The 72089-nt window shown below is 37.1% G+C and overlaps 5 protein-coding genes across 9 annotated transcripts in view; all 5 read left to right on the top strand.

Annotated features, from left to right (window-relative positions):
• Positions 1-8176: 8176 nt before the first annotated feature.
• LOC311097853 (programmed cell death 1 ligand 1) lies at positions 8177-21498 on the top strand. The gene is made up of 9 exons (XM_084137806.1): positions 8177-8272; positions 11551-11616; positions 12601-12954; positions 13423-13701; positions 16194-16301; positions 17642-17716; positions 18657-18710; positions 19021-19138; positions 20347-21498. Exons 2-9 carry the CDS (start codon positions 11556-11558, stop codon positions 20813-20815), a joined length of 1518 nt encoding a protein of 505 aa, XP_083993932.1. The 5' UTR covers positions 8177-8272; positions 11551-11555; the 3' UTR covers positions 20816-21498.
• A 5726-nt stretch (positions 21499-27224) lies between these two features.
• LOC311097946 (uncharacterized protein) lies at positions 27225-29692 on the top strand. Its single transcript, XM_084137957.1, has 2 exons — positions 27225-27414; positions 27919-29692. The coding sequence occupies exons 1-2, from the start codon at positions 27360-27362 to the stop codon at positions 28635-28637; spliced, it is 774 nt and encodes a 257-aa protein (XP_083994083.1). The 5' UTR covers positions 27225-27359; the 3' UTR covers positions 28638-29692.
• Positions 29693-29857: 165 nt separating this feature from the next.
• LOC311097944 (uncharacterized protein) lies at positions 29858-32428 on the top strand. Of its 2 annotated transcripts, none has more exons than XR_014609344.1 (2): positions 29858-30179; positions 30897-32428. XR_014609344.1 is itself a non-coding variant. In XM_084137954.1 (2 exons), exons 1-2 carry the CDS (start codon positions 30095-30097, stop codon positions 31678-31680), a joined length of 837 nt encoding a protein of 278 aa, XP_083994080.1. In that variant the 5' UTR covers positions 29858-30094; the 3' UTR covers positions 31681-32337. The 2 variants fall into 2 exon arrangements, 1 of the variants encoding a protein (XP_083994080.1); XM_084137954.1 differs by having other exon boundaries at positions 30929-32337.
• A 9212-nt stretch (positions 32429-41640) lies between these two features.
• LOC311097526 (uncharacterized protein) lies at positions 41641-54525 on the top strand. Of its 3 annotated transcripts, none has more exons than XM_084137282.1 (3): positions 41641-41739; positions 50914-51030; positions 51223-54525. In XM_084137282.1, the coding sequence occupies exons 2-3, from the start codon at positions 50973-50975 to the stop codon at positions 52122-52124; spliced, it is 960 nt and encodes a 319-aa protein (XP_083993408.1). In that variant the 5' UTR covers positions 41641-41739; positions 50914-50972; the 3' UTR covers positions 52125-54525. The 3 variants fall into 3 exon arrangements, 2 of the variants coding, with proteins under 2 accessions (XP_083993408.1, XP_083993407.1); XM_084137281.1 differs by lacking the exon at positions 41641-41739 and adding an exon at positions 50369-50593; XR_014609270.1 differs by lacking the exons at positions 50914-51030; positions 51223-54525 and adding an exon at positions 44379-44804 and having other exon boundaries at positions 41707-41739.
• Positions 54526-59644: 5119 nt separating this feature from the next.
• Positions 59645-72089, top strand: part of LOC311097519 (uncharacterized protein) — a 19418-nt gene continuing 6973 nt past the window's right edge. Inside the window, exons 1-4 of one of the 2 annotated variants that reach the window (XM_084137263.1) lie at positions 59645-59727; positions 60181-60300; positions 69213-69332; positions 69720-71286. In XM_084137263.1, the coding sequence (XP_083993389.1) occupies positions 60243-60300; positions 69213-69332; positions 69720-70621 (1080 nt within the window). In that variant the 5' untranslated portion in view covers positions 59645-59727; positions 60181-60242 and the 3' untranslated portion in view covers positions 70622-71286. Of the gene's footprint in view, positions 59728-60180; positions 60301-69212; positions 69333-69719; positions 71287-72089 lie in introns of those variants that run through there. The other variant, XM_084137264.1, reaches the window with a different exon arrangement.

The following is a 72089-nucleotide window of genomic DNA, read 5'->3' on the forward strand; positions in this document are numbered from 1 at the left end:
AAAACTTCAGCAGTGTGTTCATGGTAAAAGGCCGATCACATGGATGTGACAATTGTGAGTCAAAGTTATAGCGCCACCAACTGGCAGCAGGAAGTGTGTCACTTTCAAAATGCTTTGAAATCCCCCTCTTATATTTACCCGATTTGCTTCAAACTTTATGTGTATAATGTAGAAACACGGCAGATGTAGACCTGTGAAAGGATTATTGATATCTTAGATACTGTTGTCGTGGCAACGCATCAAACTTTAATATTATTTTCAGATGCTTTTGAGACTCTTCACATGCTTGAAAATGCATGAAACTCGACAGACACATCACATTTATTATCCAGTATCAGTACCTGTATCTTTTGTTGCCTGCTAAAGTAAATGTCAAATGATTTGATTGTTCCTCAGAATCTGCCAAGAAGGCATATTTAATTTAAAGCACTCCATCTAGTGGTCAACATCATGTGTTTCCTGATGACTGAACGAGTTACTAACAGAGTGAAATGACTATCAGTTACCGCTTTATCAATATCAAGTGACAGAGTCAAACAAACTTCACACCAAGCATCTTGAATGACTAAAATAACAGTGTTCATCAGTCATTCAGTTCATAGATGCACTGTTTGTCTGAGTTTTTTTTACTCTTCATTCTTGACAGTAAATATTAGTCATCCCAGCAGTGTAATACAGAAAACTTCCTTTTTTTATTCTCAGCACATCTCTGAGAATCGGACACCAATACTCTTGCTTGGTTTCTCAAACTGCTTGGCTTCATTGAATGCTGGCGAAACCAAAGATTGCAAGTGCAACATACATTTGTTTGGAAATGATTTTTTGCCATGAAAAAACAGTCAGATATATATGTGTGTGTGTGTGTGTGTGTGTGTCAGTAGTGCAAAAGAGATATCTGAATGGGATATTTGTTTTTAATGACCCTATAAGTTTAATTAATATTTTATATCATTTTAAATATTTTAAATATGAGGGAAGAACAAAACACTAAAATTGGTTAAGGGATTTATCTGACAAAATTATAAAAAGGCAAACTATAGCTACAGTTTTTATTTTTATTAATCACAGGAAGATGATTATTAAAGACTTTAATATTCCACACAGAAGGTAATCCAAACACGGCAGGCAAACAAACACTACCGCTATGCATTGACGTGACCGGACAACTGAGAACTGAAAGACTGCATCTTAAATACAAGGCAAATGAGGTTAATTAATGACAAAAACCTGTGATGAAGTAAATGAATCTCAATCAGTATATCAGTATATACAACTCATAAGTTGTGGGAAACTAAACAAAGGAAAACAGGAACTAATGAATACAACCTAAAAGTCCATGACAGTGAAACTAAGGGGCTGTTTACTAGGGTGACCATTTCCATAACACCAAAAAGGAGGACACTTTGCGGCATTTAGTGAGGCAAGAATAATTGCATAGGACTCTGGTGTACTCGCAGCTACAATACAATTTTGTCCATCATATCGGTGGTATCATGATACAGTGATTCTGAAATAGCCGACTCTATTCATTGCCAGACAATTTGATCTACGATATATCTTGATGTAGACCTATGTGTAACAGAAGAGGCCAAAAAGTGTTTGTTCACAGTATTTGTTTTTAAATTCAAGCCATTGTGATGTCTGTTTCAAAAACTGACCACTGAGATGAACAGTCTTGCAAAGTGCACAGTGCCGGAAAACATAACATTTCTGGACTTCTGGAAATAACAGAAATACATAAATAAACAAACAATGAATGCGAAAAATTAATAAATACACATTTCAGTTCTTAAGAAAGAAGTTCCCCCTCTGCAGCAGCTCAGGCGACACCAGCTCCTCTAGGGTCATCATGGCCAAATTTGTGCTCTTTTGTCCATTCCGGATTAAATGAGGTCTGACGTTTCGGCATGTTAACGTTATGATGTGACGTAGCCAGCACGTGGACTCCACTTCGTGGAGGCTGGTTTACGTTTTTAACCAATGATATATCAGATATTTATTTGACAGCGCTTTCAGCCAATCATTTGTTTGACCAGAAATCTTACGGCATTAGACGCTATGCTGCTGCATCCCAATAAAGATTCTAGAGCGGGTATTTTTAGGCCGATTTGGCGCAACTCCAAAAAGGAGGACAAATGAGTGTCCGGCTTGAGGCTGCGCCGGACGCTGGGCAGGGGGCTTAAAATCCGGGCTGTCCGGCCAAAATCCGGATATAAGGCCACCCTACTGTTTACACGACACCGTTTTCAACTAAAAACTTCTTATGCGCTTTGGCTGCTTGTTTACACAACAACGGCGTGAAAACGCAGACTTTTGAAAACAGGTTTCAAAGTGTACATTTTTAAAAACGTGAATCTCTGAAAACAATAACGTCATGCACATGCATATTACTTGTTCAATCTACAGTGTTTCATCGCCATCTAACGGCCTAGCAGCAGAATACAGCGTCATTTTAGCGGATCCGTGTGAATGGGAATCGTTTTAACAATGGTGTCGTAAGCGGAAAATTCAAAGAAAAAAACTTCTCTGTTTTAAGCATATCGTCGTTGTCATGTAAACGTACCCTAAGACAACTCATAAGTGGTGGGAAACTAAACAAAGGAAAACAGGAACTAATGAATACAACCTAAAAGTGCATGAAAGTGAAACTTAGGGGCTGTTTACTCCCTGTGAATGAGGATCATTTTGACAATGGTGTCGTCTGTACGCGGAAAACTCAAAGGAAAAACTTCTCTGTTTTAAGCATATCGTGATCGTGTAAACGTACCCTGAGACAAAGATAACTGAATGTCTGTGACATAACGCCCCCTCCCGGAAGAGCTGTTAGGGGAGCCCAAGGCGCAGACGGAGATCCGATGGGACCAAGCGACACCTCTGGCACTGCTGACCAAGGTGGAGCCGCGGTGAAAAGCCTCAGCTCGTACGTCCACAGCTCAGGCAAGGTGGAGCCGGAGGGAGGGTGGAGCTTGGTGCAAGTCCACAGCTCAGCTCGTCCACAGCTCAGGCAAGGTGGAGCCGGAGGGACGAGGGAACCCATGGAGCCGCAAGGCCAAGGGTCTCTGGTAGAGCCAACAGGTCGACGGGCCGAGGTGGAGCGAAGGGATCAGCAGCCAGAGGCGGAGCCAAAGGATCCACTTGTTTCGGTGAGGCTGGTGACCGTAAGACCTGGGGCTCAACTGCACCACACAGTGTGAGGGGGGAAGACGAAGGGCTGCAGGGAACCAGCTGAGGTGAGACTGAAGGACTGGCTGAGGTGGGAGAGGGAGGATGGGCGGGGTTAATGATGATAATACAGTGTCTATACAGGGAGATGATACGGTCTTTATACTGGATAGAACCAGCGATGATGAACGCACAGTCTCAATGTAACAGGTTTTATGCTGGACAGGACCGGCAATGATGTAGACACTGATGAGTCAGAAAAGGGCAGGGAGGGAAATAATACTTTAGAGTCCCAATCGATCAACCAGTCATCCCTAGTTTCAATCTTCACCAAAATACCCTCTGGTATAACCGAGGCCCTGACTCACTGTGGTCATCAAAAAAAAAATCCCTGGATGTCCTTCAGAAAAAGAGTAGGGGTTTAACCCCGGCATCCTGGCCAAATTTGCCCATTGGCCTCTGTCCATCTTGGCCTCCTAATCATCCCCATATATACTGATTGGCTTCATTCATTACTCTTTCTCCTCTCCATCAATAAGCTGGTGTGTGGTGTGCGTTCTGGTGCAATATGGCTGCCATCGCATCATCCAGGTGGTGCTGTACATTGGTGGTGGTTGAAAATTGAAGATTCCCCCCTTCCATATGTAAAGCACTTTGAGTACCCAGAAAAGCGCTATATAAATGTAATGAATTATTATATTAATTATTATAATTATGTCATCCTCCGCTTCGCCCATTGTGACTGCAGATCCGTTCACCCACAGTGCGAAGCTGATATAGTCCTCTTCAGGGCTCGACATTAACTTTTTTACTCACCAGCCACTGTGGCTAGTGGTTATGTAAGAACTGATTTTCCTGCTAAGACAAAACTCACCCTGCAATAAAGCAATAAAGCAATAAAACGCACCCTGGACACAAAATCGCAAAGAAGATCGCACAGGACATTGTCCTGTCCAAACTTTTCTCCTTCCTTATCTCTGCATCCCCCTCTCCCTCCTACCTTCCACTCCCCCTGAGTCAAGTCACCAAAAGTTCACTAAGAATGTCTACATATCACATATGATGTATCTTGTGAATCTATTGTGTTTACTTTTCATGTTTGGTATCATTTTAAATGTGCGATTGGTAAAATGGTCTTAATTTCATTGCAGTCATTGGTTTAATGAGAAAGATTGAGAACTTAGGAGAATCCTGTTCTCCTCTCTGGGTGATGTCTCTTCAAGATATCTCCCGAAACCAGGTGCTACCCCCTGGGGTACATGAATTGACCCAAAACAACCCTAAAAAATATTTGTACAACCCTATTGTTCTGGTCTGGGTATTTAAGGGAAGGTGACAAAGCAGTCTTTGGGAACCTGTAACCAGGGAAAACCCTCATGCAGTGATGTTTCAGTGTTTTCTCAAGTCTTACACTTGGAACACACTCACACACCACTGTATGTCACTGTCAGGAATGCATTGCTTACTTTTAGAGTCATCTTTGAGTAATTGATGTCATGTATTTATTATTTCTGAATTGGCTTTTAATCACTTGTGTAATTGGCATGATACATTTTACCTGACAAATAAATGTTACATCTTGATTTATTCTGCATTTTTCAGAAATCATTTCTGTCAGGACCACTACCGTCAAATATGATTGACAATTAGCATACAGTTTGGATTGGCGGAATGGTTTCGTTCTGGTCGAGAACTCCCTGCGCATCCATGCAGCCTAGCATGGATAAGAGCAGGGAGAGCAGCAATAATCCCCCTTGGGGTAAACAGAACAGAACCAACATGAAAATTTGCAAATATATTTAATTCAAGATTAAAATACAACATTATTCGATAATTATTCTGATTCAAGGGGAATCAGAATGTCAAATCCTGACTGGGCGAGAGGAGGAGCTGGGGATGGAGGAGGGTAATTTGCTCCTGAGAAACGCGATAGCTGCTGATAATACTGAAGGAGCTTATATATGTACACGGTGATAGGTGTCGTATTCCTATAGGTAGATGTGGATCAGCTGAGGGTCAGCTGATGCGAGCTTGACTAACGTGACCTGCCAGAACTAACGCTATGCTTGATTATTACTAGTAGATTAAAGTGCAGTCTGGTGTTTCCGCAAATCTCTGTCCAGGATAGATGGAGCATGGGGCACATCATTAAGGAGACCTTCCGATTTCTGACTATCACTGACTTAGCACGTTGCAAGCTCGCAACTATTAAAAAAATTACACCTTTGTTATGAGTCAGCAGAGAGCGGCTGCTTAGGGTAAAATAATTGCACTGCACCCTCTGACTATTTCAGAACTGGCTAGTTTGTGATCGTGAGCGCACATTCGCGACGTGACGTCTCAAAGCGACACTGGGTCCTTAATGAACGAATATTTTAAATTACGAGATACTCAGAATAATCAAAGATCTAAATTAATTCATAATTTATGACTTTTTTAATAAGAAACAAGATCTATTTGATTATCATTTGAAATTGGAGTCAGATTAAGCAGAGTTAAATTAATATTGAAACTAAAATTCTAATAAATTAAGTGAACTTCACTGAAGCGCTGAAAAGACATACACGCATTATCCCTTCGCCCAGGCCGTTAGACTCCGTCATTGGGCCAATGGGTGGCCTTTACAGTTACTAGCCACTCAGCATTTTCACTCACTGTAACACTCAGGTGTTAAAGGGATAGTTCACCCATAAATGAAAATTAGCCCATTATTTACTCACCCTCAAGTCATCCTAGATGTATATGACAATATACATGGATAGATGCACTAGACAATGGATAGATGCACTTTTATGATGGATAGATGCACTTTTATGATGGATAGATGCACTTTTTATAGACTTCAAAACAAAAACAGCCATTCACTGCCATTATAAAGCTTGGAAGAGCCAGGACATTTTATAATATAACTCCGATTGTATTTGTCTGAAAGAAGAATGTCATCTACACCTACGATGACTTGAGGGTAAGTAAACCATGAGGTAATTTTGCATTTTTGGGTGAACTATCCCTTTAGTGTCTAGCCCTGGTCCTCTGGGGTTCAGTAGGGATCTCCTCGGGCCGGGTGAAGCGGATCTCGTCGTCCAGCCCGCACCTAAATCCCTAAATAAGGCAGACGTCATCGCAGGCGGCGCGGTGGCAGGTGTTGATAAACTCTGTGACGTAGTGCTCCAGATAACTTCTGATAACTAATTTTTAAAAATAAAAATTGTCCCTCCATCTAGAAATTTGATGCCCCACATAAGGGCAATGTTAATGGACGCAATATCCATATAGTTATGTTTAGGTCCGGTCATCTGTCACAACTAATGTCAGTTGATGTCAAGATGTCAATTTTCCTATGCCAGACATTGCTTTTGACCACTACTATATATTAGTTTAAATTCAGTATCGACTTCTGAACCTCAATGCATGTATTTGTTGTGTTTTGTCCTGATCGTGTGTGTGTTAAAATCCCAAGGTTTTTCCCCATGTGCAACAGTAATCTACAGGTAAGTAACACGAGCCAACCAAATTGTCTAGCCTGAAGGAAAAAACAAACAAAAAACACAAGACATGGGAATCTTCATTATTATATAAGGTGTCTTTCTGTGAAGGAAAAGGAACAAGACAATAAAAATAAAAATATTAATATTATCATTCTTCAGATAAGTGTGGCGTTGCAGGTGCCCTGGTGGAAGTTCCATCATAAAAGTAATACAGTACAATCTGATCTGAACGAGTACCCTGGATTAAGATGGAAAACCCAGATAATCAAATTCATACTGTGATTATGCCATTCAATTGATCTGCTACCGGCAGGAAGTTGATCAAATCCCAAACATTTCCAGTTAAACAATGCCCTGTGATTACGTGAGAAGCTTTAGTGCTGATGAAATGAGATGATTTGTTGTAATTTCACCTCAAGCATTATTAACAAAATCCCCTGATATTATTTACAGTCACAGGGTGCTTCGTCCAAGACAAAAACACAAGTAGTATTACAGTAATGTAAGCCACTGAGTAGCATGAGATACTTTCTTATACTTATTATTAAACTTTAAATGAATAATTCAACCAAAATCCTGTCACATCTTACTCAGCCTCTTGGCTCTGGCTACTGTTATGGTGGTGCTTTATAAAGAGTTTTTTTTTTTTTTTTTTTTTACTCTTTACAGTAAGGTCACATTACTTAAGGTTAGTTAATGTGTCAACTAACGCCAACTAATAATGAGCAGTAATCTTTATTAATAGATAATAAAAGTACAACTGTTCATTGTTAGTTAATTTAAGCACAATTAGTAAATGTTAGTGTTAGTAAATATTGAGATTAACATAAACTAAGATTAAATGCTTTAGAAGTTTTTTTTCATTGTTAGTAAATGTTAACTAATATAGTTAATTAATGTTGACAAATGGAACCTTATTTGTCTTTATAAGTCTTTTTGTCATTTTGAAGGAAGGAAGAGTAATGCGATATGACATTTACAGTCAGTAAATGATGGTAAGTCTTCATTTCAAGGGCATTTATCAGAATGTATTTATTTTTTAAGGGGAGGAGGATTAGTGGAAATGATACATTCCTTTCAAGTCTCTTCATGCTGGACAAAATGAAACTGATGGACAACTTGTGAAACACCCAGAGGACTAAAACTGGGAAAGAGAAATCTATCTATCTATCTATCTATCTATCTATCTATCTATCTATCTATCTATCTATCTATCTATCGCACTTTCTTGTCAACTATTGAGAGTTCATGAATAAATTCATCCTTATAATTTTACGTTTTTTATAGATTTGTTTCACGTAGGAAACAAGACTATGATGTCAGCGAATCCACATGTTGATTCCAGAGATGATTTACCGGATTCTGCGATGATTTACCGGTCCTGTCATTGCGTTCTCAGTATCCGTGGATGAAGGGAAGCAAAACTGAATTATTCAGGATTTTTTTCTACGAGACTCGTTTTCTTTGAAACTCTCGGGCTTCAACCAATGAGCAGCGAGAGTGGGAGGAGCCGAGGACGCGCTCGAGAAGCTTTTACAGCAGATCCTCTCCTCAAACCCGCAGAAACACAACGGTGAGCCACAGGTTACAGGCTTCTGCTCATGCGCGACATTCATCATTCAGTAAGTAAGCAATTTCATGTATATATAATCACACACACTATATATATAATCTGATGTCTACTAATAGATATAGTGCAAATAAAATGATCATGATTTGGAGTTATTGATTTTAATTTACTGGGCTATTTTATGTTGAATTTGTCATTTTAAAGTCATACATTTTAAGCTGTTGTTTACAGTGTGTAATCACCCAATTTAACATCCTGTGGTTTTGTGGAAGCTGGTTTTGCTGCAAGCTGTATTTCTGCAACATGATGCACTTAAAAGGAGAGTTTTGTGCACAAAGGAATTTGGCAAAGTGTCATAGAATTGTCATAGTGGTAGTAATATGTTTAAAAAAAAAAAAAAAAAAACTTTTTTATAGTGAATAATATCATTTTCTCTAGTTATGCTGTATATGGGGGCTATAATAATTACATTCAAGGGCCAGTTGCATAAAATGCTCAGACTAATCTTACAAGTTAGTCATCTTTAAGACAAATCTCCTAACTGCTATTTGGTCAGAATGGTTCTTAAGACACAAATTGACTGTTTATGCAACTGGCATCAGTTTCTTATTTCTTTTTCTTTGTTAAAGGCTTTTATACAATTACATAACATTGTTTTGGTACCTGTCATGACATACAAATGGAAATCCTCCCCTGTAATCTGATGTATGCAGTAGAGCCTCTGTATGGTCTTTTTAAAAGGGTTAAATGGATTCAGCACTGTGAAGAATCTCTTGTTATTGTAGCTATGGGACTGAACATGTTTAAACCTGAGCTTAGTTCTTTGTTTTCATAAAGCTAGATACCACTTAAAAAGTACTATTGTATTACATGCGGTACCATAATAATGTTTTGTTTTATTTATATTTAATAATTTTCCAATTTTGTTCATTTATTTATTTTTAATTATTTAGAAATGTTTCACAAACTTAAGCCTAATCCCAGACTAAAACGCATGTTTGAGCTGTTTTAACTGAAAGCAACTTGCACTGATATATCTTTAAATATGTCCGTGCCATTGTTTCGTCTACAGATGCACACTTGTAATGTTTTTTCTAAAGCTCGTTTATAAAAGCTACTTAAACGTCCTATATTAACTAAAGCCCAATTTATACTTCTGCGTCCCCCAAAAATGTAACCACACGCCCGGAAGATCTGTGATTGGTCGGCTTTGTAGGATCGCGTTTCCTTCAACGCCGCCATTTTTAAAAACAGAAGTACACTGATGTACGATAAATGCCTGCACACAACAAACCAAATCGTTGAATCTACCGGCCGACATTCGAAAATATCTGAAATGCATTTCCTCGTCCATGTCTATCAGTGGCCAGACAAGCACAGAAAATTCACCCTCTTTTTGCCTCAACCGGTTTACGTATCATCTCCTCCGACGCCTTCTCTTGTTTCTGCATTTTAGTTTTAGTAATTTCACTAATTTTCGCCATTATTTGTTTAGCCTATACTCAAAGCAGCAGCGAAGAAACTCAACACAGTGGAACACTGAAACCCTACCGCCAACTAGTGTTTCAGTGGTGTAATTGCAGAGCAACCCAAACAGAACGCAGAAGTATAAATGCCCACGAGTGTTTCGGCTATGGTTTACACTTGACGCTGAAGTATAAATTGGCTTTAACATCTAATCCTGGTTTAATCCCTGTCTGTGAAACCAGGGCCATGTTTTTTGACATGGTATTCTTTGCAGTACCTTGGAGTACCACATGCATATCTAGAGTTTTTTGTAAAAGACAGTGACATATTCTTTTCAGATTTCACTATGATCTTAAAAGTACTCTGACATACAGAAACATGCAGAGTATTCCTAAAGACTGATCATAGTTGGGTAGTTTACACTTCTGTTTAAGGGTATGATGTATGAATTTCCTCATTCAGGCTAAAATGGATAATCTTTAGAAACCAATTCTTCTTAATTGTATAGAAAATGTTTGTGGCAGATTATGAGACTGGTTTCCCAAAGGTTGTTGGTTGAAACTCAAAAAAATAAAAAGGGGACTTACTAGAGTTTGTTTGCCAACCAGTTAACCCCGGGTTGCCCAAGGGTTACTCGCTATTTTTAACTTTGAGTGAGATTATCCACGTGGGTGTTGTTGTTGTTTTTCTTTTACTCATTAACTCACAAGTTTTTCCCAGTAACCTGGGGGAATCTGACTTATAAGTTCCTGTTCGTGTTCACAATCAAACAGCAAATGTTCACCAGCATGAGAGTGAAGAGTTTGATAACATCACCATTCCTCTCAGTCTCACTATGACCGTGTTAATGTAGAGATAAGAAATGTGTTTATAATTTTCATGCTTGCTTTCCTGAAGGTACTTTTTGCAAACTACTCAAAAATGTAGAATAGAGTTGACTCAAGTCACTGGTCAGGTCAATGGGGGTTAAAAAAAATGGTGTAGGAAGGAACGATAACAAAGAAACCGACAAGTTACACAATTAAATGTGTTATATATCAGTCTATCTGGACTCATTACATTATGAACATTTTAACTTTTTTTGTGTTCTCAACACATGAAAGCGGTAACACTTTACAATAAGACTCATTAGTTAACATTAGTTAACCTTAGTTAATTGAACAATACTTCTTCAGCATTTATTAATCTTAGGTAATATTAATTTCAACATTTACTAATACATTAATAAAATCAAAGGTTGTATTTGTTAACATTAGTTAATGCACTGTGAACTAACATAAACAATCAATGAACAGCTGTATTTTTATTAACTAACATTAACAAAGATTGAAAAATGTATTGCTCATTCATGTTAGTTAGTGCATTAACTAATGTTAACTAATGAACCTTATTGTAAAGTGTTACCATGAAAGCTTTGCTATGGTGTCTGTTAAGGAAATTGAGTAATGTGTGTAAGAAACTGGATAAGCATCATTTAGAAAGAGATCTTCCTTTCTGAGGAAGAACGCTCACTGTATTTCTGAGATAATCTACCTGGGGTTCTTTAGGTTTTGTCCCACATGTGAATCAGTTAATATGCTAAATCATCGAGTCACGGAGATGCCATTGGTCTGACTCATGCAGGTCACGTGACAAATCAACAACAACAACAAAACTGCTTTGTAATAGTCATTAATGTAGACTCTTTTGGTTCAGTCTTTGTAAATCATGAAGTGAATCGCTGCTGAATCATTGTGGGTTATGACATCAGTGACCAGTTCTGCTCATAGATACACGCTCAAACTCTTCATTACAGCTCAGTTTGGGCTTCAGATCAGGAGGATTGTGTGTGATTTCAGACTGATGTGTTGTCTTTACCTGCAGGGTCAATGAGGGGAACGTGGGTCTTCATATTTCAGGCTCTGCTATGGCCTGCCGTCTCAGTCTCAGGTATGACTAATATGCATTACACATATCTGTCTGCTTTAAATGATAAAAGATTAATCTAGAAACTGCTAATACGAGAAAAAGGTTTCAACTGAGAGTGACAAACTGCTTAGATTTGTCAGGATAGTCAGAGATCTCATCAAACACTTCTCATCAAATGACCTGAGCTGCTATTCACATTTATTTTAGCTTCATTATAATAATCTTACTGATGATGACTAGAGTAGGCTAACTCATTTAAAATAAAGTTGATAAAACGCAACTGAGAACTCCAGTACGTCTCATGAGCTGTGAAAGTGCAACATCTGAGCAAGAAAATTTACCTTTGAGCATTTCACTTCCAGTTCTGAACTCTGGTGAAGTTGTCTTATACCTATCTAATGTTTTAAATGGCTCTGAATATGCTTTTTACACTTTCTTCACTGTGTAATGTTGCTGTTTGAGCATGAAAAAGCTCTGCAAAGTTACAAAGTCCCTCCAGCGGGAGTTCTCCTCTATATCAGTGTCAGTGTTTCTGAACTCCCTGAAACTCCTCCAGTCTTTAGTTTCTTCCGGGAACGAACATGTCACAATATTCCTCATTTGAGTAATCCGTATGCAGAATAAAGGGACGGGGCCTGGTCGAGTTAGTTAGTAGTGTGTTGAAACTGGTGGTTAAGGTAAGGGGGAGGGACATTTCACAAACACGCTCAAAGCGCTCGACCAATCACAACACACTGCTCCAGCCGACCAATCAGAGCACAGTGTGCTTTTCAGAAGGAGGGGCTTCATAGAGACAGGAAGTAAACCGAGCGTTACTGACAGACTGGTAAAAGAGGAGCTGCAATGATGGAGAATATGGGACAAATAATGTTTTTTTTGTTTTTTTTTACATTCAAGCATGAAAACATTCTAGTAAAGCCCAAAAATTAAAAATCAAGACTTTGAAAAAGGGCATAATGTGTCCCCTTTAAAATAATTTTTTTTTTTCATCCTCTCTTCCTCTAGGCCTGTTTACAGTGAATGTACAGAAGAGTTCTTACGAGGCAGAGCTGCACGGGGACGTCGAGCTAGTGTGTGTGTTCTCCGCGGTCAAACAACCCTCAGACCTCACCGTCATATGGACCCGCATCAACCCGAAGCCAGACGTGGACGTGTATCGGCTCGAGAAAGGCACAGAAAACACCATTTACACCAATGATGAGTTCAGAAAGCGGGCGCAGCTCATCCATGAACAGCTGGACAAAAACCGAGCGGTTTTACACTTGAAAAAGCTTCAGATAAAAGATTCGGGAACATACCGGTGTATCGTGAAAGAGGAACATGAGGGAGACTACAAGCAAGTCACGCTCAATGTTACAGGTGCTTTTGCCTTACAAAACACATTTTTATAGCCGTTTTTAGGTGTCAGTTGATTGTTTTGCAGTTTAATTAACTGCTGCAATGCATTATGGGACACTTAATAGTACTCTTTCTACTGATGACACACTAGCTACAGTATATGTGGTATTGAATTCTAAATAAAAAAAAATGTATTCATATATTAAACAGCAATGTTTTCGGTTTCATATACTTATGCTGCAGTGCATTAATTTATATATATACTACACATTTTGGCAAATGTAGAATTTGTCTTGGTAGAGTTCGGGGTTAGTTCAATGCATAAAGTAAATTTGCATACTGTATTTGCACAATATACATCATACTACAAAAATAGACCTAGTATAGTATTCCAAACCCATCCACAATCCTGAACACATTTTCATATGTTTCTCTTTAACTTGCACCTTGCATATAACTTATGTACTGTATTACGTTTATGTTTTCCAGCTCCTTATACTCCCATAAAGAAAAGAGTGAGGAAAGTGGGTCAGGATGAAGTGGAGCTCTCCTGTGAGTCTCAGGGATTCCCGTCACCTCAGGTTTTCTGGAGCGACGGTCAGAACACGAACCTCACGGAGATGTCCAACAGCTCTGCGCACTATACAGACGAGGACCTGGTCAAAGTGTTCAGCACGCTGACGGTGAGACGAGATCTCGTGAACAACTACACCTGCTCTTTCCTCAGGAGCGGGGAGATCCAGCAGACGGCCTCCTTCAGCATCCCAGGTGTGTTCACTACTATAAGGCCTGATATATATATAACGATAAATATATATACGCTGCGTCCGGAATCACATACTGTGTGAGTAGGCTCTGAATTTACTTTGTGACTGTTTAAAAAAGTATGTTCTATATAGAATGAAGACGGGTAGTATGGATGAAATTTGGATGTATTACATTCGCCATGTTGTTTCTGTCATGTGACCCACCAGTGTCAGTTACGTCGCTTCACTGTCTCTTCATAAATCATCTCCCGTGGCCTCATGGGATAGTTAAAGGGTTAGTTCACCCAAAAATGAAAATTATGTCATTAATGACTCACCCTCATGTCATTCCAAGCCCGTAAGACCTCCGTTCGTCTTCGGAACACAGTCATTAATGACATAATTTTCATTTTTGGGTGAACTAACCCTTTAAGTGTCCATCGTATGCACACTTGAGAATCTCAGCGGAAGTAGTAGGTCATCCGTGTACTTTTTGCCAACTCATGAGTACTGTGAATTCTGACATTCTTTTTTTGTCACTCACTGTTTTTCGCCTACTATAAATAGTAGGGAATTATGTGATTTCGGATGCAGCCAATGATTTTTTTTTTCTTCCAGTGGATGAACCATATAAACATTATCAGCCAATCAAGGCCATCCAGCTTTAAAGAGCTTGAGTATATGAAGCGACAGAGGGTGTTTACTTGAGAAGCAAAATGACTCAAGTCTTGTTTTTGGAAAAATGTATCAGAATTAAGTGAGTTTATGCTTGAAACAAGAACAAATCTCTGCAAATGGGATCTGAAAAATAATCAAGCTTTCCCCTTGATTATTTAGTTTATTGTTCTGACCCCATTGGTAGATGTTTGTTTTTGTTTCAAGCATAAACTCACTTAATTTGTATCTATTTCTATTCTATTTTTAAATCATTTTGCTTCTCCAGTAAATGTATGTTGATTTAAGAATGTTTAAATATTTTCAATGGAAAACAAGACAAAAATACTAAGTAGGAAAATATGTATCAGTCCGATGGGAAACAAACGCTTGATATCATGAGCACTTCTGAGAAAGAAGTGATCTCTATAAAATGAAAATGTGAAAATAACTATCAACCTACAGATGTGAAAGTTGCCTGTGTTTTCCATCGCTTATGGCTTGTGTGAGGCAGATTTTCCTTGAAGTGTTTCTGCAATGAGGGGGCAGATGATATGAAAGATTTTCCTTGAAGTGTTTCTGCAATGAGGGGGCAGATGATATGAAATGTGCAGAATTAAGACACACACGCACATAAAAAAACGGACCTGTTTCCGATAAATATGGAGGCTTTGTTACTGTTTTTTTCCAGCAGACTCGAGTCTCAATGTGAATACGGTTAGAATATCAAGTTTCACCCTAAAGCAAGTGTTCATCTTTCAAAGTCTGAAAGGAAATATCTTCTGTTACGTAACAAAGTTACACATTATGCCACGTTTTTTTGCATTCAGTGCATGATCACATTCAGTAGAAGTGCTGATAGAGTAGTACTGCGATTAGCTTTAATTTAATTTTTGTTTATTGGCAGAAATGTATAGCTCTGATTGGATGAGCCGTATCGAAACAGTGTTATTATCATTAACTAAAACCATTAAAAAAAAATGTTGAAAAAAAAAAACTGAAATAAAAAAAAAAAAAAAAAAAACTTAAACTTATTTTATGTCAGCTAGTTTCCAAGGTAACATTAATAACAATAATAACAAAAAATAAACTTAAACTATATAGACCTTATGAGCCAGAGAAACGAGGGCGCCGCCAACTTTAGAATATTGTCTTTTAACTTCCGTTTTTGCGGTCGCTCTGTATATTTCTATGGCATCGCTGTCCAGGAGTAATTAGCTTTTGAAGTGGATTTACTTAATGTAAAGTTAACGAAAGTTATCATGAGGACTGTAATGTTTAAAGCAGATGACTAAACAAATGTCAGTAGTCCGGGAAGATTTTAAAACGAGCCGTTCATTAATAAACACGCAAAATCGCTGTGAAAATACAGACCGGAAGTCAAAAGACAACGAGCGCAGCGCTGAAAAGGGGCGGAGCTACATAAGGTCTATAGAAGTATTTTTTTTTAAACACAACAAAATTACTAATACGTGAACTAAAATGAAAATGAAAATATAGAATATAATGAAAATAAAATATATAAAAATATATCTAAAGAAAATATAAAAATAACATCTAATTCAAAATATTAACAAAACTATAGTAGTATTTCAAATACATTAAAACAGCACTGGTTCAAAGCTGTTGTAAAATAGCTTATATATAAAACTATCTTCATTACGTTGAAATAAAAAAAAACTTTCATTTCAAATAGTTATTATATATATATGTGTGTGTGTGTGTGTGTATTTATATTTAAATTGAACTTTTTGATGATTCATTTGTGGCAGTTTCTGTCCCACTGGAAAATCCATCATGAGCTTATAATGAAGACAGATATTGAGTGCAGTTTAACAGCAGTGTTTCTCATTTCCACAGATGAAATCCTTCATGAATGCTCTGCTCAGTACGCGTGGATCGGAGCCGTGGTCGTCGTGCTGTTAGCCATAACCTTCATCTACGTCATTCTGCGGAGGAGGAGCAATGGTACTTGGATAACAGTGCACATTCACTTACATACTTAAAAAAAATCATTTGTGACATATAGCCTACCATAGTAATACCATGATTTTTGGACTTAGAGTAACTTAGAGTACCATGTAGAGTACCAAGTATCAAAACCACTGATTTTATCACTGTTCTTCACAGTCCATTAAAGCGTGTCATTTGGCAAGTCTCGATCAGATCTGGTGAAGTTTTTAGGTGTAGCCGCTGTGGATTTGCTTGATTGATTTATAGTTTGTTTGTGAGAGTAATCATGTGAGTCAACATCATATGATATTAAATACCTTACAGAAGGAATCCCCTGTTGGATCACTATCAGGAAATAGATACTCAGGTTTTATCAGCTGACAGGTCAAAAACTCATTAGTCATTCACGTGCATGTGTTACTAGACACTTCTGAAAAAAGATGAACCTTGAAAATTCATAAATTACATTTTGTACATGCACACATCTAAACATTATGAAACCAAAACCTGCAGAAACAGGAATGACCCAGTAAATTACCCTTAACTAACCTCAGCCGTTACTGACCAATCCTACCATAGCATTGCCATATTAATATTATCAGTCATGACTTTGGGTTATGTTCATAAAACATACTAATACAGTTCTCTTACTATTTCTGCCATAGGCCTATATAGTGCTGCACTTCTTGTAAATCACTCTGTTGTCATGTGACATCCATGTAACAAAGACTCTATTTTTAAACCAGTTATTGTTGAATGTTGTTTACTGCTTCACTTACTATTTTTAATGGATCATATTCCATCCCAAATATAGCCCGAGATTGATGTTATAGAAAGCAGTTTTGTGAGTCAGCATGTGACGTGTAAACAGAGAGTCCCCAGTTTATCAATCTTCAGTATTTGCAGGAAACAGTTTACAGTTTAAACAAGCACAGTTTACGTCACAGGTGAATCCCACATCAGTCACTCACGTGCAGAGCAACTTTGGCAACCGGTTACTCAACTATCTTAACTAACTAAAAATTCCTAGAAATCACATACATATGAACACTGTACATATACACACTGAACATATGCTGTTGTTACTCTGAGGTTTATACGTGAGTAGAAACACATTTTTTTTAGGTTTCCTGACAAAACATATTTTCCCCAAGTGATCCTGACACTGCAAAACATTTGTCCGTTTCACGATTATGAGCTGAATGCTGAACAGAAGAATCATCAACAGCTTATGATCAGAAGATATGACTATGCAAAAATTCTGTTTCGTATCCTCTTTTAATGTGCAGCCATGGGTGAATTCCAATAAATAATGATAAAACATGTATGTGATCTGTTTCTCTATCTATTCCCAGGTCAGAAAAGCAGACGAAATGAATCATCTAAATGTGCTTTACTGTTCCCGCGCTCGCCCTCTGACAACACTGACTGTGAGTTTCTCACATTTACATCGGTCGTTTCCCGCACAGTAGTTAATTTTGCTTATGATATGAATTTCACTATGAAGTGTCACTAAAAAGTATACTGTAAAAACAAAACAATATATTTCCTGTGGACGTTGAGAGCTTGCATATATATTTGTATATAAAGTACATTTATATATTTGTATATAAAGTACATTTTAAAATATAAATATGTCAACATGTGTGTGTATGTATATATATATATATATATATATATAAAAGTATATTATATAAGTCATGCTGATATGTTTTATATTTTATCAATAATATTAAAAGTACATTTCAAAATATATATAAATATTAGAAATATATAAAATATATCAACATGACTATATATATATATATGTATATATATATATATATATATACACACACACACATACAGGTTTTTATATATATATATATATATATATATATATATATATATATATATAAAGTATATTTTTAATAAATATATCAGTATTTTATCAATAATATATGTAACATATCAACATGACTTAAAAAATATAAATATATTACCTTTACATAAATGTATATATTGATATACTCATGCCTTTTTTTAAATATTTTTAATCAAAATATATTTATATTTTTAGAAATACATTTTGCATTTACCCAAACTGTATTTTAAGATTGGAAATATATGTTATTGCTCCTTGAAGTACATTTTGTAATATATTTTGACATTTTAAGGTTTAAACTTAATACATTTTCAATTTACTTAACCTGCATATAACAACTTATATATTACATTTAGCGCATATTTTACATTTATTTTTGCTGTACGTTTTGAACTTGCAGAATAACTTTAAGGCATTTATTTTTATTGTACCTCAGCACAATAAACTCTCTATTCATTTCATTGAACAGTATTTCTCTTATGCATGAATGTCTCTTTCATTCCCAGCTTTACTGACAGTGAACGAGAACAGACCACAAGCATGCCACATAACCTCAGAAGGTAAAGCATGTTTTATGAGTAGGAGTTAATGGTTAAACAGCTGATGCATGTTCAGTTCAGTAGAAACCGGAAATATGATGATTACCCTTGAGCCTTTTACCCCTGACTGCGACAGCACACTGTTTTGTTCTATCATTTGTCTCATTTCCTACTGTAAATAGCAAATAAAAGTGTCTACATCGCATTCTGAAGCACATCTGGAGGCTTCATGTGATCGTGAATCACTGAAGCGGGTCATGAATTCAGCTGATCTGAGCATTAGTCAAGTGGAAGAGCTCTTGTGACTCTTGTTTGTCTTTGATTTGTGCAGAACCTGCAGAAAACCCTCCGTCTCTGAGGCACGTACAGACACAGCAGTATTCACAGATCGACACGGACGCAGACGCGGACGTGGAAAAGAGACTTGAGTCATTTGCACTTTACAGCAAGTGAGTGATTGATATGGGAGAAATAAGAATCTGACTCACTTAAACATGTGAAGAATTACTCACGTGTTTCTGTTGAATCAAAATATAAAAGATAAACTTCCTTAGAAAAATCAACAATTACTATTCTTAAGGACAATACACACACACACACACACACACACACACACCCACTCATGTTTTCACTATCTTTCTATCTTTGTGGGGACTTTCCATGGACATAATGGTTTTTATACTGTACAAACTTATATATTCTCTCCCTTACTCTAAGCCACACACACACACACACAGACACTTACCCTACACCTACACCTACACCTACACCTAAACCTACCCATCACACACACACATACACACACACAAACACCCTACACCTAAACCTACCCATCACACACACACACACACACACACACACACACCCACCCATGTTTGATTCACTATCTTTCTATCTTTGTGGGGACTTTCCATGGACATAATGGTTTTTATTTGGTACAAATTTATATATTCTCTCCCTTACTCTAAGCCACACACACACACACACACACACACACACACACACACACACACACACACACACACAGACACTTACCCTACACCTACTCCTACACCTAAACCTACCCATCACACACACACACACAAACACCCTACACCTAAACCTACCCATCACTCACACACACACACACACACACACACACACACACACACACACACACACTAACCCTACACCTACACCTAAACTTACCCATCACACACACACACTAACCTACACCTAAACCTACCCATCACTCACACACACACACACACACACACACACACACACACACACACACACTAACCCTACACCTACACCTAAACCTACCTATCACACAAAACTTTATACATTTTTACATTTTCATAAAAACTAATTCTGTATGATTTATAATCTTGTTTGCTCATGGAGACCTCAATTTAGGTCCTCAATCTAAGAGTCAGTGTGTATTTAGGTTGAAAGTGTTATTTATTTATTTTTCCCAATAATCTATCTCTTAATGGTTGGTGAGGGTCGAGTAATTGTGTTGATTTTGATAGTTTTGTTCTGAAGAAAAGAAGTGTCTGTTTCCAGAGATCTGCTGAAACACACAGCACTGGCTGATTGACAGATTACCTCAACAAACACACATTACTCATTGATTTCCATGTTAATCCATGTCTTAACTTCCTCTCAATTCCAGAGATGACCAATCGCTAAACATCAGCTCCATCCTTCCCGACACGAGGCAGGTTATCCTTCTTCTTGGAGAACCAGGCAGCGGGAAAACCACCGTGGCCCAAATCCTGTCGTCCTTCTGGGCCGGAAGGATCACGGCAAACGCCTTCAGCGTTCCCCCGCTCCATCTGGTCCTGCTGGCGGACTGTAGCGGAGCGGAAGGAGACCTTTTCCAGCTGCTAAAGTCCAGAGTTCATTACGAAAAAGCATTAGTGTCTGACCTCAGAGAGACGCTTCTGGGGCCGGCGGATTGTTTGCTCATCCTGGACGGATATCGGGAGGGAAATAAGGACTTGGATGAAACTCTCGAGGGGTTTCTGACTGAGCGACAGATGTGCAGGGTGTTAGTGACGTCCCGTCCAGGACAGTGTCCATCCCTGGAGAAAACCGTCAGGACAGTGTTGCAACTCAAACAGAGCTCGGGAGAGTCATGAGGAAACTGGATACATTTCATGTTTGCATTGACAGTGATCCTGCTATTTCATGTTAAAGCATTGTCCCGGGTCGTTGGATCTGCTGCCTTTCGCTTCTCTGGAAATTTTTTCACCAGACTTTTGGTAAAGACTTTGGCTGGAGATCAAGCTATTTCGCAACATACTTGAATTCAGTTGTGTTATTAAAATACCAAGTACAAGAAAAGAGAAATGAGATCATGATAATAAAATGTTACACTCTAAAAGGTGATAACATACTAATGTCATCTTAACTTGTGAAATTAATCTTTTCAGTTGATTCAGTGTTGTTAAATCAACCACTTCATTTAGATTGTACCTTCTTAACCTGCTTCTGATCTGGCAGTAATACATGTGGTTTAAGCGTTACAGGAATAAAGCAGATCTGATTTATGCTTTCAACAAAATAGTTACAAAATAACCATAACTACCATTTTATCTGACAGATCATTAGATCAAAAGATGATTGTGCAGAAACAAATTCTCTGTTAGTCATACTTCAAACTTTCTGTGACAACAGTTGGACTTTTATACAGTGCTGTCTGTGTATTTCTATATATATATATAGAGAGAGAGAGAGAGTTATATTTTATACTTGCATATTTTTTATAGTTTCATTTATTGATGTAAAATGTCATGGTTTTTGATAAAAGAAAGAAATGAGAGTGGAAACTGTACGTTGATTATTTTATACTCTTTCAGAAGCTTTTTCGAGCATTTTGAGGGGTTTGATCCGTGCACAATCTTCACAGAAAGCTTTATCTCACACACAGCGTTGTTTGTTTCACTTTCATTATGCTTTGATGCTCACAGGATTAACTTCCATTTCTGAGAAAGTACACTCTGCTTTAACTGGCAGCGGCTAAAAGGGAAGTGCATGTTTCCCGCAAGGGGAGGATGTAAAAAAATGCCTGAATGTCATCTGGATGTACTTTATCAGCTATTGCACTAGTGCAGGACGCCAAACATTTTAAACTATTGACAGCACTAAAGGAGAACTGAATGCTGGAGTTCAGTTGAGCAACATTTAAAGCTTTGTGTAACAGCAATAACAGACAGGGAGAATTCAGCTACAAAAAAAAGAAACATTAAACGTAATGAATGCAAAGCCGTTGTGATGCCAAACCCCCTCATGGAGAAAAAGCTGTTCTGTCAATGAGCGCTTATCAGGATCAACTAAACACTGGATTTTCAAAAGTATGTGAAGTTGGCAGCACCATTGTTGCAGTAAACATGAATGAATTGCATTGGCCGTCTGGTCTGGGACATAAACTGTACATTTTCATTCGCCTAAGCATGATGCAGAAACCAAACAAACAGTGACTGGTTGCTTTACATGTCAGTCAGACGGCCAATGAAAAGGTTGCATTACTAACATATCTCATTGCATGAAGTCTTAAATAAGGAAATTATTTTAACTTTTGCCGCAAGTTAATGTCTGTCTATTAATTAAAAAACACAAAGGAAAGCCATGGGATTATGGTAAAGGGTCAAAGGTCATCACCAACCAATATGTTTTGAAAGTATCACATAGTTTTTAAAGATCTGGTCACTGTAATATCTACTCTATATCTGACTCTAAAAGGTGTAACCTAATAGTCTATTAGTCATATTAAATAATAATTTGACTCCCCAGACAGCAACATAGTGTCGGCCTAGATCCGGCCCACATCTGGGCCATATGGGATCTACGTGTACCAGATGTGGGCAGGATCTGGGCCGACACTATGTTGCTGTCTGGGTCGGGTTATTTAGATGTTACCAAGCACATTTCAGGCTACCCGACAAACACTGCAACCAGACTAGATTATGCAAGACAGAAGTGTGTGGGCATCGAGGGATTCCCCATGGCTTCTGACCGCTGATATTTCCTTATTCCTAATTCAATGAGACTTAAAAACAAGCAGAAAAAAAGGAACGAATACTGCTTTTGTTTTTTTTTCTGATTTAAGTTATGCTATCCTCAAACCACATATATGCAAAGGTACGGGATGGATAAACCCCCTCAAACTCCCAGTGTTGTTAGTGAACTGAACAACATTTTCAGCAGTAAATCATCTAAATGCAACCGTCACTTGAGTCCCGATTCAGAGGCCGCATTCCCTGCAAACCTTATTTAAAGCATTGTGATCTATATATCATCATCATTAGATCAAATATATATGATATAAGATTTTCTGCATGCAAAGTTGTGTGATTGACAACTGTATTTAAAGTAAACTGTGTGTACAGAATTCAGGAGTGACTCCAGATCTTACGCTGGTCTCCAAAATGATATCTTTAGTTTGGGTCTGCACTAATTTCATTTTAATCCAGAAATCAATAGCTAAATTTGTCTGTGGCAAATTCATTTGTAAAGTGCATCTGTCAGTCCTGTATAAAATCAAACCGTGTGCGTAGAGAATGTGTTTAAACACTCAGATGACCAGAGGCATACAGCACATTCTTATCTGCAAATTATCTGCCTTTTTTTTTTTTACATTTAAAAGGAGTCACTATTGTTGATGAATTTGCAGATAAGAATGTGCTATTTCTATTGCTTCACTCCATTTCCTTCTTGTCTCCTCACATAAACACTATTGTTAATTCAATTCTTGTGAAGCAGCTGCTTTTTCTGGCTTAAACAACAAGTCTGTTGAGTTAAAAGTGCTCATTGGTCCATGCATGTGACCTCAGGCCTTTACGATCAGACTGGACTAAACGGTGCTTTCCAGACCTCTTTATTCTGACTTTTGTTAACCTCTGCTGGTCAAGAAGAACCACAGACACGATCAGCAAGGGGAAATAAAATAAAAAAACATTTATTATAAAAAAAACGTGTCTGTGGTTCATCATGTCCTGCATGCAGAGGTTACCAGAAGTCTGAATCAAGCTTTTTCTTTCTTTAAAAATGGGCACTTTTGGCTGTGTGGGCTTTTAGAAAATCTTTTCACACTGAAACTAGTTTGCTCTAGTTGAATTAGTCCACTGCCAGTCTCCAACAGAGAACATACATGCATCACATAAAGAGTTACTTTTTTAAGTAAAAAAGGGGGGTACACGCCATATGCAGGATTTAATAATTATATTTTCACACAAAATTACAGCTTGCTTGGAAATGATGTATAACTAAAACATTGTCTTATCTTAATGTTCTTCACACATGCACAAGCTAAAGAAACGCTTGACGTGTGCTTGTATTTCCATGCATTATTAAACACAGGGAGTTTATTTGCAGGACAGGCGACTGCAAACACTGAAGCCTTTCAGCACGCAGAATAAAGACACGAATCATGATTCGATTTTTTAATCGAGACACTTTTGCAATGAGAACTGCATGGTCAAAATGATACAAACTAAATGGGCAGCAACTGTGTGCATCATCAGCACAAACACACACATATATATTTAAAAATGTATTTAAAAAAAAATACAAAAAAGGGCAAAAAATGTGTCACTAATATAGATGTGAAAATCTATTTATATATATATATATTTAGATAATTATTAATAGTATAAATTATAATTAGGTTATTATTAATTCATTTATTAACATGTATATATTTATTCTTCACATATTATATATTTGTATAAATACATTTATATTGTCCGAAATATATTTTTAAGAAATACATTGTTTATTTTCCTCACATGTTTTTGTTAAATATTAGATTTTTTTTTTATAAATACATTTATATTGTCCAAACTATTTTTTTTTTTTTTTTTTTTTTTAAGCCTTTTGGGTAAATACAAGATTGGAAAAGCATATTGTCCCTTGAAGTACATTTTCTAATACATTTTAACACGTAAAGGGTTAAATAAAAGTTGTTTTTGATATATATATATATATATATATATATATATATATATATATATGCAAGCACACACCTGCCTAGTCATGCTTTGACAGAGAGAGAGTTTCAGGAAATTTTCCCAGCAGAGATAATGTTCACTAAATAATCATAAACATGTCCTTTATGAGGAAGATTAATGTCCTGTTTATGGGAATGATGTCCAGCCCTTCTCAAACAATCACAAAGTCAAACATGAGCTTGACAATACATCAGCTGCAGAAGCTTTGGGTGAGTAACAAGGAACAAGGAAACTGTCCAGCACTTCTGTAAAGGTGATCTTCATTATAGCGCTGCTGCCTGGAAACATGATTCTGTCTTCCTGCTGTTTTCTCTTCACTTCCTGGTGACCTTTCAGAAAAATATTGGAGGAAACACTTCTTTCTATTTAATGGTCTTATGTTCAATAATTGTATACAATGGGTTCCTTTTGTTGAATACGGCTTGAGTGCTGCTGTCATTAAAGCATGCACAACTGGACAAATGAATAGTAATATAATTTGTAACAAACATATAGTGCGACTGCAGAATAAAAGGATTTTTATAGTGGCCTTGGACTTTTGGGCCCCATTGTATGCCTGTCTAATAAAAGGAAGCATGACTGACCTCCTCTCCCTCTCTCCTGTGAGAACGCATGCAGTGGGACAGGTTTTATCTTCCTCCCTCGCTTTATTATCATAACAGAGAGTCATAGAAGGAAGTGAATAAACAAGTCAGCACATGTGCTTGAGTCCCGCATGCAAAAACACACAGACGAAATCTATGCAAAAACACAATAGGCACAATCATCCTAGATTCAGAAGAAGATTTGTATTCATAGTTGCACAAAACTACACAAAGAACAACATACATGGGTCAATGACGTGATTTTAACCCATTTAATCCCAAATTTTTCCCAGACACAAAAATATCCAAATCATGTGTCATTAGTATCCCTTTGAAACAATCAATCATAATTTTTAGAACTTTTCATGGAAAAGTGTGTGAAAAAGTGTGTTTTATGATCGGTCACAATTGTGACCGGTGGGATACTGTGTTGTATCAACCATTGGACAGACTGAATATAGGTCTATTTGACCTGTGCTGTGTGTGTGTGTGTGTGTGTGTGTGTTGTATCAACCATTGGACAGACTGAATATAGGTGTGTGTGTGTGTGTGTTGTATCAACCATTGGACAGACTGAATATAGGTCTATTTGACCTGTGCTGTGTGTGTGTGTGTGTGTGTGTGTGTTGTATCAACCATTGGACAGACTGAATATAGGTGTGTGTGTGTGTGTGTGTTGTATCAACCATTGGACAGACTGAATATAGGTCTATTTGACCTGTGCAGTGTGTTTGTGTGTGTGTGTGTGCGCGCGCGTGTGTGTGTGTGTGTGTGATCTGTTGGGTTTATATTCAGTGAGCATATCTGCAATATATTGAGGTCCTAGGCCATTGAATGATTTATATACCAGTAATAATACTTTAAAATCAATCCTAAATCTAACTGGGAGCCAGTGTAAAGACCTGAGGACTGGTGTGATATGTTCATATGTTCTGGTTCTGCTCAGAATCCTGGCGGCAGCGTTCTGTATGAGCTGCAACTGTCTTATGGTCTTTTTGGGAAGGCCACTGTATACAACCACTTGAGTAATTGCAAATGCATATATTAATACTAGACACCTTAAACATGATGTGTACCAAAAATCTATGTCCTATCTTTATGTTAACATACATTACTATCCTTTTCTTTGGGAGCTTTCTTGCTGCCATCCCCTTCTCTTGGCGCAAACAGGAAGTAAACAGCTCTGGTCATGTGACAATTTACAGTAAACATGCGACACTGCACATATTTCATTGAGACCCTTTATTATTTCAATATCTGCTGGAAATGCATTGATAGATCATTCAGTAACATTTTTTTATAGCCTTAGAAATGACCGGTGGGATTAAATATTTAGTCCCCCCCACCCCCCACCATCAAATCATACGTAGTGACTTGAATATAAGCTACACTGTGATTTTCCGTTTCCACAATAAAATACTGTTTGTAGTATAAAAAAAGTTGGGGTTTTTTTTGGTGTTTTTTTTGGTGTTTTTTTTTTACCAAATGGATTGACAATAAAGCATGTTTCTGTGATTAATTAAGTTTGAATATGAAATAAAGTAGAAAAATAACGTGCGCTGTAGCGCTGCTGCCATCTCGTGGTTGATCACTAAAGATCCTATTCTCTTTGAACAGATCTCACACATAACCTAAATTGTTTTGTGTAAATTAATATTTTTCGAGCATTTTAGAATGTATATATTTCTAAAGATAATTTTAGATCAGTGCGTCCAAAACCGAAAGATACTTCATGCTCGTGCATGTATACGCAAGCATATTTTTTCTTTTTCAATTTTAAGTGCTTCATTGCAATGGTTGTTTTGCTTAGAATAATACCAAAGCATCAATGCACATTTAAAAAGTGATATGAAAGAGGGTTGTGTTAATACAATCACTATCACATCAAATTAAAGCCCACTTCACATTCCAGCCCATTAGATGGCAGAAATGCACCGTCATTAGAAGACAACTAAGAAGAAGAAGAAGAAGAGTAACGCTAAACATCATCTGTAAATGTTCGGGAATGTCCCCATCTTCATACTGTACAAATGAAGAATAAAACAAAACAAGAGGGGGGACAACTGACGTCCACGTGACATGTTGAGAACATGAGTGACACAGAGGTCTGCAGAATGAATAAAGATGATCCTGAGCAACAAACAGGTTGGTGTCTATATTGATTCCTCACTGATGATTGTTGAAGAACATTCAGGCCACAAACCGTGATGCATTTCAGCAGATATAAAATATCATAAGAGCTTTTGAAATATCCAATAATATGAGGTAAGAGATGAAAATAAACTTGACACATAATGAAAATAAATAATAATAATAATGCCTGATATTTAACTTATTAGATAGATAGATAGATAGATAGATAGATAGATAGATAGATAGATAGATAGAAAGACAGACAGACAGACAGACAGACAGACAGATAGATAGATAGATAGATAGATAGATAGATAGATAGATATTGGCTTGATTTATGTTTACAGACATGCATATAAAACAATTTTGTTTGATTTCAATGCAATAAAGTAATTTTTCAGATCTCACTGCATCACTTTTCATCATCTTGGTTTATGTGTGAAATGTCTGGACAATGTTTCAAATCTCATTTTCCCGTTGTGTAACTCTTTACTATGTTTCATCATGTCATTTCAGATCTGTTGGAAGTCATTGAACTGCAGGTTTTACCTAATCATTTCGTAACCGGAGAAAAATCTTCACAGAGCCTCTCACAGACTGAAAGTCGTTTTTCTCAGAGAACAAGAGTCAAAGCGTCTTTCCTCTGCTCTCAGTGTGGAAAGAGTTTCAGGCGTAAAGGAGATTTTGTGAGACACGAGCGGATCCACAGCGGAGAGAAGCCCTTCTCGTGTCCTCAGTGTGGAAAGAGCTTCACGTTAGCCGACGGACTCAGAAAACACCAGCGCTCTCACTCTGGAGTCCGAGCGTTTCACTGTCATCAGTGCGGGAAAGCATTCATCCTGCCCTCACACCTGAAGAGACACATGCTAATCCATGCGGATTCGAAGCCGCACTCGTGTTCTCTGTGTGGAAAGAGTTTTTCTCAGCTGGACTGTTTGAAAAAGCATCAGAAAACACACAGCGGGGCGAGACCTCACATGTGCTTCGAGTGCGGGAACACCTTCCACTCGTCCGACACGTTGAAGAGACACCAGAGGATTCACACCGGAGAGAAACCGCACACGTGCTCACACTGCGGGAAGAGTTTCTCTCAGTCAGGACACCTGAAACAACACCTGAGGGTTCATACGGGGGAGAAACCCTACTTCTGCTCGCTCTGTGGGAGGAGTTTCAGCACATCCAGGAATCTGCCCGCTCATATGAAGAAACATCGTCCAGATGATGATGAAAACTGACGCAGCAAGATCTGAACAGATCACTCGAGATTACTCTCTATGCCTGTGTGCATTACAGCATGGATGAAAATATATATCGCCATATCTCAATAAGATCATTTAAAGGGGACCTATTTATGTCTTTTTTTTAAAAGATGTAAACTAAGTCTCTGTTGTCCCCAACAGTGTGTTTGTGAAATTTTAGCTCAAAATACCCCACAGATAATTTTTATAACATGTTAAAAATGCCACTTTTTGGAGGTGAGCAAAAATGCGACGTTTTTGTGTGTGTTCCTTTAAATGCAAATTAGCTGGTGCTCCCCGCCCCCTTTCTAGAAGAGGGCGGAGCTTCAAGAGGTCTAATGGCAGCAAAACGTCAGAAACAGACTCAAAACCGGAGTCGATTTCTATTGTGTAATTGCACACATTTTTTACATTTATTTTACCTTTTACAGAGGAAAAAGCACAAAGTCCCCCACTTTATGTTCAGCCCCATTACATTCCATTATTGCCACATTTTAAAGTCACCATGAAGTTATTTTTAAGAAATATTTCACTATTTATTAGAAATTATTTATCCGTGCACATCATTATTTAAAAAAAGAAATTAATATGATACTTTAATCAAAATAACTTCCCCCTCTTGCAGCTCATCTTCTACATTTCTCTTTTACAGCTCTTCTTTCCCTACATTTGTTCTTGTTCCAGAAGCGTTTTTTTCTTTTGGGATATACGTCAAAGTAGAGAAGAAAAGACATGCCGACTTTAAAAATAATGGTTGTTATGATATATGTTATGGAGTGACAACACCTAAAATATGATGATCATAAAAGAAGTATATTTTTCTTACAGCTTTATCAATATATATATTTGGTTTTATTATTGCAACACATTTCTTTGCACAAAGTACAAAAATATTGAACTGTGAATACTTTTTTGTGTTGTGATGATATTTGCCAGTTAGGGTTAATATTAGTTTCTGATTGTCAGCCCTGTAATATTTAACTGTGTACAAATGGCACTTCTTCTGAAAACAGCCCTGTTACTAACTCAACCCATTTGAAAATAAACTATTTAAAAACAAAAATGATCTTCCGTTTATATTTCCAGTTTATGTTTCCCGTTAACTCGTCTGGAACACCATAGACATATAAAATACATATACAGGCCTAAATAAAATGTATTTTATTTGTCTATGTCGAATACGCCTACTAATACAGTCACGTGGTTTTCAGCTGACTGAAGCGTCGAACGTCATAGATCACATGTTTATGGTTTCGAATCTTCGGCGTCGAATGTAAACAATTTTTCGAATCTTTTCAAACACGTCGCGTTCCATTTCCGTTTGCCGAGTTCTACAGCGAGCGCTCGAGCGCGGAGGAGCACAGCAGGGTTTAGGGTGTGTTTAGGACAGACATTCACATCCTTCATGTGGAGAATCACTTCAGCTGAGTTCTGCATGACAGGCTGCTGTAAAGATGGAGTTTATTAAAGAGGAGAATGAAAACATGAGCGATTCAGAACCCGACAGAATGAAACAAGAAGAATCTGAGGAGCAAACAGGTTGGTGTTTATTTATTTGACTGCTAAGGAATATTAATGTCACAATCCTTCAGCTGATTTAGTTGCTGTAGTAGGTACAACAATTCTTGAATCTGTCAAATATATAAATATTTTATCATTATTATTAGTAGTAGTATAATATAACATTATTATTATTACTAACATTGTTATAACATTATATTATTTATTATTTATAATAATATTATTATTTGACAGCTTCCAGTATTTTTGTAAATATAATTTATATTACACTAAAAAAATGAACATAAAATTAAATATTTTTAATGACCTTCCTACCATTACATTTAATTATTATAATATATAATTTGACAGCTTATATTAATAATTAATAATAAGAAATGTACATAACATTATTATTATTATTATTATTGTAATTTGGTAAATTAATGCATTATATATTAATACATATATATATGCCTTCCTGACATTTAATGTCATTGCTATATCATTTGTTTTTATTATATAATTTATAATTTGACAGCTAAAATCAATACTTATTAATAATAAGAATTGTATACAATATTATTATTATTATTAGGCCATTTCTAGTGTTTGTGAATATAAAAATTATGTAATTATTATATTTTCAAAAATAACAAAATGAATTATTTTAATGGCCTTCCTGCCATTATATTTCACCTTGAATTGTTTCATCTGTTTAATCGTTTACATTTCACAATTTTTCCTTTTAAACAGATTTCTGACAATCTTTCGTATCTTCATTTTAGACGTGTTGGAACAGAATGAGTTGCAGGAGAAACACCATCAGCTTCACTTCACAACTGGAGACAAATCAGGAGGCAAAAATTATTTCATCTGCCCGCAGTGTGGAAAGAGCTTCCCGCATAAAGGAGACCTTAATAAACACATGAGAATCCACACCGGAGAGAGGCCGTTCACATGCAGTCGGTGTGCAAAGAGCTTCACGCAGAAAGCAAACCTTGACAGACACCGGCGAGTTCACACTGGAGAAAAACCCTTCACATGTTCTCAGTGCGAACGCAGTTTCACATCCACATCCATCCTCAGAAATCATCTGCGCCGTCACTCTGGAGTGAGACCCTTCAGCTGCGATCAGTGCGATAAGAACTTCATTTTGGCCAAACTACTGAAAAGACACCTGAAGATGCATGCAAACCAGAAGCCTCACTTGTGCTCTTTCTGCGGGAAGAGTTTTTCACAACTGGAGTATTTCAACGAGCACCAGAAAATGCACATCGGGGGAAGACCTCACAAGTGCTGCGAGTGCGGGAACTCTTTTAAAACGGCCGACTCCTTGAGGCGACACCAGAGGATTCACACCGGAGAGAAGCCGTACACGTGCTCGCACTGTGGGAAGAGTTTCATTCAGTCAGGACACCTGAGAGCGCATGAGAGATTACACGCGGGAGAGAAGATGTACCAGTGCTCTTCATGCGAGAGGAGCTTCACACGCTCAAGTGAACTACTGACTCATTTGAGAAAGCCTTGCCCACTGTGAGCAAAGTTCACATCCCATTCATCAGTCAGAAGCATCTTCAGGCTATTAAATCTCCATCTTTAACAGCTTAATTTTGTAAGCTGATGCATTCAGATCTGTAGTCTTGCGTTTCCCTTATGTTACTTCTTTTGCACTGAAAACTCTTCTCACAGCATGTGAACATGAATGCAAGATGTTTTGTTGTTAAATATGGACTCAATGCTTTTCCAACGTCTTAACTCTTTCCCCGCCATTGACGAAAATTTACGCATCTTCTGAAAGAGTCTTGGATCTCCTGCTCAAAACAGGTGAAAAGAAGCAGAAACAAATGATATCATATATACACATAATCATGTGTAAAATAGCTTGATTATCAATATTAAACTGCATATAAATCAAAACTGCCTAACGTTACCGTATTAAATGTCGACCCAGGACGAGCTAAAGAGCTAAAGGACTGTGCAATCATTAGGGGTGTTGGACTCGATCTACTGCATCTGTGTTTTGATCATCGTTCTGAATCCAATCCAGACATCTTTTTTTTTTTTAAATAATAAATAAAAGTGAATTCCTCAGCTTTTTTGCTCAAAATAGTGCTTTTTTTCTATGAAACTTACCCATATTCAAGTGTTGATGATAAAAGAATGCATAAAGCTAGAATAAAACTTAAAAGAGGTGTCTCTGTTCTTTCTTTTGATGTATTGCATGTTCAAATATTCATACAACAAAACATTCTGGGAGCCATGACATTTTTGTTTTTTAAATGGTCAAAAAAAAAAAGTTAAGTATGTATTATTGTGTAGACTTCTATTACAATGCATATAAATTCAAGGTTTTGCTGGTTTAACGCAAAAGTACATTTAAATGATTGCATTTGGCAGATTGTTTTATCCAAAGTGACTTACGCAACATTCAAGGTGCATGTTTTAGCATTTCATGCTTTCCTTCGAAGTGTTCATTTTAGGTGTTGACAGCTCACTGTTTGTTTTTCACTGTTTTAATGACCTTTTTACTTGCATGTGTTTCATTTCAATTATCTTGTGGTGAAACAAATATATATTTAGAAGCGCAAACATTCAGTGTAGGCTGTCTTCACACACGATCCAGGGGCGGGGCCAGAGGGGCACTGGAATCTGATTGGCCCCTGAAGTGGCCTTGCCCTGTCAATCATGAACTCGCAGCTGGTCTACGTCACTTACGCGCGCATGATTCAAGCAAGGATTGTATGGACGACGCAAAAGCATTTCAAGTAAGTGTTTAAAATGAATGTGCACAGTTCAACTGAATGATAAAGTTGAGCTGTTGAACCTACTTTAAAAAACCTTCAGCTAAAAAATGTATCTTTAGACCAGGAGCGAGTGGGAGATGAGTTCGTTAGCCTACAATGGCAACATTAGCAATGTGGCAATCATCGACAGGTAGAAAAACTGGCATTTTGTTTAAAATTATGGTAAGATAAAGCTACTCACGGTATGTAGAGGTGTGTTAAAATGTTTGGTGGAAAATAAATGTATAATTGTTATGTATAATACTCGGTATAAATTAATTAACTGAAATGAGCAATAAACAGGGGATAAACACTGCAATAAGGATGAAACTTAATGGGTTTTTTTTATTCCAGATGGTTAGTATTACAGTTTCACATTTTAATTGTCATTAAAACCTAATTCGAATTTTGCTGTATGTTCTAATTCATACTCGAAGCCAGAGGGCGCCCTCGTGCAGAGAGTACAAGTTAGACTTTTCTTTTATTATAAGAGCTTTCAAAATGAAACAATAGTGGTACATAAAGACAGTTTTAGAGAGAAAAAAGAAAAAGAAAAAACACCATATGTTTTATATCTTTACATTAGTGCTGTGAAATCGATTAATCGCATCTAACAAGAGTTTTGGTTTACATAATAGATGTGCGTGGTATGTATACTCTACACATAAATATATATATATATATATATATATATATATATATATATATATATATATATATATATACACTATGTAAACAAAACGTTTATGTTAGATGTGATTAATCACGTTTAATCAGTTTGACAGCACTTTACATACATTTTACAGCATTCTTGTTTTTCAAATTATAAGTTGTCTTTACGTATTGCTAAAATTCTGACTTCAAAATTAAAAACAGGGGTTTATGATCACCGTAATTACATTTTCGTGTTCTGAATTTTGCCAACAGAAATAACAAGTGAAAAAAGACCAAAAAGAATTTTAAAAAATCTGTATGTTGATCACAAAATGTTCAAAGTATATCAATATCACAACTGAGTCTGTTTACAAAGAAAATGATTGCTGTGCAATAAACACAAAAAATACATGATTGCAACAATGTATGGTTTATCAGTGTTCCTCAAGCCATCTCAGGTATTTTCATAAGAAAAAGTTATATTGATAACACAATGCTAATTGAAATGGCCATTATCACAGTATAGAATACTGCAAAATACTGTATTTGTGCCTCAATCTGTAATAAGCCTCATCAGATCGTAAAATAAGTCGTTTCAAACATTCGCTGGATTTTTTTTTAAATTCTTTTTTTTTTTTTTTTTTTTTTAGCAAAAACTGTATTAATTTCCAAAATTGTGTTGATGACAAAGCTTTGATAGGTGTAATACTTATACAAGAATACAAATGGTCACAGCACAGAATAGAAATCACACATTGTCTAATGTAGTATCTGTGTTTCAGACCTGATGAAAGAAACAAAGTGTAGTGGAAGAGAAACGCCAGTGGTGTCAGAAACTTCATCTCGACACAGAGACGTTCTCCTGATCTCAGGGCGGAAACACGGAAATCAGCCTGTTCTTCTTTGGTCTCGCTGTTAAGAGGTGATGCACTCTTGTACCATTTATGTTACATAAGAAGAAAAAAAAAGACAAAAACTCATACTTATTGATTTACTTTATTCTAATATACAAATTTTCTTCAGGCAACTGTAATCAAAGGGTTTAAATTGTGTATAAATTGAGTAAACTCGTGACAATTCCCATACATAGTGTACTTTTAACCCTTCTTTGACTTATGATTTGTGAAATATTTCACAGTGCAGTTTTGGTCTGTTAAACCTTCCATGAGTGCCAAACTTTAATATTTGGATTTTTTAAAATCTTTTACAGTATTTTTTTTTTTTTTTTTTTTTGTCCTTAACTTCACTTTTCTGATGCTGAAGAAGTACTTTAGAAACCAGCCTTTATTAATTTTGAAGAGATGGGGTTTTGGGCGGGGTCCGTGGGACTGTTTCTGGGGGACGAGTCTGAGGGAAGAACAGGAGACAATGGTAAGGAGAATGCAGAAGACAAAAGGTAAGCAAAATAAAAAGCGAATCCCCAGAAACAGTCCCATGGACCCAGCCCCAAACCCCATCTCTGCAATAATAATTAATAAAGGCTGGTTTCTAAAGTACTTCTTCCTGCCTCTATGCATTAATGCTCATGGGTAGCCGTAATGGGTCCCATTCAGACCTTAACATTAAGTCTTTTACTGTTATGTGTCAACAAGATTCAACAAGACATTTTCGCCTGGCTATACCCAATGTTTAGACCTGTTGTGGTATTTATGCAAATTAGCACATAGGTAATTAGATTATGCACCGTTTGTTAAACCTTTTTTCATAAAATGACTGGACTAATTTTCATCTTCAAGGACAACCCCACGTTTGTTTTTCGGATACCCAAAGTATTTCCTCACTGCAGATTTTAACTTTTTTTTCGGCCAGGGATAGAGATTAGAATTCGCAGCCTCTGTCTCAGACATTTTCTCCTCTGTACATGTATGGGTGGAGTCTAAGCAGTCAAGTGGAAAGAAGTTGCAAATGTGCAGGTGAGATCTGAGTTCATTTTATTTTCCAAAACCGTGGATAAGCAAATGTTCACGATGTGATTATCGTGATAAACCGCCATACTGGAATACCGTTAAAACCCTACTGTAAAGTTAGGCCTGTTCAGATAACATAAGTGGAGAAAATTCTCTCTCTTTTAGCATATGCTCTCTGTTCACACTGGTGCCTCCATCAGACGGGTTAACAGTCTCAATATTACTATTTCATTAAATTCATTATTTAGTGCAGTTAAAGAGTGAACTCTGAAATATTTCTCAAATCTGACCTGACTATAGTGACCAGCTTTCTAACATAGAAGCTGATTTATTTAATGGCTTGAACAATTGGGCCATTTCAAACTGCAGACTATCCTTGCCTGCCATTTTGAATAACTGAGAGTGATTGTAAGTGTGAAGATCATCTGCTAAATGAGCAACAACGACCACAATTCAGTCAGTGAAGCTCCCACAGCCGTTCATGAGAGTTTAAATGCTGGGGAATATTCCCATCTTCCCACAGGAGAAGAAGAAGCAAGCAGGAGGAATTACTCCAGGAGAAACTACGGACATACTATTGTAAAGATGGAGATTAAGGAAGAACCCTGCAGAATAAAAGATGAAGATACAGAGGAACAAATAGGTTGGTGTTTTCCTTCATTCTCTTTCATGACTGATGAGGAACAGTAAGATAAAAACTAATATTCGAAATCTTAAACTAGACTCAGTTGTAAAGTAGTTTTTTGTTAAATACAAGCTCACTTATATTTCTGTTTGTTCTCATTTGGCTTTGATTTTAGACTTGATGGAAGTTAAAGCAGACAAACACCAATGGTTTCAAAAACCTCAATTAAAAAATGAAAACGCTGCCATTTCACCGACTGAAGAGAACTGCAAACAAAAACAAGCTGGAAAAACTGGACTCAAAGGACCTCTTACTTGCTCTGAGTGTGGAAAGAGTTTCATTCTTGAAATTAACTTAAATGAGCACATGAGATCTCACACTGAAGGAGGACCTTTCAACTGCTCAGAGTGTGGAAAGACTTTCATGCGCAAAGGAAACTTAAATGAGCACATGAGGATTCACACTGAAGGAGGACCTTTCACCTGCTCAGAGTGTGGAAAGACTTTCATGCGCAAAGGAAACTTAAATGAGCACATGAGGATTCACACTGGAGAAAATCTGTTCTCGTGCACTGAGTGTGGAAAGAGCTTCACTTTGAAAGGACACTTAAATGTGCACTTTACGAGATCTCACCCTGAACAAAGACCTTACACCTGCTCTGAGTGTGGTGAGACTTTCGTGAAGGAAAGACACTTAAATGAGCACATGAGGATTCACACTGGAGAAAATCTGTTCTCGTGCACTAAGTGTAAGAAGAGTTTCACTCTGAAAGAACACTTAAATGAGCACATGAGATCTCACCCTGAAGGAGGACCTTTCACCTGCTCAGAGTGTGGAAAGACTTTCATGCGCAAACGAAACTTAAATGAGCACATGAGGATTCACACTGGAGAAAATCTGTTCTCGTGCACTGAGTGTGGAAAGAGCTTCACTTTGAAAGGGCACTTAAATGTGCACATGAGATCTCACCCTGAACAAAGACCTTTCACCTGCTCTGAGTGTGGTGAGACTTTCGTGAAGGTAAGACACTTAAATTTGCACATAAAATCTCACACTGGAGAAGATATGTTCACATGCACTCAGTGTGGAAAGAGTTACACATCCAAAAGCATTCTTGCAAATCATTTGCTCATTCACTCTGAGGTGAAGTCGTTCAGCTGTGATCAGTGTGATAAAACATTTGTTATGGCATCATACTTAAAATCACACCTTCAAGTTCATTCTGCTGAGAAGACCCACATTTGTTCTTTTTGTGGAAAGAGATTTTCACGACCGCAATGTTTAAAACAGCATGAGCGTATTCATACTGGTGTGAAACCTTATTTGTGTTCTGACTGTGGGAAGACTTTTATTTTTTCCGGCGACTTGATAAAACACCAGAGAGTTCACACTGGAGAGAAACCGTACAAGTGCTCACACTGTGAAAAGTGTTTCACTCAGGTAGGAGCCGTGAAATCTCATGAGAGAATTCATCATACTGAGAAATCTAAACGAAAAATTCATAAGAGAAAGCATTGCCTGAAGTTGTCTAGAAAAAAGAAATAATGTTCACATAAATCACTTTCAAGCAAATAGTTTGATATTCGGATAAAGCAAAAGATGGAATTCGTGCAACAACAGCATCTGAGAGAGACATTTGTGAATTACATTCATTGGTGAAGATTGTTTGTTTAACATTGTAAATTGTGGGGAGGTAAAATGCCTCAACATTCAGTAGGAATGCTTTTGTTTATGTTGGGGAGTACATGGAGTAAATCTAATTGAATGACATAGTCAGTCTATTAAATCTCCAGTCAAATGCTGAACAAGTTTAGTTGCTTTCAAAGTTAGTCTGTTAGTTCATTGAGTTAATGAAGAAATTTCTTCAGGCAACTAATCAAAGAGTTTTGTATCAAGCTACGCAATGTAATGAATTAACTCTGTCTTAATAAATTACTGTTTTAAACTAAAAGTGCATTTCCCTTACAATTTTCTTCTTACACAAACACACACACAAAAATAAAAACAATAGAAAATTCTGTTCTGTCCGTGGAAGTGCATTGAAAAAATACCTGTTTTAAAGCTTAAAATATAAGCAAGATCTTAATTACAAGCTCTTTGTAACAGTATGGTAAAAACATCAACAACAAAAAAAAAACTTAAGATTAATTCCCTGAATAATTCATTTTAAAAATCAAATTCATAATAAAAAATAAGCATTGAAAACCTATAATAATTGTCCAATTCGAATGTCGTACAGTAAGACATTTCAAAGGGTTTTTACACTAATTTGCTGGCAACACTGTATATTAGTTTTTTAGTGGTATTTCATTAGTATTGTAGTATTTCAGTGACACACTGTTCAAAGACACACTGTTCAAATATTTATTTTATACAAATAAAAACTACTGAAATCATGAGTATGCATCAAATGAGTTTTAATATTGCATTTGATATTTTATCTCAGCAGTATAAAAAGCTAAAAGTGACTCGGTGTGATCCGAGTCATCCGACGTTTTGAAATTCTGGAGCATTAAAGTTCCAGTAAAAAGACTGAATTGTTTCATATTTTCTATCTTGCAAGAGTTTCTTTATGAAGTCATGCCAATAGTTAATATTACAGTTCTTCCTCTAGTTGGTGCCATTTATTAATAGTAAATGCACAAAACAATTAGAAAGGTAGAAGAATGTGCATTTGATTTAGGAATTCAAATTCTCAGTGGAGAAAACGAAGACAGTAATTTACTCTAGCAAGAGGGTTGTTCCAGAAGAGAGTCTGAAGATGTACGAGAGATCGTTGGAGAGGGTGAAGGTTTTTACATTTTTAGGTATTTACAGTGAGGAAAATAAGTATTTGAACACCCTGCTATTTTGCAAGTTCTCCCACTTGGAAATCATGGAGGGGTCTGAAATTGTCATCGTAGGTGCATGTCCACTGTGAGAGACATAATCAAAAAAAAAAATCCAGAAATCACAATGTATGATTTTTTAACTATTTATTTGTATGATACAGCTGCAAATAAGTATTTGAACACCTGTCTATCAGCTAGAATTCTGACCCTCAAATACCTGTTAGTCTGCCTTTAAAATGTCCACCTCCACTCCATTTATTATCCTAAATTAGATGCACCTGTTTGAGGTCGTTAGCTGCATAAAGACACCTGTCCACCCCATACAATCAGTAAGAATCCAACTACTAACATGGCCAAGACCAAAGAGCTGTCCAAAGACACTAGAGACAAAATTGTACACCTCCACAAGGCTGGAAAGGGCTACGGGGAAATTGCCAAGCAGCTTGGTGAAAAAAGGTTCACTGTTGGAGCAATCATTAGAAAATGGAAGAAGCTAAACATGACTGTCAATCTCCCTCGGACTGGGGCTCCATGCAAGATCTCACCTCGTGGGGTCTCAATGATCCTAAGAAAGGTGAGAAATCAGCCCAGAACTACACGGGTGGAGCTGGTCAATGACCTGAAAAGAGCTGGGACCACCGTTTCCAAGGTTACTGTTGGTAATACACTAAGACGTCATGGTTTGAAATCATGCATGGCACGGAAGGTTCCCCTGCTTAAACCAGCACATGTCAAGGCCCGTCTTAAGTTTGCCAATGACCATTTGGATGATCCAGAGGAGTCATGGGAGAAAGTCATGTGGTCAGATGAGACCAAAATAAAACTTTTTGGTCATAATTCCACTAAACGTTTTTGGAGGAAGAAGAATGATGAGTACCATCCCAAGAACACCATCCCTACTGTGAAGCATGGGGGTGGTAGCATCATGCTTTGGGGGTGTTTTTCTGCACATGGGACAGGGCGACTGCACTGTATTAAGGAGAGGATGACCGGGGCCATGTATTGCGAGATTTTGGGGAACAACCTCCTTCCCTCAGTTAGAGCATTGAAGATGGGTCGAGGCTGGGTCTTCCAACATGACAATGACCCGAAGCACACAGCCAGGATAACCAAGGAGTGGCTCTGTAAGAAGCATATCAAGGTTCTGGCGTGGCCTAGCCAGTCTCCAGACCTAAACCCAATAGAGAATCTTTGGAGGGAGCTCAAACTCCGTGTTTCTCAGCGACAGCCCAGAAACCTGACTGATCTAGAGAAGATCTGTGTGGAGGAGTGGGCCAAAATCCCTCCTGCAGTGTGTGCAAACCTGGTGAAAAACTACAGGAAACGTTTGACCTCTGTAATTGCAAACAAAGGCTACTGTACCAAATATTAACATTGACTTTCTCAGGTGTTCAAATACTTATTTGCAGCTATATCATACAAATAAATAGTTAAAAAATCATACATTGTGATTTCTGGATTTTTTATTTTTAGATTATGTCTCTCACAGTGGACATGCACCTACGATGACAATTTCAGACCCCTCCATGATTTCTAAGTGGGAGAACTTGCAAAACAGCAGGATGTTCAAATACTTATTTTCCTCACTGTATTTTAATGCGAAACTTACATGGGATGAACATTTAAACAAAATAGTGGAGAAATGCCAGAAGATGCCATGAGATGTGTACGTGGAGTGAAATGGGGCAAGTTTTTCTTCATTAAAAATGATTTAAGTGGCACTGATCCGGCCTATATTTGATTATGGTGGTGTATGATTCAGCCTCAAAAACCTTGTTAGAAAAACTCAATAAAATATAAGCTTATTAAAATATAACTTGGGCTACTTTTTAAATTCAGGATCAGTGGAATAAAGTGAACATCAAATCATGTTGGCGTCTCAATGATGGCAATACTCTTAGCATTGCATTGGGTAAAGGAACATAAACCTGGAAATGTTTTAATTTGTTCCAACTCAGTTTTAGTTTTAAAGAACTTGAGATCTTTTAAACCTATAGCCACCAAGATATTCTGTTTAGCATATTAAAAATACATTCAGGAATTGTTCAAAATTATATCTTAGTCAGTTTTATATGGGTCCCAGCACATAGGAGTAAAGGGAAATATGAGGATGTGGATAAATTAGCAAAACAAGCTTTACAGACAGAAACAATAGAGATACAAGTTCCATTGAACAAGTCAGAAATTATTATTATTATTATTATTATTTTTAAATCTGGAATAAAGCGATAGAAGAATGGCAAGTAAAGTGGAACAATGGAAAAATGGCAGGTTTCTTTATGCTTAGGCTAATTAATAAAGAAAAAATCAAAAAATAAGATACAGGTACATCAAGGACAGATGAGGTTATTTATAATAGAATAATGTTAGGGCTGGGCATTCCAATTTAAATAGCACCCTTAAAATAATATAGGGAAACATCCAAATGGGTTATGTGAACAATGTCATGTTAAAGAAATTACCTGTGATTCTTGAAGTATGAACAAGAAAGGAACGAAATGATAGGACAAATGAAGAAAAATGGAATTCAAGAATTTAATTTTAAGGTTTTAATAAAACGGTCAAGTGAAATAAATAGTAAAGTATTATTTGATTTTATTAGGGAGACAGGGCTGATACAGAATATAAACTCTATTCCACACTCCGGAGCAGAAGGAGGCGGTAATGAACCGAATTCACTGGTTGCCAGCCGCCGTAAAAAAATCAACAAGAAGGTGGCATTTGTTTTCATTTCAACCACCTACGTTTGTTGAAGCCATCTTTAGTTAGTAAAACTGCGCTTTCCTGTTTCAGACTGTGAGTAAATTTATCTATTCACTTATTGGGAGAAATCGAAATCTGACTGTGTGTACATGAGTTCGACCAGTGTCCGATTCACGAACATATGACTCTTAAGAGTCGGTTCATTGTAGTGAATCAAAAACATCTGCCTTAGAGGCTACTGAAATATCTGACTCTGGTAATCCTAACGAATTGAAACTGTACACTAGTGAAATACGACTTTACTTTCTCCTCACGTCTTCACTCAGGTAGATTGCATGTTTTCTTGCGTCGCTGGAATTTAGGCTCATTAACAATAATCATGTTCACCCCATTCGCCCAAAACAAAATACTTCCACCTTCTGCTATTATAGAATCTGAATCACTGGTAGGTTTTCCCAGTAAAAAGTCATTTTTAGTGTCATTTACGTTATTCGTCAGACAATTTAATTTCTAATTGTGTGTGACGAGCAAAAACAAACAAACATTAATGCAGCAGTTTTCAACATTTCAGATCTAAAAAGTATTGATTGTGTATGTCTCTAGTCTTTCTTTCCTTCAGAAGTTCAACTTGTCTAAGAAATGCCTTATTTATATAATCTAAATAAACTAGAATATGTAAATAAATAGAAAAATTGTGTTTGCAAAGCATTCCTATATAGGCTTATCTTCATATAACTTTGTTTAAATTAGTTAAAAGTTACTGTTATGTTATATTACCTTGGCAAACTATACATCATTAAAAAGATTTAAGACTCAAGCTTCAGTATTTGACCTCTATTTTATTCTGAGAAACATATAGTAGCAGATATGTCTTAATTTGTGTCAGGAGTTATGAAAATGAAAAAAGTCGATACCTGAATTATGAGGGTTAGCAGCATCCAGATCCATTGAGGAAAAAAACTCCAGTGCGGTCGTCATGAAAATGCTTGACAAAACAATGTCCCTCAGAGCTTGTACCTCAAAATTTTGCAGATTTGGAGAAATATTGATAGATTCTCATGTGTTTACGTCAGATTTCTATAGAGAGGAATCATTTTTATAAAATTTTTACCCAAAATGTGCCGATGTAATCATTATGAGCACTGGATATTCTGATGTATGCAGGGCGCTATATGCACATTTAGTGTACAAATGGCACTTGTGATGAACAGGCATATTATGTGACATTCCAGGAACTCCTTTACATAACTTTACATAAACAAGGCTTCCAGAGATCGCTATAATGTCCAGATAGAGACTTTTTTTTAAAGTAAATTTGGAGCAAAAACATGGTTTCAATCTTACAAATTGTCGTGTATTGATGTTGTGCTAAGCTAACATGTTATCTAGCCCTAAGATGCACCCGCCACCTAGCTGAGCAAATATGTTATTTTAGTAGTAATTATTTTAATGCTCATTGAAATGTTTATTTTTTCAAAAAGGGCATTTGATACAGTTTCAAAGAAGGTGAAGTGAGAAGTTTGATCAAAAAAAAGAGGGATTAAACCAGTGTGAATAGAAAGTCATCAGTAATTATAATGAAGACAAAAGAAAAGAATAATTAGAGCCATAACCAGGTCGGAGAGCTGTGAATGTGTGCACTGAAGACTGAAACTCGTTTGGACTCGTTTGCACCACGGAACAATAGAGAGAATACACTGAATGGATGCTTAGAAAACGGCAATAAACACCATTTAGCATTTTAGAGTCTTCTCAAAATATAATCACGTGACACTTCAATTTTATAAAGATATTTCATAAAAATACATTTCGTATAAATAATAACAAAACTTTGAAAGCTATTTATAACAATTTTTTTTCATTATGACAATTCAATTCTGACTTTACAATAAACTGCCAAGTGTCTGCTTTCAACTGAGACCGTAATAATGCTTTTAGTGCAAAGGGTTCATGACCTGTATCTGCTTTAGTTTGGGTATGCCGCTGGCTAACAGGTTAACTATTTACAACTTTAACTCTTTTAGACAGGAAGTTCTTTCTTTCAGAAAAGACGCCCAGCTACGAACTAGCCTACCAGTTACGTATTGGTACTTGGTAATTTCACGCCGGTAATTTAATTTCCCTCAAATTATCAACTCACAATGTCGCCTGTACAAACTCTTAAGCTTATAAGACAACCAAGAACATTCCAGTTACGTGTATTCACTTTTTTGGCCAATAAACTGTACATCATAGGTCTGTATTCATGATTATCAAATAATTACACATTTTTTATACGTTCTGGTGACCAGAATTTTCTATTTAAAACATGTAATTAAACGTCGGGCACAAAATAGAAATTTCCTTTGTTAAAATGTATTTCTTTTGGCCAAGTCAGAAGATACAGGCGATATGCTCTTTTTATGAAGTGAGATCAGAACTGTGAAATGCAAGCAAGAACGCTATATGTATGTTTATGATGCTCTACACTGAATGCTTTCATTCATGTAAATGTTTAATATTATTTGTTAATATTGTAAATGTAAATGCTTTTTATTGTATTTATCACATCACAATTACTAACTGACAGGGTCGCAATGAACGATTCCAGGAATTTCACTTTTCTGGTTGTGACACTGCCTAAAAAAATATTGTAATTGTAAAACTGCTAAATGAGCAACAGGACCATAATTAATACCTTCACCAAAGCAATGAATGGGTAATGCTAAGGGAATATTCCCATCTTCCCACAGGAGAAGAAGCAAGCAGGAGGAATTACTCCAGGAGAAACTACGGACATACTATTGTAAAGATGGAGATTAAGGAAGAATCCTGCAGAATAAAAGATGAAGATACAGAGGAACAGATAGGTTGGTGTTTTCCTTCATTCTCTTTAATGGCATTATAATGAAAACTGACATATAAAAATATATTTAGATCAAGATACTACTTAATAGTGAACTTGATTATTGCTCAATAGAGGCACGCCTATATTTCTGATTTTTCTCTTTTGTCTTTCATTAATTGGATTTTGGGAAGTGAAAGAAGACCAATGGCATCATTTTCAAAAACCTTATTTCCTAAATGAAGATGGAAACGCTGTAATTTCACAGACGGCAAAGAATTTCACACAGAAACGAGTTAAAAAAACTGGAATCAAAGATTTTTTCACCTGTTCTGAGTGTGGAAAGAGTTACATGCATAAAAAAAAATTAAATGTGCACATGAGAATTCACACTGGGGAAAGACCGTTCAAATGTGCGGAGTGTGGAAAGAGTTACACTCAGAAAGGACACTTTAATGAGCACATGAGGATCCACACTGGAGAAAGGCCTTATACATGCTCTCAGTGTGGAAAGAGTTTCATTCACAAAAGAAGCCTAAATGTGCACATGAGAATTCACACCGGAGAAAAGCCGTTCACTTGCTCTCAGTGTGGAAAGAGTTTCATTCACAAGGAAAGCTTAAATTTGCACATGAGGACTCACACTGGAGAAAAGCCGTTCATTTGCACTCACTGTGGAAAGAGTTTCAATAACAAAGGAAACTTAAATGTGCACATTAGAATTCACACCGGAGAAAAGCCGTTCACATGCTCTCAGTGTGAAAAGAGTTTCAGTCACAAAGAAAGCTTAAATTTCCACCTGAGATCTCACACTGGAGAAAGGCCTTATACATGCACTCTGTGTGGAAAGAGTTTCATTCAGAAGGGACACTTTAATACGCACATGAGAATTCACACTGGAGAAAAAACATTCATATGCAATTAGTGTGGAAAGAGTTTTACTTTAACTTTACTTTTTTTACTTTAAAGCCCTGTCAAAGATCAGCTAGAGAGTTGTTAAGCTTTGATCATTGTGATAAACATTTGTTGTGGCATCAAACTGTAAGAACACTTACAAACCTTAAAATGAAATGTGGCAAGCAGTGTGGAGCCGAGAGAACGGGGTCATCCCTATGTTCCCACAGCCCTATGTTCCCACGGCCCTATGTTCCCAGATTTCTAAGAATTTTTTTTTTTTACTGAAAATTTTGAAAATTTAGGCCCTATATTTCCACAACCATATGTTCCCACAGCCCTATGTTCCCACAGCCCTATGTTCCCACAGTCCTATGTTCTCTCAAGATTTTACTAATTTCAAAGATTTTTCTGAAAATGAAACTCTTAAGTCAAGTCATTTTTATACCGCATTTAACTAATTAAGCCTAAGTCCCCTATGAAGGGTAGGTTTTAGTGCTTGTGCTGGTACAGGGATAGCCCAATTACATCCCAGACAAGTCTCCCTCCTGTGAGGGGTAGGTTTAGGTATGTTAACTAACTAAGGGTTAGGGTTAGAAATGGAGATAAAATCTGATGCAAATTGATGATAAAGGAAATGTGGGAACACAGGGCCTAATTTTGGAAAGAAAAAAAAACCTTGGAAATGATGGAACATAGGGCTGTGGGAACATAGACATGCTCCCGAGAGAACGGTGTGAGGCCGGTGGAGTGATTGATAATGAGCGTCTCACTGAGGAACTCCGGATGTATAAAAGGAGGAGTGACGACAGCGAAGAACGAGAGAGGACAGGGCCGGATTCACGAAACATTCTTGAGAATAAAATTCTTCTTATCTACCAATTTCTTCTTATTTTCTAACTTAAGAAAAAAGATAAGAATATTTTGTATTCCCAAAAGAGCTTCTTAAGAATGTTCTTATTCGAAGCGATGCGTTCGTGTAAGAAAAATATCCATATTTAAAAATGTATTGACTAAAATAACTAGCTTCCGGCAGACGGCCGTATGCAAGTCGACTTACGCCAGAAGAGTAACACTTGACCATGTATGGCGTATGATGTAGGAGTAGCGCAAGCTTTGACGCCTCACGCGGTTCAATCAAACAGGGCTGGTCAACAAACTCAAGCTCCTCTGACATTTCTCTTTAAAAATTCTCGTTTTAGACTTCTAATTCGTGACTAGTGTTTTGTTTTGCTCTATCCTTTGCGCTTCCGCATTTGTCATTACGTTGTGCGTCGGGTCAAGTATTACTCTTTCGCCGTAAATCGATACATACGGCCGTCTGCCGGAAGCTAGTTATTGTAGTCGATAAAGTTTTAAATTTCGATATTTTTCTTACACTAACGCATCGCTTCACTTCAGAAGGCCTTTATTAACCCCCCAGAGCCGTGTCGAGCACTTTAATCAAGAATAAATGCACTTTTAATGGACTTCAAAACAGAAACAACCATTCACTGCTGAAGAGCCAGGACATTTAAAAATAAAAATATAACTCAGATTGTATTCATCTAAAAAAGAAAGTCATATACACCTAGGGTGGCTTGAGGGTGAGTAAATCATGAGCTAATTTAATTTTTGGGGTGAACTATCCCTCTAAATACCCAAATGTAAGATGTTTAATGAATTTATATATCAAAAATTTCACTTAGGAATATTCTTACGATTTAAGATTTCCGTGAATCTGAACCTCGTTACATTCATGTGGCTGAAACTTTTGTTCTTTTTGTGGAAAACAAATTTTCACCACTATACATTCTTTAAAAATGCATGAGCGTATTCATACTGGTGTGAGACTGTGGGAAGAACTTTATTTCATCTGGCGACTCATGAGAGAGTTCGTACTGGAGAGAAACCGTACAATGTGGGAAGAGATTCAGCCAATCATCTAATCTACTGTTTCATGAGAAAAGGGCATTGCCCAACATTGTCTAGAAAGCAAAGTTCATGATCAGATCCATCACTTTCAAGTAAATACCTTAATATAATTTTAATAAAGCAAAAGCTGGAATTTCTTGCAACATAGTCATTTCTTGACTTGACTTTTATTATTCATATTTTCATTGGGGAGTAAATATAGTAAAACTAAGCATCTCCATCCATATGGTGTACAAATTTAGTTTGTTTGTCTGGCTGTTAAGAGGTGATGCACTAATATTATTATTATTATTATTAATGTCATTTGTTGTATCTATTGCAACTTACATTGTATTACATCAAAATTGTTACAACGAGAAAAACGTAAAGGGATAGTTCACCTAAAAATGAAGATGTCATTATTTACTTGCCCTCATGTCGTTCCAAACCCGTAAGTCTTTAGTTCATCTTCTGAACACAAATCAAGTTTTTTTACATTGTTAGCTAACTGCATGATTTGTATATGTACATTTATGAAATACATACCTTTGACTCCGTCACCTCTGATAACAGATCAATCTAAATTGTAATGTAGACATTGTTGCATTTTCTGTAAAGCTGCTTTGAAACGAAATGTGTTGTAAAAAGCGCTATACAAATAAATGTGAATTGAATTAAAAAGTGGGCCAGATGTTTGTTTTTTTTTGTTTTTTTTTGTTTTTTATCAATTTATATTCCTTCTCAAAATATGGACTTTGACTAATATATGCACTACTGAGACTATCAAGTTAAATATAAAAACTGGTCCGTGTCTGTGGGAAGATCAGCTGCCATCTAGTTGTTTAAAATGTAAACTAAAATAACATGGTATTTTATCAGCAATATGGTAAAAATCTGATACAAATAATTTAGTAAATAGAATTTCTAATAGAAAACTATTAAAAATCTAATAAATAACATTCATATATCGTTAATATCTCTTTCCAAGATATTTTTATAACATTTAAACTGTGCTGGGTAGATCATTTACAATTTGTAGTCCATTACTGATCCCAATTATGACACAAATTGTAGTTGGTAACGTAATCCTTTACGTTCCACATTTAAGATAATGTAATCTGACTACTTTTGACCCAACTTGTTTATTACATTGAGTTATAAGTATAATATTATACCATGTTGATGTAAAAGCAAGGGATTTTGGTGTAATGCAATGATGTTTATGAATGTTTAATGAATGTTTAGGCAGGATGAATTACTCCAGGAGAAACTACGGAAATACTTTTGTAAAGATGGAGATTAAGATTATTGTTTTCCTTCATTCTCTTTAATGACTGATGAGGAACATTAAGATGAAAACTGACATATAACAATATACAGTATATAAAACTAGATACTAGTAGACTCAGTAGTTAACTAGATTTGTGCTAAATTGGGGCTCCCTGAATTTCTTTGTCTTTCTAATTTGTCTATCTTCAACTGAACCCTGGTAATTTAATGTTGATTTTAGACCTGATGGAAGTGAATGAAGACAAACAGCACCAGGTTCGTAAACCTCATAATTTTACAAATGAAGATGGAAACATCATTACACTGACTGAAAAAAAAATCACACAGAAAAGTGCTGGAAAATCTGGAGTCAAGTGGGATCAAGGGATCAAGTGAAACATGATTATGTATTTCTGCTCATCGAGCAACACTGGACATCCACCACACGGCAAACGCTAATATCTTTTCATATACTGTCTACTTTCTATGTATAACAGTTCTATCTAATAACATATTAGACAGGACTGTTAGACAGATCGTAAACTAATGAACATGGAGAATGCGACTCAGGCTCTGTCTTTCTCAGCAATGGTGCGAAAGCCCCTATAATGAAGTGAGATAAGGTGCGCCGTGGAATAACGACTGACAGGGCAGGAACGACTCTGTTATTGACATAACCTCGGTTCCCTGTGATAAGGGAACAAGTATTGTGTATAGCTATCCACTATGGGGAACCAATCCAATCACGCCGTGCTATGATAAGCGCAACGACATGTTCTGATACCCAAGTTGGGGCATTGCAGGCCCATAGAGGCGAATGCTAAAGCGATAGCATCCGTTCGTAATGGCTCAAATGGGGGTCCCTTGATTATTTCATCCATAATCAGGATTAAAAGTTGAATAAAGAAACATAACATGAATGAACAGTTAAAATCACTTCTAATATTTCTAAATGAAATATAAGTCACACTCTAAGTAATATTCTTGCCTAAAGAAAAATAAAGTTGTTGAGAGATCTCTCTTTGAAAAGACAAAATTGCAAAAGGAGCCAGGTCGAGTCCAAGGATAGACTGACCTTTACAGAAATTGATCTCCCTTTTATGCAGTTGTTTATTGGGACAGAGCTAAGTTCCTCTTTTCATAGTATATCACATCAAAGCAGACAAACATATCTAGCTTTCATGGTTTCACACCTTGGTTGTGGGCACATGCACATATCGTCCTGTACCACCATGTATCAAGAAGTCGTAAATCCCAATACAATCCAAAAGAAATAAACTGCTATACAACATGTTCCTTCTGCGAGATGTTTAACCAAGATTAAAAAAAAAAAATTAATCACTTTAACTGAGACATTCGCGCTACATGTAGTCTGTCTATTGGAAACTTCTAGGCTTTCGCCCACATCTACAGAAAGTATACAAGTTCACCCTAAGTCAGCTACATTGAGGCGTCAAGGTTAATAAAAGGAAAGCATTAAACATACATTTCAAATAATAATCATGATAAACAAATCAAACTCTATGATTTCCTAAATTATGATCGATTAAATTATATTTTAGATATGAATGATTAAATGATAAAAACAAGATATATATATTTTTTTCTTTTTCTGATTTATCAAAGAGTTCCATAAAGGAAACAATAATGTGCACGTGAAAAATCACACAGATACAGATCTATTAAATTTCATTACGAAGTTTAACTTTTCGAGATCGGCTAGAATACCGTGGCATCTCTTTTAATTAGCAACTTTCACTTTCACTTTGGCGCGACGCATTTCCTTTTATCCGCCAGTAGAGGCGCTCGAGCAACCGAAGCAATGACACACATACGAGTCTAGGAGAAGAAGAGAAGTGAGCGAGGGAAGGGAACATAAACATGAGAAGTGGAACACAGCCGTTCATTCTGCTCTAAATCTGCTGTTTCAGACTGCGAGTACATTCATTTTAGCATTTATTAGGATAAATCTAAATCCAAACGACTAAACGAGTCGGTTCATTTAGTGAATCCCTCAGAAATGAATCGAAATGAACCGACTGATGTTGTTCACTACGCTTGTCAAACGTAAACTTTTTTTTTTCGCATTACAATTTGTAAAGATTTTGAGAGTTGTGTTTTCATTTTATGAAACCTAGTAAATAGTTTTTAATACAGGTAAATCATATCTAATGTAAGAGCAACATAAAATCAACTAGAGGAGTTAAATAGTTTCTAAACGACTGTTTGATCAATACAATTAAAGCTGAATAACTGAGAGTGATTGTAAGGGTGATGATCATCTGCTAAATGAACAACAACGACCACAATTCACTCCTTAAGTCAGTGAAGCTCCCACAGCCGTTCATGAGAGTTTAAATGCTGGGAATATTCCCATCTTCCCACAGGAGAAGAAGCAAGCAGGAGGAATTACTCCAGGAGAAACTACTGACATACTATTGTAAAGATGGAGATTAAGGAAGAACCCTGCAGAATAAAAGAGGAAGATACAGAGGAACAAATAGGTTGGTGTTTTCCTTCATTCTCTTTAATGACTGATGAGGAACATTAAGATGAAAACTGACATTTAAACAATATAAAACTAGACACTAGTAGACTCAGTAGTAAACTAGATTTGTGCTAAATTTGGACTCCCTGATTTTCTTTATTATTTGTCTGTCTCTAACTGAACCCTGGTAATTTAATGTTGGTTTTAGGCCTGATGGAAGTGAATGAAGACAAACAGCACCAGGTTCGTAAACCTCATAATTTTACAAATGAAGATGGAAACATCATTACACGGACTGAAAAGAATTTCATACAGAAAAGTGCTGGAAAAACTGGAGTCAAAGGATCATTCACTTGCTCTGAGTGTGGAAAGAGTTACATACATAAAACAAACCTTAAGATACACATGAGGATTCACACTGGAGAAAGACCGTTCTCATGCACTCATTGTGGAAAGAGTTTCTTTCAGATAGGACACTTAAATGTGCACATGAGAATTCACACTGGAGAAAAACCGTTCACATGCTTTCAGTGTGGAAAGAGTTTCACTCAGAAAAACATTCTCAACAATCATCTGCGCCGTCACTCTGGAGTGAGATCATTCAGCTGTGATCAGTGTGATAAAACATTCGTTTTTGAATCAAACTTTAAAACACATCTTAAAGTTCACACTGGTGTGAAGCCTCATGTCTGTTCATTTTGTGAAAAGAGTTTTACACTACTGCATTCTTTGAAAGAGCATGAGAGAATTCATACTGGTGTGAAACCTCATTGTTGTTCTCACTGTGGAAAGGGTTTTACTAGATCCAGTAACTTAAAAAAACACCAGCGAGTTCATACTGGAGAGAAACCGTACATGTGTTCACACTGTGGAAAGAGTTTCTCTCGTTCAGGAACCCTGAAAGTTCATGAGAGAGTTCATATTGGAGAGAAGCCGTACAAGTGTTCACGCTGTGGAAAGTGTTTCTCTCATTCAGGACACCTGAAAGATCATGAGAGAATTCATACTGGAGAGAAACCGTACATGTGCTCACACTGTGGAAAGAGTTTCTCTCGTTCAGGAACCCTGAAAGTTCATGAGAGAGTTCATATTGGAGAGAAGCTGCACTAGCGCTCTTCATGTGGGAAGAGTTTCACCAGTTTATCCAATATACACACTCATATGAAAAGCATTGCCTGAAACTGTTAAGTGATAAAAGTTAATGTTTTGATCCATAACTTTCAGGTAAATAAGTTTGATTTTCTCATGGTTTCTACACAATATCGATGGTGAAGGGGTGATTCTGCAATGTATATCCTTTGAGTGTAGAAATAATGATGAATATTGGCTGAACCTCTCACTGAGAGAAAGTATATAGTATCAGTATGTTTTGGGAACGTTTTCTGCAATCGATTTTATCTCTGTATCCTCCTGGTCTTCATTCATCATCTGGTCCTCAGGTCTTAAAGGGGTCATATAATGGTACATGCACTTTTACAAGTTGATTGTACTGAAATGTGTGTTGGCAGTGCCTGTATTATATAATGATAAAAATCCATCCAGTGTTTTTTTTTAATTTCCTTATTATGTTTTCCCCTGTCTCAAATCGAGCCGTCTGACCGTGTGACGTCACACGGTCGGATGCCCCTCCCACGATTGTTAATTGACAGCAGCGTTTCAACACAGACCTGCACTGAGCGAGCTGTCATCATAGTCCGCCATTGTTGATACGCTGGAGCAGAATGGCGTCTAAGCGATTGTGGTGTTCTGTTCTTGGGTGTAATAACGAACACAGCAGTCATTTTGATGTTTCTAAATCCGAACCGCTGAAGACGCAGTGGCTGAGTTTGTTTTCGAAGGGAATATTCCCCACGATCAACGTCAATGCTTTCATGTTTGTGCGAATCATTTCTCACCAGACTGCTTTATAAACGAGAACATTGAAAAAGGTATAAGCTACTGTCTGAGTATGTGTTGTTTATGTGCCTAATGACTGTCATAGTCTCACAGACTGCTTATTTTTGATCTATTTTTTAGATCAGTAAAATTTTAGTGCTTCAGCCCTGACAGTTGTACCCAACACTGCATAGATAACGTTACACATCACTGACAAGCCTACATTTAAAAAGAACATCAATCTGTCAATGAACTAACGTACACATCAATAAACACATAGCGTTCGTATCTCACTACTATACCCTGCCAGTACACACAAAGATAGATCAAAGTGACATTACCTTAACCAACCATTCAGAAACGTCCTGTTCGAGCCTTAATTGTCGAACTTTTTCGGGGCCGTTATCTTGTTCTGGGTCCGACTCCGGTTCAAATTGATACGGTTGCACAAATGTGTCCTCAGAGCTGCCATTCTTTCTCCAAAATATACCCTCAACTGTTGTCAAGGCAACACTCCACCTGTGTTGTGTCAAAACGCCCCACAGAAACAGAGGGGCGGGGTGAGCAAAGCTCATTATCATTTAAAGACATGCACTTAAATGGCATGCTGAAAACAGAGCTGTTTTTGACCAGGTAAAATTAGTGTTTTCTTACAATAATAATGATAATTTTTTATTAAAGTATATTACAAACTTTTCATTTAGATCCTAAAGAATCATATTAACTTGTACAAAAATGGCATTATATGACCCCTTTAACTGTAAATTCCCCTACAATCTTAATTTATTACAGAAGAAAGTTGGTTATACAGGTTTGATATGACATTAGGGAGAGTAAATGATAACAGAATTTTTATTTTTGGGTGAACTATCACTTTAATACCCATTATAAACCCATTAATCTAATGCCATTATTCATGTAATTGTAATTGCAGTGTAAATGCATTCATGCCTCTGAGCTGCAATAAAGCGTCTGTAAATGTATCTAATTACCAATTCAGATGCAGCTTATGAAAAAATCATGGTCGTTGTAGCCTAAAACTTTGTGTGATAAATTCTATGTTGAATAAAATAAGATATAAGATAAGGTAAGTACATTAATTTTATTTCCTGGGAGAAATTGAAAACTTGTAGGCTTACATGCATTGAGCCCGAACAGTGTACGATTCCCGAACATGACTTTTATGACTCTTAAGAGTAGGTTATTTTAGTGATTCAAAAACATTATAAACCAGCTGGAGCGAATCAATGCAAATCAGATCTTGAATCCTAAATTATTGCTTTCGTCATGTCCAACTTGAAATAATCCAATGTTACAAAGGCTCAAAGGCTACACATAGTAGGCTACCTTAAGTCTGCATTTACACTGCAAGTCTAAACAGATCCGATCTTGACCATATCCTTTTTTTTGGCCTGGAAGCTGGATGCCAGTTATTTACTGTAAAATGTTTACAGTATTATTACCGTATTTTCACTTACAATATACTGTACCGTTTACTGTACTTGCATTTACAGTATTGTTACCGTATTGACAGTTACAGTATTAAGTTTATTTAAAGAAAATTGTTTACCCCACCCCCCAAAAATCACAATAACTCATGAACATTTGTCCTTAGAATATTCTTTTTAATCATTGAACATTTTGTTTTTAGAAGTACAAATTACACTGAACAAAATTATAAATGCAACACTTTTGTTTTTGCCCCCATTTTTCATGAGCTGAACTCAGAGATCTAAGACTTTTTCTATGTACGCAAAAGGCCTATTTTTCTCAAATATTGTTCACAAATCTGTCTTAGTGAGCACTTCTCCTTTGTTGAGATAATCCATCCACCTCATAGGTGTGGCATATCAAGATGCTGATTAGACAGCATGATTATTACACAGGTGTGCCTTAGGCTGGCCACAATAAAAGGCCACTCTAATATGTGCATTTTATCACACAGCACAATGCCACAGATGTCGCAAGTTTTAAGGGAGCGTGCAATTGGCATGCTGACTGCAGGAATGTCCACCAGAGCTGTTGCCCGTAAATTGAAGGTTTATTTCTCTACCATAAGCCGTCTCCAAAGGCAGTACATCCAACCGGCCTCACAACCGCAGACCACATGTAACCACACCAGCCCAGGACCTCCATATCCAGCATCTTTATCAAATGCTCACATTCGATGACGTCTGGCACTTTGGAGAGGTGTTCTCTTCACGGATGAATCCCGGTTTTCACTGTACAGGGCAGATGGCAGACAGCGTGTGTGGGTGAGCGGTTTGCTGATATCAATGTTGTGGATTGTGTGGCCCATGGTGGCGGTGGGGTTATGGTATGGGCAGGCGTATGTTATGGACAACGAACACAGGTGCATTTTATCGATGGCATTTTGAATGCACAGGGATACTGTGATGAGATCCTGAGGCCCATTGTTGTGCCATACATCCACGGCCATCACCTCATGTTGCAGCATGATAATGCACGGCCCCATGTTGCAAGGATCTGTACACAATTCCTGGAAGCTGAAAACATCCCAGTTCTTGCATGGCCAGCCTCCTCACCGGACATGTCACCCATTGAGCATGTTTGGGATGCTCTGGATCGGCATATACGACAGCGTGTTCCAGGTCCTGCCAATATCCAGCAACTTTGCACAGCCATTGAAGAGGAGTGGACCAACATTCCATAGGCCACAATCAACAACCTGATCAACTCTATGCGAAGGAGATGTGTTGCACTGCGTGAGGCAAATGGTGGTCACACCAGATACTGACTGGTTTTCGGACCCCCCCAATGCAGTTAAACTGCACATTTTAGAGTGGCCTTTTATTGTGGCCAGCCTAAGGCACACCTGTGCAATAATCATGCTGTCTAATCAGCATCTTGATATGCCACACCTGTGAGGTGGATGGATTATCTCGGCAAAGGAGAAGTGCTCACTAACAAAGATTTAGATTTGTGAACAATATTTGAGAGAAATATGCATTTTGTGTACATAGAAAAAGTCTTAGATCTTTGAGTTCAGCTCATGAAAAATGGGGGCAAAAACAAAAGTGTTGCGTTTAAAATTTTGTTCAGGGTACAAATCTTGACCTTTTGGAGCCACTAGCTGAAGAAGAAAAAAAGGCAACCTCACCAAAGTCCTTAGAATTAATCTCCTGGGGACCATTTGTATCTGTAGCGTGACAAAAACGTACACGCACTGAAAACAAAACAAGCCTTAAAATAATAAAATACAGTAAAGTCAGTTTGTGTTGTTACATTTCAGTAATTTTGCCAGTCAAAGTTGACAAGCTCTCTGATAAGAAACACTGAGGGGTTCAGGCTGATGCTTTTCTTTGGACCTTTCCAGATTTTCATCTGATCTGTGCCTTTGGTGTTTGGTGCCTTCACGGTTGATTCTCAAAATGAACCTGCAAGCACAAGCTGGGAAAAATATATTATTTTTCAGACCGGTGTTGGCAGAATTTGCCCTAACTCTCAAACTTTATGCTGCATGTACTTTTGACGTTAATAAGCACTACATCTGATTCTGAATGCACCTACAGAGATGTTATAATTGCCTCATAATCCATTACATTAAAATCATTAAAGCTTCATTCTTTTTCAATACATTCCTGTAGCTTAGATTTCCAGAGAATGGATAACTTAAATTAAACTTAAATACAATGTAAGTTGCTTTGGATAAAAGTGTCTGCCAAATGCATGGATGTAAATGTAATGTAAAAAATATATATATATTTTGGTTTACCTAATTCTGCATTCTACAAAATAGACAGCTAATGCTGAAGAAGAGTCTGTTAGCTGTTGTAACTGGATGATGATTCTGCCCTTCATAGTCAGCATCCATTATTTGCTTAGAGAACAGACTCTCTTGAAACAGACAAAGTCACAGCAGCCTTTTAGTGTTATAGTTTACAGAAAAAACTAAAATACAATAACAGAACTTATTACTAACAACGAGATGAGGGGTGAAGATGAGGTAAGATATGAGGTTGTATGGTGTTCATAGTTTTTAATAAATTAAACAACATTTCAAATATTAGTTAGTAAAACTTTGCTATATTGATAATGGTATGTTGCTAACCCTTTCCTCCTCCTCCTCCTCCTCCAACTTCAACCCGTTCTGTGTATTAGTGGAGAGCGTCAGCAGTGATGTACAGTCCGGAGGGAATAGCTTCTGCAAATTCAAAATAAAGAACAGACACTAATGGATGATTGTTTGAAAGCACTTTAACTCTGCTGCCTGGTAAACCACTGTTTTCTCCCCTTCGGTTGGTTTTATCGGCAGTTATATTATGTTTGCCTGCTTAACACATACTTCAGCTAATTTAGTTGATGTCATCTTACTCACCTGTAGATTTTATCATCGTTACGACGGCAATCACAAGAAAAGACTCCAAAATACACCTCCGACATTGCAGATGACATGATTCAGACCACAAACTTGAAAATAAAACAAAAGATGAAAATAACAATGGTGTTGCTTAAAGGGTTAGTTTACTCCAATTTTTTTATTCCGTCACCATTTACTCACCCTCAACTTGTTCATAACCTGTATTCATTTATTTATACAAAAGAAGATATTTTAAAGAACATGAGTAAACAAACAGTTTCTGGTCCCCTTTGACATCCATAGTATTTTTTCTTTCTATAATGGAAGTCAATGGGGACCAGCAACTGTTTAATTACCAACATTCTTCAAAATAGCTTCTTTTATGTTCAGAAGAAAGAACTGGAATGGAAATGATGACAGAATTTTCTTTTTAACGTGTACTATCCCTTTAACTTAGTTTTCCTCAGTTTTTTTCACGTTAGCTCACTGTTAATGTTGTTACATCTGCCTAAGTAGCTAAGTTGTGATATAGAGGGGAAGGAACATAAAAAATGTATTATGCTTTTCTGTTTAATAAGTTACCTAGCAGTTGATGTCATCACCGTTATGACGGCAATGAAAAGGCTTTAACACACACCTCCAATGTTGCAGACTGCAGATGACATTGTCCAGATCACAAACCTGAAAATAAATTGAAGCATATACTTGAAAATATTGTTTAAAAAACGCACTTAAACAAGGCTTTCGTCTATCTCACTTTACCTCAGTATTACTCATTAGTTTGCTGCGGTTAACGTCAGGTTATCGCACTCACCGACGACTACGCCTGATGAGCTAACTTATGTTAAAGAGGCAGAGGAACACACAAACATTATTTTTATCGTGTTAACTAAAGAATATTTCAGCTGATGGGTGAACTTAACTTACTCACCAGTTAATATTATAACCGTGATAGTGATCCGGGCCGATCGATAGTCCAAACCATTCCGACGACGAAAACAAAACGATAAATGTTAGTTTGCTGTTAACATAAGTGAAAACATTTGAAATGTTTGTTTAACATAAAATAAAAATCATACTAACCTTTTTGGCGAGTTACTGGTACATATTTTGTCTGTGCATTAACTGCCACTTCAACCATACAGTCAAAAAACACTTGAAAAGAAATCTCTCTTGCTATTGGTCAGTTTTTCGCTGACAGGTTCACTACTGTAAATGGATTTACAGTAGAGAAGAATTACAGTAGTGACCATATATTTTCCCATAATCCTTTGCTGTTTACAGTAACATGCTGTATACACCTTTTACTGTACATAATATAGTACGATACTGTTAAAATTACAGAAACCGGTTACAGTGTATCTTTATGAATAATTCTCATCCTCGCCTTGTAGAATTCAAAGGGGAATCGGATATGTGTTTTTAGACGTAAGATGGATGTTCAGATATCGGATATCTGATTTAAAACCACATTTGGAAGGGACTCAGATCGGACACGAAAAAATCATCTCTCGTGTGGATTTTTGTGTTTGTGTGCAACAAATTCTGATCTGTGTCAGATGCGAGTAAAAGATCGTATTTTTTGTGCCAGTGTGAATGCAGCCTAACTGTTACTGACCAGTTATTCACATGACAGATTATGAGTTGTGTTGAGCGATAGGCTATTTAATGTAATGAATAAATTAAACCTGGTAAACAATATGAACTAGGCTATACCGCAGAATAGTTTCAGGCATACAATCAGGTAGTTTTTCTTAAACATGCTTATTTATATAACTCTGCTAATATTTTGACACAAAGGTTTACTTAAATCTTCATATCTATGATTTGCAAATGATTCCTGAGTCTCTAATTTGCACACATTCACACGTTTAATCGACAAACCCTCATCAATATTCTGAATTGATAGTTTACAGTCCTGGAAATAAGGAGCTAATTTCTGATAATAACACCACTTTTGAGAAGATAAAGACTAAAATACCATAAAGAAATAATACTGTACTGTACAGTATAGTCAAATAACAGTCGGCTCTTTTGTTTTGTTTTTAATTTGCCCATTTTTATTGAATTATGGGAATGTCATGTTTTGAGACCCAATGGAAGTGAATGAAGACAAGCAGCATCCGTTTCAAAAACCTCATAATTTTGCAACTGAAGAAGGAATTTCACAGACTCAAAAGACTTTCATGCAAAAATGTGTAAGTTTCATAAAGGAAACATTAGTGTGCACTTGAGAAATCACACAGATAAAAGTATATTCTATTTCATCCGGTGTTTGAATATTATTGCTTCCTCCTAACTTTTCGAGATCGGGTAATATCTTGTAATTTCCTTGAATGAGCAACTTTCACTGTACCGCGACTTGCCTGTAAGTTTAAATGACCAGTAGAGGCGGAACTCCAGCAACCGAAGCAATGACACACATCCGAGTCTAGGAGAAGAAGAGAAGTGAGCGAGGGAAGGGGACATAAACACGAGAAGTGGAACACAGCCGTTCATTCTGCTGTTTTTCAGACTGTGAGTACATTCATTTTATCATTTATTAGGAGAAATCTAAATCCAAACGACTAAACGAGTCGGTTAATTTAATGAATCACTCAGAAATTAATCGACTGATGTTGTTCATTACTTACGCTCGTGAAACCTAAACTCGTTACTGACTGTTTTTCAATTTGTCACAATTTGTGAAGATTATGAGTTGTTTTCATTTCATGTAAAACTGGTAAACAGAGTTTTGATGCGTGTAAATTATATCTAATGTAAGAGCAACATATCAGCTAGAGGAGTTGAATTGTTTCTAAACAGTTGTTTGATCAAAACACTTAAAGCTGGATAACTGAGAGTGATTGTAAGTGTGATGATCATCTGCTAAATGAGCAACAATGACCACAATTCACTCCTTCAGTCAATGAAGCTCCCACAGCCGTTCATGAGAGTTTAAATGCTGGGAATATTCCCATCTTCCCACAGAAGAAGAAGAAGCAAGCAGGAGGAATTACTCCAGGAGAAACTACGGACATACTATTGTAAAGATGGAGATTAAGGAAGAACCCTGCAGAATAAAAGATGAAGATACAGAGGAACAAATAGGTTGGTGTTTTCCTTCATTCTCTTTAATGACTGATGAGGAACATTAAGATGAAAACTCACATATCTTTTTTGAGACCCAGGCTTAGACTTATGGTTTTCCTGTAAAGAGCACATTCAGGGCTTTTCAGAGATACCAAATGTTTAGATTTCACCATTACAACTCCTCCTCTTTGGCTTTAAAATCGACAGACATTGACTGAATGATCAAATTTAGCACTCTTATGTGATATGTTGTAATTATCATTTAAATCTGTGTAATTTTCACAATTGTTTGTTACAAAAAGGCCTTATTTTTTGCAGTGTAAATAAGTGTCAGACTCAGCGCATCACTGACAAAACATTTTTTTTAAATAGAATTTGCATATTTTTTTCAAATTCTATCCTTCAAATATAATGCTATTTTTCATAATATTGGTTTCACTCAAATGGTTATCATTAGGCTCTGTTTATCTGTGCTCGACACCAACTTGCTTAAATGAAGTCAGGTGCACATCATCAACGTTCATTATTCGTGCGAAAATACTTTCTCAGATCATGAATTCTGCTATTAATAACACAATTTAAAGCAGAATTGTCATGCGCCAAGCAAATCCTTGCATGCTAAAAAAAAAAAAAAAAACAGCATGCCACTGGAAAAGTGTTCAAAAGCAGTGCATCCACTACAAATATTTCTATTTGAATTAATAATTAATACATTTAATAATTAATACATATATTTATAAATATAAAGTGTGTCCGTATGGTATGCACATATTTACACCTAGTTTATTTTTTATAAATCATGATATGTGCGTGGATAATTGCAGCGTTTATACATCTGGTCCCAGGACTTACAGCGTGTTTATCAGGCATTTTGGGAGACACACCAAGTGAATAGGGAAAGAAATTGTATATCAATATTTCTATGAAATTTGAGATATTCTCATGAAAATGTTGCCAAGTTATTACTCCCATTATAACACATTAATATGCAAATTAAATCAATTGTATAGAATGAGACTACCCGTTTATGGTGATTTTACACATATTGCATAAAGTAAAATAGTTTATCAAATCATACACTGTTATAAAAATGTATTGGTAAAAATGTATTGGTAAATGGAAAAAGAATGCTGATACATATCTTATCATGTCATTTTATTTTCTTAATAACAGAGTCCTCTACAGGACTCTTAATAACCTGGTGTCCTCTACAGACGAAATATGAATAAATATCTTTTAAAAAAAATAAATCCATTTGTTTCTTATTGTAGATTTAAAAATCATGCTTTCCCCATTATTGTTGTGTCACGGAAGCTACACCAGTTACTTTTGCCAAGAGATTTCTATTTATGATTTTATACATGTATCAGACAGAGAGAAATAGGCATAGCAGAATAAGGCTATATGAGAGGTGACCTTCATTCCAGATTTCTCTGTTCCCCATTTCTCTATTCCCTCACCCCCCTCATGCCTTTATGTTTTATCCTTCCTCTCAACCCCCTCATGGCATGCCTTTATGTTTCTCTGAGGTGGCACAGTAAGGATTGAGCTTATATACAATGAGCGTCTTTCAACTTCCTTGTAAGGTAGCAAAAACATGTTGCTTGCTTATGTTTAAAAATGGAACGTATACCTCATGCTTGCACGTTACAATCCACTATCCCTTTGTGTATACTTTAGCGGTACATTTGCATCAGTTGAAACATTCCTTTCCTTGTAAAGAACATACCAACTGAAGTATCATCATCAGTGGAACATCTCTGCTCAGTGAACGTGTTACATTGCACACATACCTAAGCAAAATCTAGCTCATCCCAGATCTCTGCTCAGCACACATGTACAACATACTCTGACTTCACAAAATACATTATGAAATTATTTTGAAAAACAATACAAAAAAATAAGATTATACAGTACGTATTAAGTCTTTACCTATATAAGTCTTATCATGTCATTTTATTTTCTTAATAACTGAGTCTTGATGTCCTCTACAGACGAAATATGAATATGAAAAAATCTCCATTTGTTTGTTATGCTCCAAATAATCTAATGACAAAATAAAAAACAAACTAAATTCACACACAAAGTTCTGGTTCTCAGGAATACATAACAATACATCTAAAACTAGATACTAGTAGACTCAGTAGTAAACTAGATTTGTGCTAAATTAAGTATGAACTTTATTTCTTTTTCTCATTTGTCCTTTTTTAATTGAATTTTGGGAATTTAATGTTGATTTTAGACCCGATGGAAGTGAATGAAGACAAACAGCAACAATTTCAAAAACCTCATAATTTCACAAATGAAGATGGAAATTCAGTGGTTTCAAAGATTTATGAGAATTTCACACAAAAACAGGATTTTTCACCTGTTCTGTAGAATGTTTTACCTTAAGAAACATGAAATCGCTCACTTGAGAAAATCTGTTCACATGCACTCAATGTGGAAAGAGTTTCGCTTACAAAAACGTTCTCAGAGATCATCTGCTCTCTCAGATCTGATCTGGAGTGAGATCATTCAGCTGTGATCAGTGTGAGAAAACATTTATTTATTCATCTACCTTAAGAAAACACCTTCTTCACAGTTTATGTTGCTGTGAAGCCTCACATACATTTGTTCTTTTTGTGGAAAGAGTTTTACACAACCGCAGACTTTAAAAGTGCATGAGAGTATTCATACTGGTGTGAGAGCTCATGTGTGCTCTGACTGTGGCAAGGCCTTCATTACATCAAGTGCATTAAATCAACACCAAAGAAATCATACTGGAGAGAAACCTTATGAGTACTCTTCATGTTTGAAGAGTTTCACCCGATTATCTAATCTACGTAGACATGAGAAAAAGCGTTGCCTGACGGTGTCTAAGTGAGCAAAGTTTATGTTCGGATAATCGCTTTCAGGTGAATAGTTTAATTTTATCAATTTATTTACTTCTACGCAATATGGACAAGTATGAAATTTTATTTTTAGTGATTTCTGAGTCTGGACAAGTACTATGGAAAAAATACTTGTTTCCTTATTCTGTTTCCCTCTATTCCTAAATAAATTTGTCATACAAGCAGTGGTTTTTTTTGTTTTTGTTTTTTGCAGCAGCAGCCAAAAGGTCTGTGCATGAGTGGATCTTTTATATGTTTAATGTATCAGTGTTACAAATTCAAGGTGCATATTTGCATTTACATTAAAGGAATAGTTCCCCAAAAATGAAAATTAGGGAGAACATGTCTAGTTCTAGAGACAATTAACCATACTCTTCTTTTTAATATTCACAGGGTTGGAAATGAGGGTTAACGCGGGGGACTGAGACGGGGATTAAAGTTCGAGGGGGGACACCATTCCAGTTCAAATTGGTTAGATTTTTTTTTTTTTAGGGAAATGAAAGGGATTCCTATATTGTATTCACTCAATATTCACTGAAAGCGATACAAATTCAGCACAAAAACATAGCGCAAAAAATATATAGGCCTATATAATAATTTTTAAAAAGTAGCTCAGTATTCTATCGTTGGTTGTGCAATCGACTTTCATTGCAGCCAATAGACTTGCTTCTCTATCGGTGCGCGTCACAGAACCGATCATCAGAGCAAACCACTTCAGGTAAATTAACTGTGATAAACCGAGATTTTGGCCGGAAATCAAGAAACAGAAACTGTTACTATAATAGATGTGATAAACTGCGTTTGAGTAAACTGGGTTTTGAGTTACTGAAATTACCCATGTTTAATCAGATTTAATGTAAACTCTCCCTGCGTCCCAGTGTCCATACTATCCATCCTTAATAGTCTGTGAGAAAGTATGAGGTATGTACATTAATATGAGGAGAGTCTCCGCATGAAAGACCTGCGACTGCGGATCAACGTGTTTCTGCTTTTCTCCGATAGGATAGGAAATTAATTGAAATGTGGAGGATTTTAACTGTGACTACATGATTGACAGGTCAGTTTTCTGTGACAGGATGAGACAGAGCAACCGTTAAAGACGCTATTGAATAAAGACGCTATTGACAAAAAGAGTATATACTTTTAGGGCATAGTATAAGTAGGTGAACTGGGACGCAGCATCAATAATGATGTCTAGCCTGAAAAGAGACCTTTTCTGTGAAGGAGACACACGTGTAGCTGCACGATTAATCCTCTAGTGCTCTAATCATGAACCAGCACCGTGTAGTGCATATTTAATCAATTCATTCATTGCTATAGGAGAGGATGAATTTTCTAAACTCGTTAAATCAACTTAATCGACAACATGTATGTTAGACCCTATACCGACTAAGCTATTGAACTTGATCCTACAGAATTAGTCAATTACAGGCCGATCTCAAATCTACCTTTTCTGTCAAAGATACTAGAAAAGGCAGTATCTTCACAACTATGTTCCTTTTTAGAAAGAAATGATATCTGTGAGGATTTTCAGTCAGGATTTAGACCTTATCATAGTGCTGAGACAGCTCTCATTAGAGTCACAAATGATTTGCTCTTATCATCCGATCGTGGTTGTATCTCTCTATTCGTGTTACTGGATCTTAGTGCTGCATTTTATACCATTGACCACAACATTCTTTTAAATAGAAAATGATGTTGGCATTAGTGGAATTGCATTAGCATGGTTTAAATCATATGGATCTAACCGTTATCAGTTTGTAGCAGTAAATGAAGAGATGTCATATCGACCAAAAGTATGGCGTACCACAAGGCTCAGTACTAGGACCGTTGCTGTTCACTCTGTACATGCTATCCTTCATCATTCATCATTGGTCGGGTCCCCTGGTATGGAGCTCGACAATATGTTTCCACAATTCTCTATTCTTGGCGATGCTGATGATCACTTTTGTTTCCTCTTCCCTTTCGACATGGGTGAGTGACTGACTGCTCTTCGCTGCGGGGAGAGCTATTTGATTCCGGGCTTTTTGGCTTTTGTTGTACTCGTCGATATAGCTCCTCGCTTGTTCTTATCACTGACTTCTGAGTGATAGATGGCGTAGATGTGGGCTGGTTTGTCCTCTTCCATGCAAAGACAGTGGCCCACAAACTCTAGCTGTCGCTTGCGGATGGTTACGCTGACTGGACGTTGTTTGGTCAGTCTGTAGAGTTCCTTGTTTGTCATATGGGCGTCTGCTTGTCTAATTCCCAGCATGGTTCACACTTTCTCGCAAACTATCCAGTTCTTCCTCTAGAACTTTTGTTAGAAAGTTGCATTAAAGAGCCGAGTCCTGAATTCTATCGTTGGCTTGGGTCAGGTGGTAAAGGCCACCCATGCGAGAGAGATACGTTTTTTGACGTCTTTCTCCGTCAATATGATGTAGGATCCAAGATACTTGAATATGTAGATGATTTCAATGTCCTTTCTGTTGATTAGTAGAAGTTGTTAATTTTCACTGGATTCTTTGGCAATTGCTGTACTGTGTTGCGGTCTCGTATTACTCTGGGCGGAGGACCTTTATGTGTAAGGTATCCGAAGCTTCCAGCAGATAGCCTGGAGACGTAATCTATTACTATTACTACATTACTAATTACTACGCGTTGTAATACTCCAGTTGTGACAGCGAATGGCTCTGAGAGCTGGCCCTCCAAGTACACCTGGCTCGCCGATCCGTTGTACAAGACTCGGATAGCATCAACAATCTTTTGTGGGATGCCGTAGTGTCACAGGATTTTGAACATCATAGGTCTGTCTATCGAGTCAAATGCCTTCTTGAAATCGACGAACGTGATGTACAGGGGTAGAAGTTGTGCTCTTGCTCCTTCGATGACTCTTCGCAGGATGTGGATCTGCTGTGTGTAGCTGCGCCCGCTCCTAAAGCCTGCCTGGTTGTTTCTGAGCAGCTTGTCGATTGGATTCTGGATGTGGTTGAGGAGAATGCAATTGTATGTTTTTGCTGCCATGGACGTCAAGCTGATTCCTCTGAAGTTGTCCAACAGCTGTAGGTTGCCCTTCTTGGGCAGTGGGATGATCAGGCTCGACGTCCATTCTTTCGGTGCGCAGCAATGCTTAAAAACGAGCTTGCAGGGTTTGTGCAGATCATTTACTATGAATTCGCCACCGTCTTTGAGGACTTCTGCCGTCATTGCATAATCGGGTCCTGGCGACTTTTTCCACTTAAGCTGTTCAATCGCTCTTACCGCTTCCTCTCGTATTGTACTGGTGTCTGGGCTTGGTTCTGGAGAGTTGACTCTTTCCACCTGTGCGCTCTTGTTGTTGAAGAGTTTGTAGAAATACTTGCCCCAGTCGCTGATGAGCTCTGTCTACGAGTTTGGTTGAGAGCCATCAAGCATTCGGACTTTTGCGTTTTGCGTCTTAAGATTTTGTCGATTAGAGTCCACATTGTGCGATGCTCGTGTTTTTAGTTTGCCAGTTCGAGAGCTTCTAGTTGAGTGTTGAAATATGCCTCTTTGTCAGTTGTCTTGACACTCGACTGCTTGTTTCTCCTCTGATCTCTCTTTTCTCTCGTTTGATTGCGCTTGAAATCGTCCTTCGACACTTCTTCTTCTGCGATGAGCTGCAACGTTGAACTCGGCTGTTTTGACTTCGATCTTTTGCCCAGGACCTTTTCACTCGCTGCTACCAGCGCAGTGTTGAGTGTGTCTGCTCTTTGCTATATTAGGCTCTGGGCGTTTCCGGTTTGACTCGACTCGTCAAGAAGAGCGGTGAATTGATTGCGAAGTTCCAGGTCGAAATTCGCTTGGATGTTAATGTCTTTCAGCTTGTCATTCTGAAAGGTGCACCTGGCGATGGATGAGCTTCTTGCTGTTCTCAGCGCCAGTTTGAATTGGCGCTCACCATCTTGTGGTCTGATCTAATGGCGCAGGTGTTGTAACTTGGTGTTGAAGACAATGTGGTCTAGTTGAGCGAAGTCTCCTTTTGGGCTCTTATATGTGCGCAGTCTTGTTGGTCGATTTCGGAACCAAGAGTTCACTGGGTGCAGGCTTGAAAACTCGCACATGCTGATTAGCCTTCGACCATTGTCGTTCGAGATTGCGTGATAGCTGAAGTTGCCTACCACATGCCTACCACTACACATGCGACCCTTAGGAGATATCATTAGGAAGCATGGCATTGGTTTTCACTGTTATGCTGATGATACTCGGCTCTATATTTCTTACCACCCTGACGAAACTTACCAATTCACAAAATTATAATATCAGTCTCTGTTTATCCCGAGGTTTACCGCAGTCCGCCAGATCCAGGCCGGATCCAGGCCATATCCAGATCTGATGAAGGACCTGGACACGACAACAACGCAGTCCTGAAGTGTCAACTAGTCTCTCCCCTGTGAAGGCCTCCTTCCCTTCCCTTTACCTCTGTACAGATAAAACATTGTCGGAATAATCCCGGTTCACGTGGCTACGCGGAAGCGATACAAATTCTGTATTATAAATTTTAAGGCCAGACAAGTAGTTTGTTGAGGGTTGGTTTGCAAAGAAGGACTACACGCCTGCGCACTTACAGTATATTGTTATAATGAGAGATGGAGGACCAAAAAGCGAGATTCACAAAAGTTCAGTCTTTAATGGAAATGAGAAACGAATCACTGAATCAATAAGGAACAAAAATCTTCTCAGGACATAAATCTTCTCAGGATTCTTATGTAACAGTCAAACAGATAAGTTTGCTCGTAGAAAATAACATAAACAGCTGGTAGCAGATATTACTGGAACCCTTGATGCGCATGGATGCACTGGGCGAGGTTGAGATCCCAGTGGAGACTGTAGTGAAAGGCGAAGCCCACCGAGAGAGAAGGTACCGTTGGCTGGAAGCCGCGTCTGACCAGGAACTCAGCGTCTGAATTGGCAGGGCAGAGTTCAGTAAGCGTGTAAGAGAAAGGATGAGTATACTGACTCGGGCAGAGGCTTCCACACGAATCACACAAGACACGACAGGACAAGACTTGACTTCGACGAGAGAGGTAAGAGAAGCGTCATCTGCATTGATAGCTTGGAATAAACTGACAAAGAGGCAGAGAAAGAGAGGGTTAGCAATAGCAGGAAACATCAGGGGGAAAGGGGAAACAGGTGAGATGAATGAGCGGAGATTAAGGATAAATGGGAACAGCTGGAACTGATGAGACCAGGGTGATGGTGTAGTGAAAGAGTGTGAGATGTGGCCACAAGAGGGAGACAGAGAAGGAAGGAACCCGGATCATGACATATATATTCAAATGCACATACCTTAAGACTAAACAAGTAATACGCATGTGCACGCTGTCAGCGTTCTCACAGGTTCACGTTTTTAAAGTTTGCGCAGAGAGAACTTAAGGGTTTTCTGTTAGAACGGTGTCATGTTAGCGGCCCCTAAGTTAATAACTAATAATCGTTGCGACGGAAGTGAATCAATCAAAACTAACTTTAGCTGGACAATAACTTTATTCTAGAGCTGCTGTAAAGCCAAAACAATCTCTGTTAATTTAATGTCCTATTATCACTGTAAAGCTGCTTTGAAACAATCGGTGTTAAAAGCGCTATATAAGGTGACTTGACTTGACTTCTTCAAAATGAAATATATATGTGCAAATAAGGACACTGATACAGCCGTACATCTGATTATGAATGTGACTGCGATGGTACTTTAAGCTTGTACTTTATAAATTATTATACCTAGTCTCTCATGAAACGTAAACTCGTTACTGACTGGTTTTTCACATTGCAATTTGTGAAGATTATGAGAGTTGTGTTTTCATTTTATGTAATGAAAGCTGGTAAACAGTTTTTAATGCATGTAAATCATGTAAGAGCAACATGAAATCAGCCAGAGGAGTTGAATTTTTTCTAAATAGTTGTTTGATCAGAACACTTAAAGCTGAATAATTGAGAGTGATTGTAAGTGTGATGATCATCTGCAGAATGAGCAACAACGACCACAATTCACTCCTTCAGTCAGTGAAGCTCCCACAGCCGTTCATGAGAGTTTAAATGCTGGGGAATATTCCCATCTTCCCACAGGAGAAGAAGAAGCAAGCAGGAGGAATTACTCCAGGAGAAACTACGGACAAACTATTGTAAAGATGGAGATTAAGGAAGAACCCTGCAGAATAAAAGATGAAGATACAGAGGAACAATTAGGTTGGTGTTTTCCTTCATTCTCTTTAATGACTGATGAGGAACATTAAAATGAAAACTGACATATAACAATATATATAAAACTAGACACTAGTAGACTAAATAGTAAATTAGAATTGTGCCAAATTTGGACTCCATGATTTTCTTTATTATTTGTCTGTCTCTAACTGAAAATAAACAAGAATTGGCACTGCCTATCGGTATAAATCCTTGGGAGCAGAAGTGGCAGTGTGCCGATTCTTGTTTATTTTGAGTTTGATGCTTCATTTGATCGAGCACCAGCCAAAAGGGGGTTTTTTTCTCTTTTTTTTGGATGTGCGCACAATTTCTTTTTGAATTCATATTGCTTCTGTCTCTAACTGAACCCTGGTAATTTAATGTTGGTTTTAGACCTGATGGAAGTGAATGAAGACAAACAGCACCAGGTTCGTAAACCTCATAATTTTACAAATGAAGATGGAAACATCATTACACAGACTGAAAAGAATTTCACACAGAAAAGTGCTGGAAAAACTGGAGTCAAAGGATCTTTCACCTGCTCTGAGTGTGGAAAGTGTTACATGAATAAAACAAACCTTAAGATACACATGAGGATTCACACTGGAGAAAAAACATTCTCATGCACTCATTGTGGAAAGAGTTTCTTTCAGATAAAACACTTAAATGTGCACATGAGAATTCACACTGGAGAAAAACCGTTCTCATGCACTCAGTGTGGAAAGAGTTTCACTCAGAAAAACGTTCTCAACGATCATCTGCGCCATCACTCTGGAGTGAGACCATTCAGCTGTGATCAGTGTGAGAAAACATTTGTTTTTGAATCAAACTTTAAAACGCATCTTAAACTTCATACTGGTGTGAAGCCTCATGTCTGTTCATTTTGTGAAAAGAGTTTTACACTACTGCATTCTTTGAAAGAGCATGAGAGGATACATACTGGTGTGAAACCTCATTGTTGTTCTCACTGTGGAACGTGTTTTACTAGCTCCAGTAACTTAAAAATACACCAGCGAGTTCATACTGGAGAGAAACCGTACATGTGCTCACACTGTGGAAAGAGTTTCTCTCAGTCGGGAACCCTAAAAGTTCATGAGAGAGTTCATATTGGAGAGAAGCCGTACAAGTGTTCACGCTGTGGAATGAGTTTCTCTCATTCAGGAAATCTGAAAGCTCATGAGAGAATTCATACTGGAGAGAAACCGTACAAGTGTTCACACTGTGGAAAGAGTTTCTCTCGTTCAGGAACCCTGAAAGATCATAAGAAAGTTCATATTGGAGAGAAGCCGCACTAGCGCTCTTCACCTTCAAGAGTTTCACCAGTTTATCCAATATACACACTCATATGAAAAGCATTGCCCGAAAGTGTTAAGTGATAAAAGTTAATGTTCTGATCCATAACTTTCAGGTAAATAAGTTTGATTTTCTCATGGTTTCTACACAATATCGATGGTGAAGGGGTGATTCTGCAATGTATATCCTTTGAGTGTAGAAATAATGATGAATATTGGCTGAACCTCTCACTGAGAGAAAGTATATAGTATCAGTATGTTTTGGGAACATTTTCTGCAATTGATTATATCTCTGTATGTATCCTGGTCTTCATTCATCATCTAGTCCTCGGGTCTTTACTGTAAATTCCCCTACAATCTTCATTTGTTACAGAAGAAAGTCAGTTGTACAGGTTTAATATGACATGAGGGAGAGTAAACTTACAGAATTTTTATTTTTGTGTGAACTATCACTTTAATACCCATTATAAACCCATTAATCTAATGGCATTATTTATTTAATTGTAATTGCAGTGTAAATGCATTCATGCCTCTGAGCTGCAATAAAGTGTCTGTAAATGTATCTAATTATTACCAATTCAGATGCAACTTCTGAAAAAAAAAACATGGTTGTTTAGCCTAAAACTTTGTGGGATAAATTCTATGTTGAATAAAATAAGGTATTTCTTTCTAAAGCTGCTTTTTTATTATGTATATTTGATGCTTTTCACATTTAACACAATAATGTTTTTAAAAAAATCTCTGTGATAATTTCTCAGCCAAATTTGATGTGTGATTAACTTGTGATTCATTTGATTAATTTAAAGGCACAGCATGTTAATAATGTGAATTAAAAAATGTATCAGAGTATTAAGTATTAGAGAAAAAATATATAATTTCAAAGTAGTTGCAAATGTTTTTATGAAAGTGAAATTTCATGTTTATTAGGTAAGTATTAATTTTATTTCCTGGGAGAAATTGAAAACTTGTAGGCCTACAAGCATTGAGCTCGAACAGTGTCCGATTCCCGAACATGACTCTTAAGAGTAGGTTATTTTAGTGATTCATAAACATTATAAACCAGCTGGAGCGAATCAATGCAAATCAGGTCTTGAATCCTAAATTATTGATTTCGTCATGTCCAACTTGAAATAATCCAATGTTATAAAGGCTCAAAGGCTACACATAGTATGCTACCGTAAGTCTGCATTTACACTGCAAGTCTTAACAGATCCGATCTTGACCATATCCTTTTTTTGGCCTGGAAGCTGGATGCCAGTTATTTACTGTAAAATGTTTACAGTATTATTACCGTATTTTCACTTACAGTATACAGTACCGTTTACTGTACTTGCATTTATAGTATTGTTACCGTATTGTCAGGTACAGTATTAGTATCAAGTTTATTTTTATTATTTTTAATGTTTACCCCACCCCCCAAAAATCACAATAACTCATGAACATTTGTCCTTATAATATTCTTTTTAATCGT

This window comes from Abramis brama (assembly GCF_963993115.1).
Source record: "Abramis brama genome assembly, chromosome: 15".
Lineage (NCBI taxonomy): Eukaryota > Metazoa > Chordata > Actinopteri > Cypriniformes > Leuciscidae > Abramis > Abramis brama.

What these genes read in the sequence shown, in the direction of transcription:
- LOC311097944 (XM_084137954.1), top strand. Translation starts at nt 30,095, where the DNA reads ATGGAGTTTATTAAAGAGGAGAATGAAAACATGAGCGATTCAGAACCC. An exon ending in AGAATCTGAGGAGCAAACAG is followed by an intron (nt 30,180 to 30,928) that starts GTTGGTGTTTAT and finishes TCTTCATTTTAG; the next exon opens with ACGTGTTGGAACAGAATGAG.
- LOC311097946 (XM_084137957.1), top strand. Translation starts at nt 27,360, where the DNA reads ATGAGTGACACAGAGGTCTGCAGAATGAATAAAGATGATCCTGAGCAA. An exon ending in TGATCCTGAGCAACAAACAG is followed by an intron (nt 27,415 to 27,918) that starts GTTGGTGTCTAT and finishes ATGTCATTTCAG; the next exon opens with ATCTGTTGGAAGTCATTGAA.
- LOC311097853 (XM_084137806.1), top strand. Translation starts at nt 11,556, where the DNA reads ATGAGGGGAACGTGGGTCTTCATATTTCAGGCTCTGCTATGGCCTGCC. An exon ending in ATGCCACATAACCTCAGAAG is followed by an intron (nt 18,711 to 19,020) that starts GTAAAGCATGTT and finishes TGATTTGTGCAG; the next exon opens with AACCTGCAGAAAACCCTCCG. An exon ending in TCATTTGCACTTTACAGCAA is followed by an intron (nt 19,139 to 20,346) that starts GTGAGTGATTGA and finishes TCTCAATTCCAG; the next exon opens with AGATGACCAATCGCTAAACA.
- LOC311097526 (XM_084137282.1), top strand. Translation starts at nt 50,973, where the DNA reads ATGGAGATTAAGGAAGAACCCTGCAGAATAAAAGAGGAAGATACAGAG. An exon ending in AGATACAGAGGAACAAATAG is followed by an intron (nt 51,031 to 51,222) that starts GTTGGTGTTTTC and finishes TGTTGGTTTTAG; the next exon opens with GCCTGATGGAAGTGAATGAA.